Genomic DNA, 72089 nt, shown 5'->3' with positions numbered 1-72089 from the left:
TGTCCTGCAAAAATACTAAGCTGTGGGCTACAGGCAGGGATAATTTAAAAACACAGATGTGGACTTTTCACAAGAGCTGGCAAGAAGAAAGGTATGAAGAAAACCTCCATGCTTTAATTTTGTGATAAAAGTACATTTTTCCCCATCGATGAATAGCAAAATAAGTATTATTCCTTCTAATTATATGTAGCTATAGATTCAAAAATGAGGCAGCGACAATAAAACCTTGAATCCAGAAGGTGCACAAAGCCATGCTGCCAGGATCCTCCTAAACTGATTTCCAATCTTAGCTAGTCAATGCATTTTTATCAGAAAACAGAACTAAAAAGTCAGGAACACTAGGCGCAACAATAAAATGTGAAATGAGAACGTGCTTCTGAAACCAGTGAATTTTGACAGCCCGAGAAGCCACTGCACGCATTCTGCGACATTCACTGACATGACAGCACAAGGTGATGACTTGCCCTTATCACACACAGGCAACAGCTTGAAGCTGCACATACAGAGCTGAAATACTATTTTGCTGTAATACTCCTAAAAACTCCAAACCAGATTTTTTTTTTTTAAAATTAACAAGATTTCATTATAGTGTAACACTGACGTTTTTTTAGCTGAAGCATTCTTTTTCAGCATGAACTATATTATGTTGAGTCAAGTTGCAGGTCTCAAGATCTCATTTGCGTTGGCAAGAAGCTCCCTGCTCATTGATGGGGAGTGGAAAAAACATTCCGCAGAGCTGCCATTGGCTCCGCACTGCAGAAACACAAGCTACAGTTTGGCCTGGTCTTTTGGCCAGTTTCAACAGGAAGGAAGCCTGTAGCTCCATCAACTCTGCTAACACCATTAGGTGGTACTTGGACTTTCAGATACTCTCTGTCGCTGGGAATTTACTTGAAACTGAAGTCCACAACAAAAATTTATTCAGGAGCAAAAGAACAGAAATCAAACAACAAAGAGGTGATGGCAAACTTCAGCACCTAAATAAGGCTTAAATACTTGTGGTTTGTATAGCATTTTGTACGCAGGTGGACATTTACATTAAACTTTAGCTTCAGAAAGTTGTTCAGTATCTGCCAGCCTGAAATCTGAACGCGCAGGCCATATTGGTAACTACCCTATTATGTTCCAAAGTCCACCCAAAACCTGCAACTTAAAGGAAGAGAACACCTACACACTGACTTTAATTTACTGATCTTCAACTGAGGTTTTACATTCACCAGTACAGCTGAATAGCAGACTGTAATTTAATAGGTTCACCAGTTTCCTCTCATAACCATTAGAGATTACAGAAGGCTCTAACTCAAACCCAGCTCAAACAAGACTCCTCTGTAGTGTGCTGGTGAATCAGGACTATATTTACAAAACATCTGTTTTGCTATCCCATTTTAACCACCTTTCCTCAAGTGTCAACAATACTGCATCTCTTTTCTAAGTGACTCTCCATCCTTCTTTCCCTCCATACCTCACTGCAGTTATGCTTAGCCATTTGCCAGGCTTTCACCAGCTTCAATGGAACCTGCACGTCCCACTACATTGCAACACCAGGCTACATTTCCTGACTGAACGCTTTAGAAAAACCCAGCCATTCTTACTGAGAAAGTGAATGCTGCTAGGATTCTCACAGGCACCACCACTCAAAGCTAATTAAAACAAACCTGTTTAAGACATTTGAAATTCTTTGATTTCCTCCAGATAACTGGAGGAAAATTACTGCAACCATCTTTCACCCACACAGGCCACCGGTGAAGATTTCACTGTCAGAATCACGTGCCTGTTCTGTCGGTGAAGTCAGTTCAAGCAGTTCCTGTCCCACTTTTTCCAATGGCTAGCTTTTAATCTGCATTATGTCTGTGATTCCGTTGGGGAGCATGCAAACAGCAGCACGGCCACAGGCTGGCAGAGATGACTTCTTGAACTGACCTTACTGCTTGGCTATCACCACTCTTAGGACTGCAGTTTCATGAGAGGTTTTCTTCAACAGCAACACAAGCTTAAAGAACTCTTTATCCCTTCCTCCTTGCCTCGGCTGTGCAGAAAAAGTTATTTGTGGGATCAAACTACAAACCACATCAGTGAACTATGGGGAAAGGACAGCAAATCCATATGCTAGAACTGCTGACGTGAGAAACATCACCCTCAGCATGAAGTTACGGGACACTGCTGAACTGACCTAGCGGCTCTCCAGCATCAAGCAGGAAGTCTCCTTCCACGAGACCACCTAAGGAAGGTGAATAGCAATCCACTTTTTCTGGTTAGTTTTCTAACTCCCTGTTCAGAGACTGACCTGGCTGACGGACAGCTGAAACCAATACCAAAGACCAGCCACTTGTGCCAGTGAAAGAAGTTTTCACCTCACAGTCACAGCAAGCTATGAGACTGGCCCAGATGCTCAAAACCATTCTTCCATTTTTTTCTTTAAAGGTGCAACCTCAGGGGCACTTTCACCTATTCTCCAAGAGTACTCATTTACACAGAGATACTGACAAGAGGTAAACCACCCCACTGGTGGCAGCGAAGGCATATTTCACATCAATAAAACTACTCACCCCAGCGAAGGAAGTTCTACCACCATTTTGCCTGTATAACTGTACTGCACTGGCAATCTCTGCAGACATACAACATTATGGAAGGATCTCACACTGGCATGCATCAAAAATAATGCAAATATGTTGGTATTGTTCACAGCCTCGACAAGACCTATTTTCACCAAGAGTGTGAAGATAATAGATTAGCATATTGATATTTTTCCCCTCTGCAGTGTGTATATGAAAGCACTACTGGGAGAACTGATATTTTCCCTTCAGCCTGGAAACCACAGGGGTTTTCAACCCTTTGTAGAGGAAAACGAAACAAATAATGGGTATTTTCTCTGAACCATGCTGCTCAACACATTACCTGCTTGAAACAAGAGGCTGGAGAAAACAGAAAATTCCCCAATCCAAAGGACAGTTGCTCTCCTGCTGCTTACAGTTTATTTTTTCAATCTCTTTCACCAGATACTGTGGAAGAAGAACCCCAGAAGAAATGCACTTCTTTAGGGCTGGGAAAGGAATATTGAAGTGTACTTCTTGTACAAGAGCTGGAACTAATTCTTTATCAACCCATTTCATTCATACTTTGACGTTAAGTCCTAACTCAAATACAGCATAAGTTATATTGCTTAAAAAAATGTTAGTTATCAAATTTCTACTTGTATTCAACCCATTTAACAAAAAAGCTCTCTCCTTCTGACTGGACCCCTCAGCGCAGTATCACGGACACAAGCCACTTTCACAACTGGAGCAGCATTCCCAGGTCTGCTGCACCTACCTCTGCCCTAAGCAGCCACCACCAAACACAGGCTGGTGAAGTTCCGACTTAAGTAATTTCATAACTTTTGCATGAATCATTCAGACAAATCTTAAAAGTCTTGTGTCAAAACAGCTAAATGAATTACTGCTATTAAAGACAATGCTGCAGCAGGCAGGCAATTTTAACTTTTTTTTTTCCTTTAAGATAGGCACTGCTTAAAATCACTGAAAAACTAACAATAGGCATATCACAAATGAAAGCTAACATGAACACTTTGCTAAACATCTTTGTCTGATCCAATATATGTATCTTAGTAAACATTTTATTATCCATGGGACTGCAAACTCTTCTTGGACTGACTTAATAAATATTTATATAGTGCTCTGCACAATAGAGCTTAATCCAAGTCAAGTTCTCTAGCCAATACCAAAGCATAAATAAAATACAATAATCTAGTATTGGCAATTATTCCAGCAAAACAGTTTAAACTACAGTCTCAGACCAAAAAAATAAAAATAAAAAAAACACTCATTTACCACAGACCTGACAATATATATATATATATATATATTTAAGGGAGAACAAGGCACTATTTAAAAAAAAAAATAGAAGCAGCTTTTTCATAAGCAATGAAACATACTGCTTCCAGAACTAGCACCTTCCATTAAATCCATCCAACTAGTACTTATCAACCTAAAATGCCTTTTAAGCTCACTTTTGCTGAGCCCATGGAGATTCCCACTGTTGTTCACAACTGGCTTAAACCTGTTAGATTAAAGAAGGCTCTAACAAAAATAACCTACCATTCCCTTTCAAAAAAAATAAATGCTCTGTCCAACAAAGGGAAAGTAGCAATTTGAAGCAGATGAATGAGTTGAAAGAAATCCAAACACAGACCTAACGACACTTTCTTTGTCTCTCGGGAAAGCCTGACCAGAGCAGGGGCAAACTTTGCAACAGATACACTGAAGAGGAAACAGAATTGAGAAGGGAATGACAAGTGCTGAACTGTTTTCTTAAGAAGGAAGATGAGTTTCCGAGAAGAACGGTTAGAACAGGTGATGGAAAAATGCCCAAGAAGTAAAAACAAACATAAACAAGAGGGCACTAACATCTGAATTGTGAAGAATATATTATATATTTGCAAAGGGAGAGTGAAGAAAGGATATGAACAAACAGATCTACTCTTTTCTAGGTCACCTACAATTATGAAAGGATAGCTTTAAAAAGGTGGTTAGAGGAGATAAATTCTGTGTTCTGCACAATCTACGTCCGCATAGACAGATTTTTAAAAAGTCAAGAAAAAATTACGGATGTTGCAAAAAGACAGCACAGTACTGTAAAAATAGAGCAAGAGTATAGACTTTCTGAAGGGTTTGAAGACAACCTGAATTGACAAAGGATGCAATTACATGCCACACTACACAATTTCATTTCTTTGAAGTGTGTTTTTTTTCTTATAAGGGTGAAACTATTCGTATTTTTTTCCACCTGAAGAAATCAGACTTAGGACTTGCACAGGAAAAGTATTTTCTGTATTTCTAACCTTCAGTATAAAGTAGAAGCCCATTTTATTTTTCCTAAATAGCTTAAGGAAAATAGATGATTTATCTGGATGTACACTTTATTCATAGCTTCAGAAACATCAGAAATATCATATCAGTAACAAGGACTAATGTCTGGTGTGGTGGTTAGGTTTTGAAGCCTATGGTACTTTTTTTCCAGTTAGTTTACACTGCTGAAAAAGTAAAACATTCTGAAAACAGTGATCAACAATTTTTTTTTATTTTTAACATATACAACTCAAAATGCATTCTAAAGCCCTCAGTTTGACAGTTTCTAGGAATTTTCCTAACAATTACTCCTTGGACATATATTTACACTTGATTTTTGTACCAATTACCTATGAAAACAGCAAAGCCTCTTCTTGCCCAATACTTAAAGAACACACATTGCAGAAAACAGAATTGAAAGTTTGCTGTTAAGTGTGTTTCACCTGCCTGCCAGTGAGTTCTCTTCCATTTCAGTTAGCATCATTCGTACAACAGAGGTCTACTAGGTAAATACTTATTTCAAGATTCAATTAACTATATAAAAATCTTCACTTGGAAGCGTAACAAGTAAATTATTTCAGACATTAAAACAATTTTATCTACTACCGTGGCTCATCTTCACAGATGAACGTATTAGACCTGGGAGCATGTTAACTACACTGCTGCATGTGACAGCCCACATAGGTGTGACTGAATTATACTACGGTGAGACAGCTAATCAGGTCATTTAAACTTGGAAACGAGGTCTAACAATGAAATAATGCTGTTGCTATAAGGTATTTTGAGTGTAACATGTATTTCTTATGCAGAAGAAGCAAGATCTCCCTCACACACATTCTTACCCCGTGCTGCTGCGTGTGGGAATAAGTGCAAGCACACACAGCCCTTCAGTGAGCCAGACCCACACAGACAGACACGCGGGCACAGAAGAGATTTCAGGTGTGGAAGCCAAACACCCAATCAAACACCCAACAGCCACCTCACCCTCAGCATTTTTATCACAGCAGTTGAGAGCGTGCCACTGCCACACCACCACCTCAGCAGCACGGCAGTCCGCCTAGGTTCCCTATGAATCATGCTTGTTTTTTCACCCTTTCAGTCTTCATCTTCTTAGAAATCCTTTGTAGCATGATTTTTGTGTAGTAAACCCAAACTGTCAGCTGCTGCTCTCCAAGGAACTGTCCCACGAGCTGCAGAGCTAGCACAGCCCCATTTCCCACAGGTATGCGCTGCTCCAACTGTGCTCCCATGTTCCAAGGAATCACCTTCCACCTCTACCCAGGTGCCCTTTATCTTGCCCCACTCTTCCAAGCAATGCCCGCAGCGTGCCTAACCTCTCCTGCCCTCTATCTACCAGCTGAAAAGAGGAGTGCTGCCCATCATATCCAGTTCACACCCCAAAGACAACTGTTGGCTGGCCAAGCAGCATGCTCGATACGGGTAACCACTACGCTCATGCAAGACTTTCCCCCGAAGAGATCCTCTACTCAATGAAGCCATCCATTTTAGGAAAGCTTGATGAATAATATTAAAACGCAAAATCTGAGACCTTGCCTCTTGGCTAATTGTGTCTTTAATGAAGTTAACCGATGAGCTCAAAATTTATTGAGACACGGGATTAAAGAAAACAATTGCTCGGGACTTGTGTCTTCAGAAAGGCAAATTGAAGATGAATATACACTACACAAACAGAAGACCAAGGGGTCAAAGACCTGTCTGAAGCAACATTTTAACATTTCAGACAATCCTCAAAAACACCAATTCTATTCATTTTTTAGGTCTGCATGTAAAAACCTGTAAACAAAGCTGAGATCCAACCTCTTCAACAGTAACTATTTCTTTAAAAAGTTATGCAGAAAATAAATTCATCTCAGCATCTTATCCACGTGAGATCAGTTGATTCTGAATTTCCAAGTTCCAAAATTTATTTTCTACTATATATAATTAAGGTTTCTTAAACTGCATTTACATGTTCTTCTTAATAACTATTTGCATCTTTTGACCATTTCAAACACATTTTCAAGGTGGTGTAAAGGTCTCAAAGATTAAAAAAAGGTCTCTGCAAGTTTTGTGAAGACTGACAGCTATGCAGAGAAAAACTCAAATCAGTTATTTTCAACATTCAATGAGAGGGAAAAGCAGGCAGAAGTCTGCCTTCTCTGCCGGCAGCGCCAGCATGCCAAGCAGTCAGCATGCAGATAACACCAGATTTCATTAGATCTGACACAAGCTTACATACTTAAATAACACTCAAATAGTAACTTCAGAAACTCACGAATATCTCATAGCTTTTTTTTTCTTTTTGGAAATTCTAGCAAGCCTAACCATATCATGACTAATGAACGTACACTTCTTAAAAATGTTTTTAAAAAAGTACATGCAACCTTCAGATATGCTTTATTTTTTAAACCATTCCGCATTGTTAAGTCAACACTTCTCTAAATATCAAAGGAAGCACAAGTTCTACATACCTTCTGAAATGCTAACAATTAAATAAAGGAAAAAATAGATTCTGCTCATTGTACAACCAGGATCTGAATGAGTTTTAAACCACTCATCATTAAACACAGTGAAATTTGATCTTCATCTCTGTTCAGTATAGTAAAGAGCTATACATTTTCCACACTGCCATGAAAATTGATGATACGTGTATTATATTCTTAGCAAAATGCTCTATTTAATTTTTTTTTCTGAAGTTCTGTGAACAGATATTAAAATTATTCAGCACACTACTGTAGGTAATGCTCAACTTCTTGCCGCCAGAAGATACCTAAGACATTCTAAAGTTATTAACTATTTAACTCCACCTTGGCTGCACCTACAAGATCATCTTTAGTGATGCCTTTCATTCAATGACCGATGTGCTCCAATTATATCCGGATATCCCATACACACAACACCAAACTCTCAACTTTAATTACGTGCAACTATTCCACTTGGCTTTACTAGAACCAGGTTACTAATTGAGGAACACTAAAATCCAAAGGCAGCATAACACAAAGCTAGAAAGAATGCAGTAATCATCTGTATACTCTCTGGAATACGTTGAGCTTGCTGATCAGCTCAATAAACATAAATGGTTTTACTATAATTATACAAAAATGGTCTAAAACACCTTATGTCTGGGACAGCATTAATACTGTCAGTGATTTTTCTGGTAGGCATTCTTAAGAGAAGGTGAAACTGAAACAACTATTTTACTGTAACCTCTAACTGCAATTAACAGTTTATCAAAAAAAAATTATCCAACTGTGAAACCAACAGCTTTCTCACTCTCCCAGCTGCATTTATGTATGCGGAATCCAATCAAGATCAGTTTGTTAATCAGGGTTCCACATGTTTTAGAGCATCCACCAGTATTTTTCCTGTTTGAAATAGAGCATATAGAGTTGAGATAACCTACTATGCAATTGAGGAGGAAAAAAATGCAAAACTCAAATCATTGTACACATTGGTGGAAAAAAGTTAACTTTTGCTTCAATCATTTAAATATTTGAGTTTTGAGTATAGCTTTAAAAAATCCAGTTCTGAATCACTGGAATTTTTGTTCTATTTCCTGTAAAAGCACCAACAGCAACATCATTCGGCATTCCACTTGCAACAGTTCAGAGAAGATCAGCCTGATCCCTCAGTCCTAAATTTACAGTCACTTCATAAACTTGAGGTCACATCTGACCAACTTATTTCTTCCACTGTTTCCAACCAAGGAGATCACAGTAAGAGGGAGGAACTTGCAGTAGGATGAAGAGCAATCTAGTTTTATGTTTCAAAGTACTTACTCTCAAAGAAAGTTTGCCAAAAGCACTTTAAGCTCCCTAGCAAAAAAAAATAAATATATAAGTTTGCTGAAAATAATCTCTTCAACAGATGACAGGTTTAATTCTACAATGCTTAAAAAGCATACCAGTTATTCATAAAACTAAAGACCATTATGATACGATACAACCTCAGCCTTCAAAGCAATACAACAGTGAGAAAACTACTGCTTTCTTTCATCATGTCATTGGATGAGAAGCTTCTACTAGGACACCATCATAGGAAGAGTGCCCATTTTCAAGAAATCTGTTTTCATTCCAACGAATTTAAAGGAAGAACCCATTGACTTCTCTTGATGTTTAAACAAAAATAGTTTACATTTCACAGAGATTTTGAGAGCTGGTATGCGCGAGGGCAGCATATCAAGAGGATGGCACTGCCCACACAGATAATGGTATGGAGGACGCTTTATCAAACATCTCTCAGTCACAACACCTCCCCCATCAGCTCCACCCACTCCCCTCTGCAGGCTCTCCTGCAAAGCAGCAAGAGGAGCAATGAATGACCCAGGTCCTCCCAGTTCTTAAAAGAAACTGACAGCCAGCTCAGTGATCCTTCTGCTACAGCACAAGTCAAGGTACAATCTGCAAATGAGCCTCTCTAAAGTCCAATAGATGAGTAACTTCAATGACCTCAGAAGTGACTGAAGCTTTCTTTTAAATTGAGGGCAGAACTTACTGAAGCTGATGACATACAGGTCTCCTAATCTGTCAATGGAACTTCCCTCTTGCCAAGAGACATATACAAGGTAAGAACTGTGAGTTTTGACAAAACCTAATTACAACAGTACAGATAAAGAACAAAATTGAAATATTTAGATGAAATGCAAATACCTAGCTATCTGTTAAATCTCTGGTTAAACTGAAAGTTATTCTTGATTTCAGCAAATCACAGCCAATCATGGCCATGCTACTGCCACAGAGCCGCTAATCCGCCTTACTGTAGCGCGCATGCAGTACAATTTTTGCATCTATGGTTATGATGGAAAACAATTTCAGCAGCTGAAGGGAAAGACTTTTAGCGTTTATCTTTCCAACAGCTATATAAGTCAGAGTACTGAAAATTATGTGCAATGCAATCTTCAGCACTCTATAAATGAAAAAAGCAGTTTCTGAATTTCAACCTGTATCAATACCTTAAACTAAAGATGACAAGAAAAGCACACCTAAAACCTAGTCCTTGCAAAGAAGTGTTTCTTGGGATTACTTTTCTTTTGAAAGCCTGTACTTACAGCCACTGGTATGGAAGTGGCTACGGGTCTTGGGCACAGACCAGGGACCGCTGTGCTACCAAGCAAAGGACAAAGCACGTGAGGCCTGTGCGCTGAAGGCCTTACAGCAGCTCAGGGGACTGGGCATTCAGACTTTCCACGCAAGCCTTTCAATGAATGAGACAAAGTACTACACACCTCTCCACAGCGTTCCCAGGTCGCTCAGGGGGGCAAAACTGAAAAAGAAACACAAGAAAACCCAACCCCGACTACACCCACCTCCTGCCCTCCCAACCCCTCTCATCAGCACCGTTTCAAGACCTTCTTCCCAAGGCCCAAACCGCCCCGAATACTGGTAACGGGCGCCCCAAACATACTATATATGGCCTCGACGCCGGCCAGCCCCCGCCGGGAAGCCACCGGGACCGCACCTCGGCCCCAAATGGCGGAGCCTCGCCCGGCGGCCGCACACCTGTCACCTGCCGGACCCCGGCGGGTACCGGGGCCGGGCTGCGGGGCCGTGCTCGGGCTGGGAGCCCTGGAGGAGGCGAAGAAGCTTCCCCCTCCCGCCGCCGCCCCGGGGGCTGCTCCCCGTCGCCGCGCCGAGGCCTCCCCCTGCCCTCGGCCCCGGGCAGCGCCCCCGCCCCTCCGCCAGGCCCCGGGATGGGAGCGGAGCAGCCCGGCCCGGGGAGCCGCCACCGCCGCCAGGCCCGCCTCGGCGGGGTGAGCCTTACCCTGCTGCTGCCGCTTCTCCTCCTCCTTCCTCCTCCTCCTCCTCCGCCTCCTCCTCCTCCGCCGCCGCCACTACCGCCACCAGCGCCGCCGCCCGGCAGGGGGGACCCCGCCGCCCCGAGCCGCTCCGCAGCCTCCCGCCGCCGCCGTCCCGCTCCGGGGGGGGGAGGAGGAGGAGGAGGAGGATGAGGAGGAGGAGGAGGGAGAGAAGGGGGGTCCGTGCTGCTGCCGCGGCGGGCGGGAGAAGCGGGGCGGCCGGGCTGTGGCTGGGTGGGTGCTGGGTGGCTGCGGCGCCGCTGCCGTCCTCCGCTGGCACCGCCGCGGCTCCGCGTCGCGCCCGGCCCGGCCCCCCCTCCCCCCGCGGCTGCTGCGCTCCGAATCAAAATAGTGTCACAACATGGCGGCGGCCGCCCAGCATCGCGAGAGCCGGCCCCGGGTGCTAACGGGAGCGGGAGCGGGGGGGGGGAGGAGGAGGAGGAGGAGGAGGAGGAGGAAGGGGGCGGGAGCGCCAATGGGGGACGGAGGGAGGGGAAGGGGCGGGGGCCATGGGTGCGGCGCTGGGCCCGCCCCTGTCCCGCCGCCTCCCCTCTCCCCCTCTTGCCCCGCCGTGCCCACGAAAGCTGGCTTAAAAAAAAAAAGCAACCCCCACAGCACAGCTCGGGAACTCGAAGCTGTTGTTCTGGGAGGGGGGTTCTGTCAGAAGTGCCGGTGCTGTCCTTAATACCGTCGTGCTTTATGCAGGGTGCCCGGTTCCCATCCCTGCTCCAGTCATCGGTCACCAAAATCCTCTTTTCTGAAACGCTGATCGGCAAGAGCAGGTCTGTGTGCAGGCTGGCAGAGCCGCCTGCCATGCCCTGCTCAAAGCCCTCCTCCGTGCCCAGCTCGGTGGTCCCCAAGGCCCACAGAAGGGACCCCCGCCCTGCCTCCGAGCCCCACTGGCCTTCGAGCAGCAGGCCCCGTAGGTCCTCGTGCAGCATTCAAAATGGATCAAATCCCTCCTCCGACAGAAACACAGGCATCCTTCATTTTAGTGGGACATTCAAGTCGGTCCTTATATTTCACCTCAAAACAACTTTCAGAGGGGTTTATAAAACCATCCCAATTCACAGTTGTTTTCTGTGTTACGTTGCACTGCTGACTCGTCCCCGCTCTTGCTTTATTTCCTTTCTTCCTGCTTCCTTGGTCCCTTCGTCCTCGCTGCTCCCAGCAGGTGCTGACCCACGCAGTCTAGCAGTGGACAGTCTGTACCTTCGTTCTTGCATAATCCTAGTCTGCAAAGTACAGCTAGAAGCAGAAATGCTGTGAAATGAAGCTTCATCACTGGTAGCGGAATGAAACTCTACGACTCCCGGCTTTCAGACACGACCACACGACTATGGGACTAGAAACTATATGTCTGAATGACTTTCGTATTTCCCTGTAAAACAGTGGTATAAGAATCAGTTAACAGAATATATATATATATATTTTGTCCCCAACCATAAGTGCTTTCCAGCATACGAAAGGAACTACAAAACTGCTAGGCCGTAGTCATTCTAAAACCCTGAAAAGTTGCAATATCCTTCACAGTGGTGTGATGAGAGAGGGCTCTAGTTTCTTCACAGGACATCAGCTGAGAGATTGGCCAACTGACGCTTGTGATACAAAATTGCATAAACTAACAAAAACCAAACATGCATTAAGCAGGAATTAAATTATTTGCGACATAATTTAGTCTAAGTGTCCTGTTATAAGAAATAAAGTTTTCTGACATCACAACAATGGATATTTTCAGAAATGGTTAAAAAATGTTTTCCAAATGAAAACACTAACTTATAAAACAAGCCAACCCTCTGGAACCACATTCAAATTGTCAAACAGAGCAAGCAATAGCAGAGACCAGTTTTGTTTGGAGCAGGAAGGGAGAGAGAAAACACAACACCAACATGCCTGATAGTGAGATGTTATGTTGGGAGGGAAAAAAACGGGGGGAAAAAGGAAGACAGTTTGTTCCCCCCTCTAAAATATAGAAATATAGGCGTGTATATACATTCCAGTAAGAATTAGTCATTTTCATATGCTGCAACAGAGAAGTTTGCAGTTCTTCTGTACATCAGCAGTATGGCACATGAAGTGCATGTGTCCAAAGTTTATTACCCAGCCTGTCTTGAGTCAAGGTTATACAGGGCTGAGAATCTTCTGGAATTTGTTTATTATTTGTAAATAAGATAGTATCTGCCCCAAACCAGCCAGAAATGAAGATAGTCTCTTGCAAAAATGGGCACTGGGGCATCGAGAAAGAAGACACAATGGAAACATCAGATCACAGAGAGCCATACCTGAGTTGGTCCACTGTTATCATGCAGATGAATTAATCAAATCTTCTTTTGCAACCTGTGCTGTAGACAATTCATGATCTACCCAAGTCATCTGCCCAAGCACACTGATGTTCAACTCTTCCAGCACAGCTGTTTCAAATGTCGCTAAGCAATACCTGACCTTTCAGACAGATGCGATAGTATACTTAAATGAATACATCTTGTGCATTAGACACTGAGTTTATTTTGTTAAGTTAAATACCAAGTTAAATATTGGACTCTTTTTGCCTACAGTTGCTAAAACAGGGATTTGTCACAGGAAAGTGAAAGCCCATCTCTCACTGCTCCATCAGCAATATTTACTGCAGCGCTTAAGAGCTGGGACATGGGACCGAGCTGCTCGTTTTTTTTTCCTCCTCTTCCCAGGCTCTGTTCATCTATGTCTGAGCCCATTCCTAAAATTGCCCTTCTCTCCTCTATAGCAGCTAATCTGAAATTATTTTTAACACCTACCCAAAGGCAAAGAATGCTGTATTTAAGAAAATTGTTCTGTATACTGATATTCAGAAAAGAACTATTTTCCTATGTATCTGTAACAAGAAGTAGGAGGATAATATCTAATATTAAAATCTGGGTGTAACTCCTGAGATGATGCAAATCGAGGCTTCAGTCATCGCTGAGGCACAGGCAGCTGCCTGCCCAGCAGTCCGGGAGATTCAGAGCCTTACCTCTTTTGCTGCAGATTTTAAATATTACCCTTTTTTTGGCCTTACGGGGTACAAGTTCATATTTTTCAATCCTTCACCAGCCTTCGTATTCGTCACAGCTAGGGGGTGAAATTATAAGTTTGATTGGGGAATTATTCTGAACATTTTATACAGGAAAACTGTTTTTGCAAAGTACAGTGAATTCTGTGAGCCCAGTACTGACGTTTCTGATGATCAAATCTCCTGAGAAAGCTTTTTACAAAAGAAAAGAGAACCAGTGCAGTTAAAACCAATGCACAACAATCGTCATAATTATATCTGAAATTGAGTTTAAAATTGGTTTTCTGCAATGGAAAATGGTGGCATTGACATCTTTAAAAACACTACTTTTCACTTAAACGCTCACCTGGCAATTTCTTTTCCATTCTTCTAGACAGAAAGTCTGTCAATCTTCAGGCTTACAAAAAGAGAAGAATAACAAAGGAGAGCCTTTGAAAGCTCCCAGTCTGAGGTTACACCCACACCTTCTTCTGTAAAAACAATTAGGTTTTTTATTATTATTATTAATAATGTAACAAGGGAATACAGAAATTCACCTTATTTCACAGAACTCATGCATTGTGCTTTTCCTGTTCTACCTAGCAGTCATCAGCCATGTGCCACAGTACAAGAACTTGCCCAGACTAATGTAGAGAAGTGGACATTGCTGGATTTGAGAGAAAATTCAGCTGCAGAGCATCAGTGCAAAGCCAAAGCTGTGATCAATACTCGGCACAGGTTTGCTGAAGAGAAGGGTCTCAGAGCTTGTCCTTCCCACTCCCCCTTTGGGTGCTTATTCCATGTAATAGCTTAAAAACACACACCTTTTTATTTCCAGTATTGCACTAGTCCAGTTATTGATGTTTATTTGGAAGAGTGTGTTGGAAACTGTAGTGTCAATAGTCTACTTTCTTCTTGTGCTGTTATAAATGTCAGAGTAATCCTGAGTCTGGTTTAGAAACAAAACAAAACAAAAACCAAACCCCAGACACTTTATTCTTTAATCAGAAACAGTTCTAGGAGCTCAGAATTTATGAACAACCCTAAAATAACAAACAAGTATAATCACTCAAGTAGGAGAAAATGTTTTGGGAAAGAAATGGGTTTCAGCTCGAGTTATTCAAAGATTATTTTGAACTCTGGATGCTTGGGTTGCACACATGAGCAGTTGGGAAAGGCTGTTGTGCCCTGACATTTTCCTTGTTGGTCCACAGCACACAAACAGCTGCACTATCGCTGTTGAGACTCCCCTGGTTTTCCAGGTTGCTCCCTTCCTTTCTTCAAGATAGCACCAGCTTTTTTACTTCCTCGCAGCTCATCTATTTAGGAGTAGAGAGCAAACATGACATTCGAGATAAGGATGTGATTAAGAGGTGCCTTAGTGGTTCATGAGTTCTAGCAGCCTCACAAGGTTTGGATAAGGCATAAGGGAAATCCACTGAGAGAGGCAGTCTACCTTGGCATTTCAATTTTAAGGCTTAGTGATGTGTGGTACAGTGAAGCATTACTGTAGGCTATGTATTAATCTGACATACAAACATAAAACAATAGAAGTTTTGGAGACTTGGCAAGGCTTTTTTTTTTTTTTTTTTTTTTTTTTTTAGCGATAGCTTGAAATAAAAGCATTCATTTATATTGATCACGAGTGTCTTAGAAGTCTTAGAAGAATGTTATGTTTATACTTGAAGGAAAATATCTTAGCCTGGCCAGAGCAATTTTGAAGTTTTTTAAAACTGTTGTTTTAAGACTGGGAAGGAGTGCTGTACTAAATCAGTCTTTTGAGTAAGCTGGAAAAAGTGCATCGTTGATAGTGTCAACAATTTACAGATCTGTCAGTGTTCCAAAGAAGAGAATACAAAATGAATAAAAAGCCATCTATGTTCCCATGACGCGGCTGAGACACTACCTACTGGTGGGACACATTTAGTATTATTTGATGATACCATGTGACTCTTCTATGAAAATATTTTTTGATAACTCACATAAAATATAGAAAGCCAAGATCATCTGAGGCTCAAAGGCACTTAAGAATTTCTTCTACCAGTTATTTTTCATCCTAAGTCCACCATTTCCTATGATTTGTGGAAACTTCAGTAGAAAGTAATGATAAAAATACATTTCTGCTTTTCTTTAGGGTCTTGGTTCAGCAAAACACCGAGTCCCTTGCTATAGTCCATCTTTTTTTCAGGATACCCCTCCACCACTTTCTTAAATTTTACACTGTTGACACCTGAGGCAAAGCATGGGCCGAAGTGTTTTTCTGGACAGGTATAGCTTGCTGGTCTGAGACAGGAAACCTACCTTGAAGCCCAAACAAATAACTTTCCTGTTCCAGATTCAAATCAGTCATGAATGTTTTTGTAGTAAAAACATGTGCAGAATGCCTTACAGCTCTTTCATTTCCCAGCTACTGATTTTAACCTCTTCTGTCTGATCGACTTCAGCCAAATCCTTCTCCTTTACATGCTTTGTAAATGTGAGCACCGGCAATACGCTTAATCTTATTGCAAATGTTAACATACAAGGTGCAATAATTATATCGTGTATAAATTCCCCCAGGAGGGGGTCATTGGTAGGTGGTTGGTATATTTTAAAAAATAACCTGCAGTACTCTCTAAACCTAAATGGTTGCTGGTATTAGATTTCTCCATCATCTTCTGGCCTTCTGCCCCACTGCTGTAATTACCTTAACTCCTCACCCAATAATAAAACTCTCTGAGCAAATCCTGTGCCTGTTATTAAGTGAAATTAAAGCTTAGAAGAGATTCCCCACATTCTTTCTTCTGTTCAGCTGTGGTGCTTGACAGCTTGCATGGTACAGATGAAACGCACAAAGCCTTTAAGCCACCCTGCATTAAAAGAAAATTTAACTTGGATCTTTCTAACGCTGATATGCATTAGAAACAGTTAATGTTGATGTAGAGCGGTGCTGGATTCACCATTTCGGTGGAAAACTCACCAGTGTAACGAAACAGAATCAGTCATGTAAGCTTATATACACACTGTACCGGTTTGTTTCGTCCCAGATCTCCTGCAAGCCCTTGTAAGGAGAAGGCAGCTCAGATTGCAGGTCCACTCTGTCCTAGGTCTGCCCGAGATTGCCAGCAGGAGTGAAAATTGCTGGAATACATTTCACTGTGTAATCAGCCACCCTCTGCTCACTGCACCATTGCCACCAGATTCCTCTGACCTGTGCAACTTTCAAGTTCCAAGTCGAGCTACGTTTCAGCCATCATCTCCCAAGCTTCTACCGCTCCTATAGGAAAAGATCACTTGTATGTGTTCACAGTTAAAAACCCTTTGGTATCACGGGGCAAGACACTAAGAAATACTGACGTTCTAACTCCATAAGCTCACTAGAAATAAGGAAGGTCATCCCTTCTTCAAACTAAAATGCTTGATACAGGTAGAAAAAACAATACAGAAAATAAGGCTTTCTGCCTGTGAAAGTATCAGGAGGAATTCCGGAGGTGGCTGGTCATTCATGAAAACAGTAAGCTAGTGCCTCAGCTGTGTTTAGCTACTACAGCTACTGTGTTTAGCTACTCAGCTACTACAATATCACGCAGAGGTTGAAGAGGAGAGTTGTGAGAATTTTCTTTGGAAAATTGCATAACTTACATATTTAAAAGAATGCATTGAAGTCCAAAAATTTTCAGCATTTCCTTGTTGGTTCATTTTTCTTCGCAAGATCTTCTGATAAATAGCAAAATACCTTAAAAAAATCATGACAGTCTGTTTTTCCATCAGGAGGGCGCCCGTTCTGAGAAAAGCACACAGTCCTTAAGAACATAACCCAGAAACTATAGCCCAGGCTGGGCCAAACACAAAGTTGTGCTTAAAATTAGGCCTAGGAACAGTTCTCTTGGCTTTCCTCGCATGCTTAAAATTAAGCATGTGTTTTAACACTTTACTGGATTAAGGCCCATGTCAGCAAAATAAATTTCTTGGGGAGAAGTAATAAAAACGTAGCTTGCAGTGAGGGACAGCAGAGCTATTCACAGCTACAGGAGCTTTAAAACACTGGCTGGTATTTATATATTTAAAGAAGAAATCAGGCGTTAAACAAAACATTTATTTTAGATAGCTATCTAATTAGCCTGCCACAGAAGCACCTTCATTTTTCTTAATTTGATGAAAAACATTTCTTGCATCTTTGCATCCCTGAAAGCAAATTAAATTCCACATCAAAGAAGAAAAGTTTTCCAAGTACGAGCTTCAAAAGCAATTATCCCAATGCTTCATAATAGCCTGGTTGCTCCAGAGATGCCTCTGCATTCCCCAGAGAAGGAGACAGGCAGACAGGAGGCCAAGCTTTCTAAACACTGAGCTTCATTACAGGCATGCACCTGAATTTGCTCATTCGAAAGATTTACGCAACAAATAAATCATATAATCACATATATACAATAAATGCCAGCTAACTAATTCTCGTGTATGGATGGTGCACTGATGCATATTTATTTTTAACGTTAAGCACCTCTCTAAATATTTGGTATTGTACGCCTAGCCATTAAAGAGAACTTACATCATCTGCAGAAACAGAAGGCATACAATTCTCATAGACGGTGCCTATGGGGATTTTATTTTTTCCAGAAAAAAACTTTCTGTTGCTAACAACAGTGCGGCCAAGTATGAATTCTAGCACAGATAGGGCTCCCTTGGGGTTTGAAGCGCAGTGCTGTCTGGCCCCCTTCGGGACAGACCTGACTTAGGTGATGGCAGAACAGCTTGCTCTGCAGTAGCACGTTGGCTGCTCCCAGCAGCAGGGGAGCTGCACCCGTGGGCATCCTCTTGCTGATGTCCCTCCACAGAAGATGTGCTGAACTTGCACAGTAACGGCTCCATTTATTCCTCTTGCACTGCTTGGCACCCGTATTGCCGGGCAATGGATGCACACTGCATTTTCTTCATTTTCAAAAGGAAAACCCCTGATTCAAAAGTTGAGATGCACTCTTTTGTTTTCAAGTCAGATCTCATCTTCAGAAGCCTTCTTGTTGCAGTTTTCCAAAGGGAATGAGGCTGCTGGGTGCCCAGCCATGTAGACGTACTCATCCATCCTTTTCAGCCATAGCTTCTCAGCCCAATGGATGGTTCCAGGCAGCCACATTTGCAATGCACAAATTTTTCAGAAGATAAGTGCCTGGGGTGCAAAGAGTGATAGTAGTGTTTCACAAAAGGAAAGAATAAAGACCAGGTTTCACTCACCCATGTTTCACAGGAGGGAATCCACAGGGAACCCCAGCCTGGAGGCACCGGTGTATAGAAAAACATGTTTTGTGACTTCACTATTGCCAAAGTCCTGATTTCACTAGGACTGAAAGCTCAGGATCCTCTTTTCATGCCTTATTTGCACAGCCCACTGCTCAGGGAAGATCCGTTCAAGGTTCCAATGTCCCACAACACAAATAAACATTAAACAGTACTTTTTTTTTAGGACTGTAAGACTTCTGAGATCACAGGTGGGAGGAAAAATGGCTCCAAGAGAGGTTTTTTCCTGGTAATCCTTATGGATTATCCTCTAATTAGCAGGGCTGGTCAAAAAATGCCCCTCCTCTTCTTACTGTGGAAACGAGCACCGTGGAACCCATACCAGTCATGTCTCACTTCCAAATTATGCCTGTCTTCTGCTGCTGATGGGCAGAAGGGCACAGGAAGGCCAGAAGAACGGGTCGGATTCACCAACAGTTAACTCTATGCCGTGCTTCTAAATAGCTGTAGTAATGGGAACATAAAAACTCCCGTCAGGTCGAGGTTTCCAGTTTGGGAGCTTTCTCCCATCATACTACATATTTTAGGGCTTAATCATCAGCCCTTCTCCAAGCAAAACTCCTACCTGTTTCAGTTAATCTTTGTCAGAATCAATCCTGGTGCTGGATAACAGGCTGCATTTAAGGTAAAAAGAAAAATTAAAAAAAAATAATAAAAAAATATATATATACACGTATATATATATACTTTATATATATATAAATTATATATATATATTATATATATATATAATATATATATATATATAAAGAAGTTTCTAATCACGGAAATGAAGTGCTGAAATAGTCTTCCAGCAGTGATGGGGAGTGAAAAGCAGTTTCAAAATGCAATAAAAAAATGCTATTGCAGCTTCACAGAATTATGTTCAATGAACCAGAGAATTCTCATCCGGTTCAATTTCCCAGCTACTAAAATGCAGTATCTGGCAGTCATCTGAAATCCGTACGGGCACTGAGCTGCAACTGATTAAAATAATTGTCATTGATCTTTTATGATAGTGAGAGAATCACCCTCAGAAAACCAGATGTAAACTCCTGTTAAGAACAAGTTGCTTTTTGTTTGTTTGTTTGTTTGTTTTCCTTTTTTTTTAAGAAGCCACTTTTCAGCTTGCTTGTAAATATTTGATGCCTTACAGCATGGACAGACTTTGTTTTTAATTTAGAGAATTACAGTTTTATTGTTAGGAGTAACACTTCTATCCAGAAATGTTACATATTTTCAGATAACATACACTGTTCTTTAAAAAGACACTAACATATTTTATGTTGCATTTTAAGGAAATACATTAATACATAAATTGTTTGCATTATAGTCATTCAGTACATCAATTACTAGTCTACAGAATCGGTTAGCTTGGATTAGATAAGGTGGAGAATATGCTCCTAAGCAATAGCTAGAAAGGGATTCATGTTTCTTTAGACTCTTCTATTTTTAGCTGCTAAAGAAATCACTTTCTTCTACCTACATAGCACTAACGTGTGTAGCTGTTACAGCACTGTGCACACATTTTTTCTCCAGATAATGAAGCTCTAGTAAAGCAATGCATATGTTAAATTACAGAAACACCTGTACATTCCCAAGGCAATAAATACTTATGCAGTAAGAGTGTTTTAAGTATGATTAGTGCTCTTAAGAAATCTTGGGTTAAAATCTGCATTTTTAAGTCTAAACTAGCTTCCATCCATCAGCTTATATAAGAGGGAGGAAAAAAAATGTACGAAAAAGGACACAGACATGGAAGTTAGGTTTTGGTTGTTATCTCTATTGTAGATTTCCAAACCATTAAAAAACAAAGGAAGATCACAATGAAAGAAAAACAAATGTGGAAAACAATTAGGACACAATTTTACATTACTGACACTCATAAGGTACCTGCAGACCAAGTAGCATGGCATGTTGCACAAGAGGAGGACAGAGGTGATTTTTGGTGTCTATGTCAAGATGAGATACCCCAAAGAACAGCTTTCCTTTCTGCTGCTCACCTGTGATACTCCTTAGTTTGATCTATCCAACTTTTAGCTTAGGAGTATATAAACCATTTATTTGGAGTGACGATCCTGTTTACCTGAACGTACAGCCATTATTTCTCATATCTGTGCCACAAGTGTAGGTTTGCAGTTTCCAATTTCAGTAATGCATGGTCAAAAAATGAATAATGTCGACCGCACGGCCGTGTAACCAGGCAGCATAGCTGCAGCCCCTTTCTGTTTCTTTTAGAGGTATGGTGACTCGTACGGGAAAATTATGGCTATGCAGTCACTCTGAAGCAATGTGATGACGAAAAACCAGCATCCGGTATCATTTTAGAATGGAATCAAATGGAAATGTTGTAAAAGGGAGGGGAAAAATGTTGCAGTACAGTGTGTAATTTTGTGCTTAAATGAAAGGATGCGCTGTCACAGATGATGCAATAAAATAATAGCATACAACATTAAAACAATGCACTGCAACAAGGGAGTTGGCTAGCAGATAGTACACCTATGCTTCTTGTAAAGTTTTTCATATTGCAGTTGGTTCACCAAAATAACTCTTTCTCGGGTATCTTTGGACAAACGCTCACTTTTATTCGCATTGCTTTGTAACAATTCCTGAACTGCTGGAAGCCACGCTGAAGGAGCAGGAGGAACCCGTCCTGCAGAAGCAGCAGGCACGGCCCCCCTGCTGGCTCTGCAGGCCGTCCCCAAACAGGCCTCTTGCTTACCACATCTGTTGTACAGGCAGAGGTCTCTCACGGCGCTGTACCTGAGCCACGGTGGCCACACGTGCCCTAAGAATGCCCCAGTGAGGAGTGTGTCAGCAACAGGCACTGAAAGCAGTGCAGTGTGTGTTTCAGTCACGTTGCATGGTGCAGGTTGCTCTGAAGCAACCACTGCTGATGCTGCCACCCCTGCAAAGTACACCTATGGGGGGAGGAGGTGCTGCTGTTTTATTACTGAGAGGGGAAAAACAGAGTAAGAAGTGAGCACGAGGTTCCCGTCTGGAGTAATGCCTGAAACAGTGTTAACAGACATATTTTGAGCACTGTGATTTTAATGTTTTAATTCTGTAGGAAGACGCTCACCTGTGAAATATTTATTTCCTTCTATGGTAAGAAGGCCCCACACAAATAGTGTGCTATCCACCTAACTCTGGAGACATTACAAGTGTCTTAATTAAAAGGCAAGCATGTAGGACAGCACAGCAACAGATTTGTAACAATCAAATCTGCATGTAGGAAAAGCTCTCCATAAACCAAAGAGCAGCACAACTACCTGGGCGAAGGATCAGTCCTTCCCATTAGTGCAGAGCAGGTCCCTTGGCATGCGGTAAGGAATCCCATGCTGAAAGGATGTGCACCAAGAGCGTGGAGTCACTGCCACTTGGCATGCATACGACACCAAGCAACCTGCAAACACAGAAACCCCTCACCCCAAAAGGCCCCCACCCTGCCAGTAACAAAAGCTGGGAAAGAGATCAAATGCATCAAACAAATTATTTCAAAATACAGAAAAGTTCCATTACGTGAACATTTTTTCTCTTCCATGATACGATCAACAGTTCTGTCTTGTATTAGATAAAAGTCTATTAGAATTCCTTTAGCTTCCAACATACTTAAAACAAAAGAAGTCAAAATCTTCACTGATGTTTAATTTCTATCAGTGTATTTTCCCTTAGCAAAGTTTTACAATTCTTATATTTAAAATTATTAAAAAGCAACTTTCCTTGTTATTTATGCTTCTGTGTTTCCTTTTAACAATGAAAACAGTTTTTTTTTTTTTTTAATTATTATTATTTTTATTTATGGCTTATTAAAAGCGTTTCTACTGAGAGCCAGCTCATGGTCATCATTCACGCTACCTTGTTTCAGTTCTTCTTTTTTGAAAGTGCCTGGCTGACGTGTCCTCACCTTCACTAGATGACCTTCTCTTAAAAACCAGGAAGAACTTCCAGGTAAACAATGTCATATTAGGCTTTATAAACAAGAGTAAAGTCAGCAAGATGCAGAAAGTAATCTTGCCCTGCTCAGCACTGGGCTTCACAGGTCAGGGTGGATTTAGATCAGTTTTACTGAAACCAGAGAAAAGCAACAAGGAAGGATTAGAAGTGAAAAAAATGCAACCTATGAGAAAAAGATTGAAAGAACTGGCACTCTTTGATCAAGGGAAGAAAAGGCAGATAAAATAACAAAGTTCAAATATGGGACAATTGCTAAACAAAACAAACAAACAAACAAACACAAGAAAAATACCACCACCACCAAACACCTTCATTTGCTGTGAGGTTTGTGGTTAGACCTTAAGTGAAGCTTTCTAGCAGCGGGTGCAACGGAAGTACTGCAGTGCTGGGGAAGTTCACTCAAGTCCACCTCTGGAGATGTCTACAAACAAGTTAACACGCAAATGTCGGGCAAGAATGCTGTAGGGTAGTCAGTCCCAAAGGGAATGGATTACATTACTTCTTTAAGGCCCTCCCCAGGTCTATTTCTATTATACACTATTCTGTATGTATATATTTATATATATATATATAGAGAGAGATTGCTTTGTTTATATATAAACAAACATATTTGTATATAAACAATATATAGGTATATATATGCATATGTGCATATATGTATATATATAAACATATGTTTATATATAAACAAAACAAAACAAACAACCCCACCACCAAAAAAACTATAATTAAGCTGCAACTATTTCTGCTAGCTTATCACAATATTTTACTGTTGTGATCAACTCCTTTATCAATCTAAACCACTACCACGTTAGATACATGCAAAAAAGTGTTGTTCAATGCAAACATAACAAATATGTTTTTACAAATTCTTACTGTTCACAAAATACCTCTCTCCTTTACCTCTTCTCTCAGACTAGCAAGTGATGAAAGAACAAGTCACTTTATTCTGTAATGTCATCTGAAATGATCATCTTGTGCCTTATCAGTAAGAAGTCTGGCCCTTAAGCATTCCAGCTCCTGTATTCCAAATTATATACAAAGGATTAGAAAGGGTCTCCTGGGTCATCAGGCCCAGGACCCTGCTATCAGAGTCAGCCCTGTAGTCTGTAATTTATCAAGATCGAATTTGTTTGCAGAGTTCTGTCTTGAAACACTGCTTTCATTATGCTCACTGGATGGCTGTTCCAGACCACACTCCTCTGATGTTTCAAAACTTCTTAAGTTTTCAATGTAAGTTTAGTTAGGGTGGTTTATACTACTTTGCTCTTGTGCCAGCACTGATTTTTATCTTATATATCTCCTCTCTGTGACAGCTAAGCTATGCTCTCTTGGTTTGGGGGTTAAAAATTTTTGTTTCTTCTTTAGTTGGTCCCTTCACCACGTTCCATTTTCTCCTACCAATTTTTGTCTTTGTGACATTAACTCTTGTTTTCACTGATGTGTTTCATTGACATCCAGATGACTTGGATTTGCTGCTTTCCTCCTCAGCAAGATCAGCTGGTAAAGGCATGTACCTTATTAGCGTGGCATAATCTACTCTCGAAGTACACGTTGTATTTTATCTTTTCATTTTTCTCAATGTATGCAGTTATGTTTCCCTCAATAATTGAAAGCTTTACATAGGGATGAGATATGAGCAATGGAACCAACTGCTCATGTTGTATCTCAATATCTTAATTATAGGCACAGTATTTGCTACTTATGCCCTTCCCTCACTATCTGACCTGGTGTCAGTTATTTATTCAAGTTTTCATTCTTGGATTCCATTTCAAGTGCTGGTTCTTTCAATATGCTGCTTATTTTAATGTATATTTCCATCATCAGCCTTTCAGTCTCAGATGGGTCATTCTTCAAAAGATTGTTGGTTCTTATTTAAACCAGAAGACCTCAGTCAATAGTCTCACCAGCTACATTTGTGTGGTAGCCTACAGCAACCCCCAGAAAGAAGGCAACTAGGATGTGGAGTCCCCCTCAACAGCAGAGGGCCCAAGCCAAGTTACAGAATCACAGGATCACAGAATCACCTAGGTTGGAAGAGACATCCAAGATCATCCAGTCCAACCTCTGACCTAACACTAACAAGTCCTCCACTAAACCATATCACTAAGAAAGTAGAGAAGTTCTTCCTAATATCCAATCTAAACCTCCCCTGGCACAACTTTAGCCCATTCCCCCTCGTCCTGTCACCAGGCACGTGGGAGAACAGACCAACTGCCACCTTGCTACAGCCTCCCTTGAGGTACCTGTAGAGTGCAATAAGGTCGCCCCTGAGCCTCCTCTTCTCCAGGCTGAACAAGCCCAGCTCCCTCAGCCGCTCCTCGTAGGACTTGTTCTCCAGGCCCCTCACCAGCTTTGTTGCCCTTCTCTGGACTTGCTCGAGCACCTCCATGTCCTTCTTGTAGCGAGGGGCCCAAAACTGAGCACAGTACTTGAGGTGCGGCCTCACCAGAGCCAAGTATGATCTGTTCACTGACCCCCCACAGGCAATTCTCTTGCAGGATCTTCCTCATCCCGTCTGATAAGCTAAGTTATGGCATAGTTCAAACAAAAAACATTGGGGACCACAAGTGGGAGGAGGAAGACAGAGCAGAGCTTGTGCCTGTAGCCCAGTGTCAGGGTTTGGGGCACAGCCCTGAGGTGTGGTGCCCAGGCTGTGGATACATTTCACTCAAAGGTGTTTAGCGAAAAACTCCAACTGGGTCAGGTACAGAGAGGTAGGGCTCTGAGATGGTATTCTCAACAAAAGCACCTTGAGTGGATGTGAAATGCTGTATCTCATGCTGTATCTCATGTTTTGGTGTGTACTGATGGTGTGGGAGAGAGAAACCTGCTGCTGTGGTGTGAACTGCCATGACTTGGGATGGGGAGGTAGGCAAGGAAGTAGGCTGGGTGTTTTGCAGGCTACAGTTAGGTGCCTAAATTCCACTTTAAACAAAATGTGTTTCAGTGCTTACAAAGTAACCTGTTGATCAAGAGTCTGCTGACAAAACTTGAGTCCAACACCAGTTAAAGGAAAGCTTTATGGCTGTGGCTTACCTGACTTTTCTGACCACTTCATGCTTCCTAACCTCTGCAGCTTGCCCGTCTCTGGAGGAGCGGTAACACCCTAGCAGAGTTTATGTAACTGCTACTCAATATTGCTTTAAGCTTCCTCCATCTGACATGTAAAACTTCCACCTGCTCGGTCACCCAAGTCCTGACTTGAACTAATGACTCTTGATACTACAGTGCTATATTTGCTCCCAGCAGGCTGATAACAAAGTATATGGAGGAGCGCCTCATCCAGTTTATGCTATAGCCTGAGACAATAATTGCTTTGCACTGGTTGTTACCACCTAGCAGCGGGATCAGTTTAAGTTTGTTGCTCTCGAGAGAACAAGGAAACTGCAAATATGGTGAGAAATCTGTGTGCCATGCTGACTTAAAATGCCAGAGAGCCACTACTATATCATTAACTATAATTTTAACCTTTGACAGTGCTGTCGATGAGCCTTGGTATTTTGTCATCGCTGTACTATTTGTAAAAAAAATGCTTCACTCCATTGGCTTCTTCTTTCATCTCCGTGGTTGGCAGCCTTGATATTTGTTTTTCTGTATAATGGAAATTCTAGAACTGCTGGTAGAAAATGAAGTGTTGCTATGAAAAACACATGATTTCTCCCCTCCCTTTAAATACTTCTTTCTTTCTCTGTTTAAAAAGGAATACTTTACAATGTAAATGAATACTGTTTCCTCCCCCTCCCAATTTGTTCTGAAGGCAGCAGGAACTTTTTAAAAGCAGTTTCTCTCTAAACTTACCAGTGAAATAATTCTGAGTCACTGTGAAAAGTTTGTTTCTGTCCACCCCCTTCTCTTTTGCACAGAGGGATTTTCACAAATCTGTTATCAGACAGTGCTGAGAGCAGAGCAACTGTGGAGCCTCTAAAATGCCAGCGAAGATGATCAAGTTTCCAGTGATAAAATGCAGGAATAAACAAAGCATTGTAGCATGCCTTGCTCTTCATTTGAGCATTTCCTTTGCCTCATTGACACAAAATAAATATATAAAAGGGCAGCAAGTACAAAATAAGCCTCTGTACTACACTAGAACAGAATAAAACAGCTCACAGTCTTTCTGTTTAAGCAACTTTACAAAGTTCTGGTTATCAGCAAAGTTTCCTCACTTCTAAATCTGGCAATTTTTGTTACTCCCTTTATGCTCAGTGAGAGGTCTCCGCTCTCCAGTCCTCTGCCCCTTATCCCTGCCCTGCTCTTTCTGCTGTGTGCAGAATGAGCTTTCTGGATGCTCCTCCACAGACTACAGCACAGCTCGAGTTCCATGCAATAGCTGCATCTGCTCCAAAACATTTTTTGTTGTTTAAATAAAGGCAAAAATCCATTCTCCTTGCTGAGACACAACCACTGGCAGCACTTGGCTCCTCTCCATAATACTCTGGGAAATTAATTTAACGAAATAGCTGGGCATTCCCTGTCCCACATTTCCTTAGATAACATAGGCCTAATGGTCACCTTCTTTCCCTGGCTGTCTGGTCACATTAGGACAGGAGATGGGAGTCCGGAGGATTTACATGCAGTCTAGCCAGGGCAGAGGTGCATTAACATACAGGAGGGACATTTTTAGGTCTCTTGTGTTGATGAAGAAAATTTCTCATGTACTTTCATACCTGGTAGAGGCCAGTTTTGGCACTGTCCTAGACACTTTCCTGGCCACAGACAAGAAAATTAATGAGAGTTTACCATGGCACTGCTGTGCTGAATTCAATGTATGCTTGTGGAAACAAGTCCCTCAGATGACCAGGGACACCTAGCTGGTGGATTTGCGGTGGGGTTGGGTGGACACCAAGTTGGAGATGCTCAGTGGCATCAAGGAGCTGCTGTCCTGAGCACATGGCAGCAGAACTTCAGGGGTGTACAGAGAACTAGAAGTTCCTAGGGCTCTTAGGTGCTAGAAAGCAAGGCGTGTTTTGTGGACAGCTCATTAAATTTCTTTTTAGTAATGTTTTTGATTTTTTTTTTTCCTGTGTACATAATTCTGTATTTTTTTCTGTCTGATCCTGAGGAACAGTCATTTTTACCTCATCTGGGAACTGCAGGGAAGAGGTGAGGTAGCACTACTCTGACTTCTGCCTCGCGGGTGCTGCCAGGTGCTCCAGGGGTGCTTAGACACAGGTGGTGCCACAAGAGCAGCAGCCTGCTCCCCAGTGGATACCCTAAACTCAGCTCTTCCAGAGCTCAGCTTGATACTCCAGTTCTGACCCACAGCCAAATTAATGCACAGAAATCATACAGGTGGTCCCGTACTAGGGACTTTGGTGTAAACATTGCCGTGGATGCACCAACTTGAGCAGAATGCAAGATGCCTCAGGGAGGTCAGGAGACATCTCAAAAACAGTGCCTCTGCTTGTTGCTGAGTCCTAATAAGCTTCTGGGTGTGATTAAACATGAGGGCCCTGGAAGCAAAGGCTGAGCGTTTTGATGCATCCAGTTCCTCACAAATGGTGTTCACCACAGGGCGGCCAAAATTACCCACAGAAGCAGATAACTCTACCTCTTTCATGGTGGAGGTGATGAGGGTTGCATATGCAAAGTGAGGTGTGAAAATGTCCAAGAAAATTCAGAAGTTCAGGAAAATTCGGGAGGCAACATGCAGAAAATGACACAAACTCACATACCTGTGTGCTGGATTTCATCTTCAGAAGCCCAGTTTAGGTTCCTCGACTGCTGGTATCTGAGAGAAACAGGTAATTTTCTGTTCCAAAAGGTCTTATGCCCCACTTCTTAGGAAACAAACAAAGAACTGGCAGATAGGATTAAAGCAATTAATGTGATGAAATGCCACCTTACTCTGTTGATGCTGGCAAGGACTACCTGAAGAAGAGTTTTATCTTGTTAGACCAGTTTTGTGCCCAAATTACTTCTAAACCCCAACATGTATCTGTATCACAAACTGAGTGTATGAGACCAAAGGCTGGAATGAGTATTTGGGAGAGAAAAAAAAATGCAGCAGTGTGATAAAAGGGATTGCGAGATGAGTTTGTTTTCCAGTTCTAGAGGCACAATGAAACTGTTTTGTATGAACTATACCATCAATAGCTTAAAAAGATTAAGATAGCATGTGTGCTTTGTGTGCATAACCTTTTCAGCTGCATGGCAAATAAAATAAATTAAGAGAATAGGCCAGATCCAGTGGTGGGTTTACATTTAAATACAAAGTTTACATTTAAGTTTCTAGGAGAAGAGTTGGAACAATTTGGAGTAAGTTTGGATCTTCACATTCTCTTAATACTGAATTGCATAGTATTTTTAGATTTTAATACTGTACAGGTTTTGACCCAAAATGCAGTTAAAGACTTCTTTTGTCATGGGTCTATTGTGAAATATTAGCATTTGATATGCTATAAACTAGGGCTAGCATAGACTTTCATAGACATAACCCCCGAATCAGTGTTTTTTTTTTTTTTTTTTCCTTTTTCTTTTTTCCTCTTTCGTTCTTTCTAGTAAACACAGATTTACAATGTGCCAAAAACTCTACAGTTCCCCTCAATCAGAAGTCAGGAGGGAGGCTTTCAAAACATTCTGGGCTTTTTTATTTAAGCCACCTCATGGCTTTTTTTTGCAGGCATTCCTTCCCAGCAAATAGCACAAGAGCTAGCATGCTGAACAAATAAATATACAAAGGTTACTGAATGTATAACTCTTTCCCTCCAAGGAACCTCCTTTCACCTTGCATGCACAGAGTGCAGACTCAGGTTGAAAACATAATTTTTTTCCCTCTCTCAAGAGGGGAAAAAAAAAAGCCAAAAAAGCCCTGAAAAGATTCAGAAGTAAGATTATTAAAGTCATGGCAATTTATTTTGTGTTCGAGCTTTCTGAAGGTCAAAAACCTCCAAAAGCAATTTCTTTTTGTTGAAACATTTGTTTAGACCTCCCCTTAATGTTCACTGGGGGCTCCCATGCTTTGCTTTCCCTCCACAAAGCAAGACTTGAAGATTGTCAATGAGACACACCGAGTTCATGTTCCTGTTAATCAAGGTTCTAATAATGAAATCTAGCCCTTATGGCATTTCATTTAGTGCTATGGCTAGGCACATAGGGTGACCACAGTTCAGTATGGCAAACTGCCCTGTCCAGTAAGGTAAATTATTTTCTTAATCTTAATCTGTATATAGGGCAGATTTTGGCTCATTAAAAGTGAAAAACAACAATAGCAACAACAACAAAAAAGCTGCATGAAAGAGACGCTTTGGAAATGCTTTTTGCTAGTGTATTTCAGATTTTACTTACAGCATTACAAAGCTGTGCTTCTCATAGCGTCAAAAATCAGGCTACTTGTTTCCTAACTAGCCAGCTCTGAAGCAGGTAGAAATGTCAAAGGAACTCAACTCACCAGCCAGTTACCTGAAGTGGGCCGCCTCACTCGATTCAAAAGGTGAGTTTTTGAGCAATAGGAATTATATACTTTTGGGCTCCCATGGAACACAGACAAATGAACAAATGAAAAAATGGGGACAGCAGGGTCTTGCACAGGAGGCAAGCAGGTGAAGCTGTCCTCTCCACTGCTGCTCTTCGGAGCATATGGAGGCTGACCATCATAAGGTTTTATGTCAGATCTTTGCTTCTTTTTTTTTTTTTTTTTTTAATAGTCACTTGGTCTAGGTCCTTTTGAAAGATCTTCACAAGCAGGATTGCATCTTTGGAAACGCTATTTTTATAGTTCTTAAAACACACATGGTTAGAAGAACCTGACCCAGAATTTAATGTTTCTTGGGTAACTGATAAACACAGAGTCTTTCTGCCTTTTCTTCTCTCTATTAAAGTGTCATTAAGGAAGCATTAGATGTGAAGAACATTCACCAGCCTGTTTTTGTCTAGGAAGGGCAGTACCCTTCCCTCCTTATGTCACGTTGGGATGCTGGACACCACTGGCAGGGCAGCATGACGGGCAGCAGAAATCCTGTTACAGCCATCACGCTGTGCTACAGCAGCGACCAGCAACACAGTCAGTGGTTGCCTGTGGAGAGGATGGGTGTATCCGCAGGAAATCCTTCATGTTTAGGGTTTGTCATTACATTTGGTTCCCATGAAACTGGAACTGAAAGAAGGCCACATAATCAGGAACCTTTTAAAGTTGACCTTATGATCTACTAACTCAGAGTGTTTCCCTGGTACTTGAAAAGCAGTCGTAATGCATCAGAAAATATGGGTGAATAAATCAAACCTACACTTGCACTTGTCTTTATATTCACCCTCACACCTCAAAGTTTTCAGAGTGAAAACTGACAGGTGCCTGCCATAATGCAGACACAGCCATTTAGAAAAAAACAGTAGCATTGGTTAAGGGCTACAAGAGTATAAAATCTGAGCCACTTGTCACCCATCAGTTAAAAGAAAATATTGCACGAGCATCTTGGGACATCTTCTTTGCTGTGTTTGTGTAATTCAGTGACTTTTCCAAACACTTTCCTTACAGAGGCTTTCAGTTCATATATTCTGTCACCATGCCCACTTCCCAAGATTTGTTCTTCCTTGGAATGAAGCATTCATTTTATTTTAATTTTCCCTTCCCTCCCCAGTCGTCTTCTCTTCGCAGCCTGCTTTCCCCCCTCCTGCTTTCCCCTCTCCACAGAGGGTGGCTGTGGCCTGTCGGGGCCCTCTCAGGCCATGGGAGCACCCAAGGGCCCTGCTTGCTGTGGCTGTGGCCTACAGGGACCTGTGGCTGCCGGGGTGCTCAGGCATGGCCCAGTGCTTTTTAACTCGGTGTAAATACAGCCCGGCTTGCTGCAGGGCTGGATCCGGCCCTCAGCCAGGCGCAGGGCACGGTAGTGCCACTAAGTATAGCAGCGGCTTCGCGTACAGTACGGTGACCCAATAATTATGCAAGATAATACTGTATGCAGCTTGCTCGCCTCGCCATTCAGAGCACTTGCCAATAATACACACACTCACTTCGTTATCTCCTTTCCTAGCAGGTTGCTCTTTATAAGCGGTCTGTTTTCTCCCGAGATCACTGGAGCTATGGCATGGAGGGCTGTCTAGGTATATTTAACCCTGCGGGTCATTCCAACGTGCTGCTTTAAAAGAAGATCATATTGTTTTTCCTGCTTTCCATTTTTGAAAGGCTAGGCTTTGGCCAGAGGGCACTCTACATATCTGGCTGCAAATAGACTGCTCAGAGCCAAGCAATGCGGTGCCTTGACTAATTTCAGCATTCACTTAAGCTAAATTATTTATGATACTCTCCGCACAGGCCTTTCTCTGTTGTTGTTGTTTTAATGTTGTAATCTTCGCCAGAATAAAGGGATAATTTGCATGCATTTTCAGCTACTGCAGTAGCTAACACATGGCTCTGCAGATTGAAGCCAACTACAATATATTCAAAGTTTGAACTGAGTGGCCAGAAGAGGGAAATTTTGACGTGTCAGTAAATCACATCCCTAATGGTGAGAAAGCTTAGCAATTTTACATAAGCAGCTGAAACAACATCAGAAACATTTTCCAATGATACAGTTATTCACTTGTATCACAAGCTCATCGCCTGTGCTGTAGGAACGTAAATCAGGGAGATGTTAGGCTGAGAAGGGTCTATTTTCACCTCCAAGCTGGTATTATGAGTCCAAGTTCATCGTCAGTGGAGCGTGGCTCTGTCTTTATGAGAATATCAAACAGACGGAAGAAATACAATGGCGTTTTTAAGGAGCCTTCTCATTCCCAGCAGACAAAAGGTACAAGAGATAAGAAACCAAATAAAAGCTGGAAGGGAATGCAAAACAGAGAGGTACCCCCTGCTTCACCAGCTGCTGGCTTGCCAAAGAAAACAACTGAAATGGGGTTTAGAGCTTGCAACGTGCACATTAGTGCAGGACTACCTATTCCCTGCCTTTTCTCCTCTGAAAAGCTGCCATGTGAGGAGAAACATTCCTTTTATTATTTATGGGGACAGCCACTCTTGTTTATTATGCTCATGTTACTATGCTCCATGCCAAGTACAAGCCCTCTTTTTCACGGAGAGGTTTTCCTTTGTACGAAGGGGGAAAAAAAAAGAAGAAAAAAAACAAACTGTTTGCAGGATTAGTGAGGAAATTAAAGCCAGGGCAGAGAAAGGTCTTTCTGCAGAGCTGAGAGCAGTAGGAGCAGTGTGCTGCAGTACCCAGCACCAGGGTGCTCAAGGTCAGCTTGCCCTGGCCTTCCCCAGGCACCCAAACACCTGAGCAGCACCAGGAGCCCCAAGCTCAGGGCAGGAAAAACATGAAACAGCCAACAATGTGAACAGTGGTGGCTGGGCAGTTTGTGGGAGAAGGATATTTCCCTGCCCCCCAACTCCCCTGGGTTTGGAACAACATTGACAGGATGCAAAGGAAAACAACTTTATTCCCCCCTCCTCCTTTCTGTTGTTGTTGTTGCAAGGCAGCTGAAGGACAGCTGACCTATTTTCTGAGTTCTGCAGCACTGGAGGCTCCACAGCACCTGACGGCTTCTTTGTGCCTGTCCCCTGAAGCATGCTTAATGCTCAAAGGCCTTGCCCTGGTCAGGGACTGCAAAGAAGGAAACTCTGGACTGCTCTTGGATCATATCCTGAATGCAGGCAAGGGTTTGAAACACATAGCCAAATACAAAGAAAATCCAAAGGCAAATAGGAGGAAAACCAGGCAGCAGCTTTGTCTGTGGTGGATGGCGGTAGATTTACTGCCTGGTTCACAAACTGCCTACAGCTGGGGGAAATTGCTAGTTCAATTCTCCCATGTTTAATGTGATTACTGGTACTAGTTCACAGGCTTAATTTCATTCCCTTGAATTCCTCGCCACTAACGAAAAACAATCAAACAGAAAAAGGCACAATAAAAATCCCTTCCAAATGCACAGAATACAGAATGCATTTTTCAAAGAAGGAACTTTCACTCGTTCTGTCTTCAGAAGAGATTTTTCTTTTCTTTTTAAGTAAATTTTACAGAGAAGGGGTTTTATTTTGAAAGATGAATATGCCACGTTTTATGGAAAGAAGAGAACTCTTTCTCCTTTCTCTCTGGGGTTTTTAAAGACCCTGACCAACGACCCCTGAGAACATAATGTAGGAACTATATATTTGGATATGGGAGAAAGTAGAAAGACCACAGATTTGCAGAGTCCACATCAAATACCTCACTGGATGGTGAGAAGGGGCAGCTCTCAACAGCTGGGAGAGTGCATGAATCATAGAATTGTTAAGGTAGGAAAAGACCTCCAAGATCATCTGGTCCAACTGTCCCCCTACCACCAATATTACCCAGTAAACCATGTCCACATCCAACCTTTCCTTAAACACCCCCAGGGATGGTGACCTTTGGGCAACCCATTCCAATGCCTGACCAGTCTTTCTGAGAATAAATTTCTCCTAATTTCCAACCTGAACCTCCCCTGGCACAACTTGAGGCCATTCCCTCTAGTCCACACTAATCACCTGTGAGAAGAGGCCAACCCCCAGCTCCCCATTCCTTCCTTTCAGGCAGTTGCAGAGAGCACTGAGGTCTCCCCTGAGCCTCCCTTTCCCCAGACCAAACAACCCCAGCTCCCTCAGCCGCTCCCCTTAGGACTTGTGCTCCAGACCCTTCACCAGACTTGTAGCCCTTCTCTGGACACGCTCCAGGGCCTTGATGTCCTGCTTGTACTGAGGGGCCCAAAACTGAACACAGTACTTGAGGTGCGGCTTCAACAGAGCAGAGTACAGGGGGACGATCACCTCCCTGGCCCAGCTGGCCACACTCTTCCTGATACAAGCCAGGATGCCGTTGGCCTTCTTGGCCAGCTGGGCACACTGCCAGCTCATGTTCAGGTGAGCATTGACCAGCACACCCAGATCCTTTTCACAGCTTTCCATATCCTTTGCACAGCTTTCCAGCCACTCTGCCCCAACCTTTAGCACTGCGTGGGGTCATTGTGGCCAAAGTGCAGAACCTGACACTTGGCCATGTTGAACCTCATCCCATTAGCCTCTGCCCATTCACCCATCCTGTCCAGGTACCTCTACGGGGCCTTCCTACCCTCCAGCAGATCAACACTTCCCCCCAGCTTGGTTTCATCCACAAATTTACTCCTATCCTATACGGACTCCTATCTTATAAGCCATTTTTCAGATTTTACCCTTAAAATATAGGCTACAGCAACTGAGTTCTGGTTCAGAAACCACTTATTGCTTCATGATGGCCTTACAACAAGATGTGGAGCAAATGTTTTCCTGTTTATCAGCAATACGAATGCCATATGACAGCAATACTTCAGGCAGAGTCTTTTTATTTTTTTATTTTTTTTTTTTTCTTTATTGGCATGATCTGAGTTACAGCACAATTCCCAATAATAAAACGAAGCATACCATAACAAATTGTATTCCAACTAACTGTATTTTTCTCTGTATGAGGTTACTAATATGAATACTGTAAGCAAAATATATGTTTAACATGCCATTTCACCCTTCTTTGCTATAAATTGCTGAGCTTACCTGGATTTCATCCCCAACATAGCATTAGTGGTTGTTGCAAATACCGTATTTAATACATTCCCAAGGCAGGTATCTCCAGATTATTGCCTCAGAATGACTGATAACTTTCCATGCTCTTTCAGACTTGCCTGGGTAAAATTTGCAGGCATAGTTTGTCTAATAGATTGCCTATGGATGTTTTATTTTACATTTTTCTCATAAAGAGGCAGAAATAATGGCCACCTTATAAACAGAACGCCTGATATAGTGTGCTGAAATACTGCTCTCATTGTGCCTGTGCTATCCAATGTACTGTGCACAGCACAATACATTTTTGTGTGCTGATTTTACTACCTGTTAAACATATCTTCTCTGTCAGTGAGACTGTCCATTTAATTTAATATACATCTGCTCTGCAACTGCTACGTTATTTAAACATTTACAGTCTTGTTTGCCAGTGATTGTCTCAGTGTCTCTAACTTGTTAATTAACGTTTATTGCGTATCTGATTATATTTTACTCATTGTTCCCTTAATTTCCACTGAATAAGCCATAAACAGTTCTTATTAGTTATTATCAGTTTAGCTCGGCACAGGATTAACGTTATGCCATTGTTGACATAAAGCTGCAGTTAATAATTCTCTTCCTTCCCTTCAGCCGAGGCAGGCAGGGAATTATTTTCTGGCTGTTTGCATCCCCAGCCACGTGCCCCTGCCTGAGTCAGACACTGTCCAGCAGATGTAGGGATGAATTATGCTCCAGAGCTCTCTCTTGCATCACCATCATCATCTTCTTTCATCCCCTCACTGTCCTCACCTCAGGAAAGTCAAACTGAGTCCATTAGCTTCAAGGGAATTATTTTTATTTACAGTGCTGGCTGGGTGAGCACTGCCCTGCTGCCACATCCCCACATCCCTGTCTCACCCCAGTGCCCTACCAGCCTCATTTTCCTCAGCCCTTCATTTCCTTCTCTGAGAAAGGTGCTAAAAATTGCCAACTTCCCCTTGGGCTTGGTGGCACAGGTAACTCCCAAATTTTCCTGCCTGGGGTGAAGTCAACGCTTTATAAGCACTGGCGTGCCATCTCCCTTGTGGTTCCCTGCTGAGAGGAACATGGTCTTTTGCTGATGTACCCATCCTCGGGAGCTTTGCAGTCAGCAGCTCTTCCCAACAGTGCTCGGGGACTGGCATTATACCCAACCAAGAGAAGCTGTGGATGCCCCATCCCTGGAAGTGCTCAAGGCTGGGCTGGATGGGGCTTTATCAGCCTGACCTAGTGGGAGGTGTCCCTCAGCATGGCAGGGGGGTTGGAGCTGGATGGTCTTTAAGGTCCCTTCCAGCCCCAACCGCTCCATGATTATATGCAGTATGGATATACCTGTATCCCTGGCAGGTAGATATGAATCTCCCAAACCAGCGTTGGCTGCAGTTGTTCAGAGTCGTCTCTGGGACATACCGAGATGCATGTCTTGCTCACAAGGCCAACGAAAGCTGGAATATTTTTGTTGTATCGCTCTTCCTGGCTCCACGTGGGCTGGCTGTGTGCTGAGAGTGTCAGGTCTCTGTGGGAGAACTGCTGGCAGCTCATCTCTTTGTAAATCATGCTGCAAAGTGCAGGCAGGATGGTCGCAGGGGCTCTGGGCACCACTTCAGTACTAATAAATGCTCAGTAATAATAAAAGTAAAGGAAAAAAAAAAAGAAAAAAAAAAAAAAAAAACAACTAAAAACAAATAGCAGCAGCAGGAGCTGGCAAGAACCAAGAAACCGGAATGTTTTCATTTCTTTGACCTTTTATTAAAGCTAGTGAAAAATGTGTATCTGAGAAGTCTTTTCCAGGAGAAAATCTCTCTTACTCTTTTCTCCAAGTGAAAAGTTACCAACAGTTTTATTTTTTCACAGAAGCTTCTACAACATTATAGTCAAATTTACTGAAACTACGCACAGATGTGTCAATTTACTGAAACAAACCATCTTAGACAAATGCAAAACATTTGACAGGAGTTCAAAGAGGACTCTTTAAAAGCTGTTTAATAAAAATGCTAGAAAAGCTGAAGAATCACAGAAAGAGAATAATTTTGAATACTGTTACGCAGCTCTAGTTACACAATTTCTGGTATAAAAACTTGGAACTGTTTGAATATATTGAATATGTAATTGTGTGTGCATGTATCCTTATATATCTATGTAAGCATCATTTATATTTATTGTTTATATTTATTATTTATTGATATATGTATGTTAGCACATGCAAATGCCTATATGTGCTTAACTGTTTCATGGCCTTAAACTATATCCTGGCCCTCTCAGGAGCAGACAGTCACAGCTCTATAGTGGCTCTGGGGCAAAGTCTCTGGAAAGACACCCACACTCTGTGGCTGTCAAGGGGCTTGAGCTCAAATGGGCTATTAGTTATCAAAAGTTCATCTGTCTTGCAATGGAAATAGGAAGTGCTTTGATTCATAGAGATTTTCACTTTATTTCACAATGTGCCTCAGTCTCCTTTGCTGAGGAGCTTCTCTCGCAGCACAGGGCTGATGGGCCACCTAGCAGACAGTCTCCGAGGGGTGATTTTGCTCTTGAACTGCAAAGGGTCACTGGCTTTAAAAAGCTTCACATTCCCACCCTGAGTGGAGCAATAACTTTTCTTTTTTATAAATAATGTCGTTGTAGTTTGTGTGTAAATTAAGGACCCTGATGATTAGTTTCTAATATTTGTTCTGCACTCCCAAAGGAAAAAAAGAACCTGGCAAGCAAAACAGGTATCCAATGAATCACCCTTCTGTTGATTGAATGAGGTTACTATTATTTCTAGAAACTCGAAAAAAACATGACCTGTGCTTCTGTATTTAATTGTGTTATTACTGACACTTCTGGTCAACTTGATGCAATGTTAAGGCCTGCTGGTTCTTCAGAAAACTTAGCTCTTACAAACAATGCTCACCGTCTGGTTGCATTGTGGAGTGTTGCCCGGATCACATCCTGGGTGCAGACCTGGACGTTATGAGCACCTGTACCAGTCAGCCGGACCCAGCATCCTATTTCTGACAGAACAGAAGTAGCATGGATGAAGCGATGCCTTCTCTGGCACACCCTTCCAGCTTCCAGCCGTCATAGGTAGGGGATTTCCAGATCAGGAGATAGCATCTGGACAGTTGCAGCAATAGGTCTTGATTGAGCTATTCCCTGTAAATTGTTTAGTGTTTTCTTATGACTTAATTTACTTTTTTGGCTGCCACGGCATCCCGTGGGAATGAATTCTACAGCATAATTGTGCTCTGTGTGTATTGATTTAAACCTGGTGCCTGATCATTGTAGTTTGTCTGACACAGGACGCAATGAGTAAGTGATTCCTATCTATCTTCCCCCTTCTGGCTTTGTTTTATAGCTACCACATCTCCTCACAATTATCTCTTTTTCAGGCTAAAAAACTGCAGCCACTCTCATTGCCCCTCACATTCCATACCTCTGAGCATCCTGCTGCTTCCCCCAGCCTCTCTCTCATTCGACCAGCCCTGCCTGAAGTAGGGCAGCAGTGTAGGTGGATGATAAATTTACCCAGTGAAACAATGACGTCTTCTGTTTCACTCTCCTTTTATTTCTCGGAGACTTTTCAACTTTCTCTGAGCCTTGTGCAACCATTTTCTGTGTGTTAGCCACAGCAACTCAAAGGTCCTTTTCCCAAGCAGCAAGTGGTTTAGTTCCCAGCATTCTGCACACGTAGGTCAGTTTCTCTCACTCCCCGTGCCCCTGGTTTGTGTTTCTCATCACTGCATTTCATTTGCCAACTTATCCACATCTTTTAGTGCACTTCATACAGAAAAGAGTTGATCCTGAATACAGGGAATGGGAAAGATCAAACGTTACATTCATTTCTGATGCACACATGCATGAATCTTGACATTAGATTATTTCTCTCTCTGTTTGAACAACATACTCTCCTCTTGCTAACAAATCTATGCTGATCTTTCACTGACACCCCCAAATCAGAAGCTATTTCTTTATTTCGTAGCAGCTTAGACTGCACTGTGCATTGCAAGCCCTATTATGAACACCTTGTTTTTTATTCTCTCTTGAATGTAACCTGTTTGAATATCTTTACTGATATTTTATCGACAGGACAGAAAATGTCTAATACATTCTGATTAATATTGCTCAGTTAATTTTCAATATATATTTTACATATAAAACAAATGAGACTTGGTCAAGTTATCACAGCCAAATTATGTACAATCTTATCACCACCTCAGAGTTACAAAGCCTTTATCATGATGATCTGCTTTTTATTCTGTCTTTTTAAAACTGTAATGCTGGAGGCCTGTTCCATGCCATGTCACACAAGAATGGTAATTCTTTATTGGGAATTGACCAATGGAACAAGTGGGCATGAGCTTCCCACATTCAGTGTGAATGCTTTCCCCACAGTCAATCGTCAGCAGGTAAATCTTAAAGCAGCCTTAGGTGAGTATTTTAGCTTGGCTCTCCACCTTGTCTGGAAGTTCTTCCCAAAACAAAACAAAAAAAAAACCCACCTGACTAATTTTCTGTTGCCAGTTAAGTATCATTAGATATGCCATGTTTTCTGCCAAGGCACTCTTTCTAGTATTATTCTGCCTTTGTCTTTGCTTCATGTGTCCTCCCTTTTACTTGCTTTTATACAGAATTCTGCACATCAGGAAAAAAGTTACAAAATCAAAAGGGGAAACATTAAATTTGCAAGGCAGCAAAAACAGAAGTCCAACAAAAGAAGAGCAAAATTTTAAGAGAAAATAATAATTCAGTCAAATAAATTGCCTCCTAATTACTTTTCTCCTTTTATTAGACCAGATTGTTCTTTTGGTGAATGTGTCAAGCTGATGAAGGTCTCTACCATGATTTCCATCTGAGCTTCACGTCAAAGAAAACAGATCTTCAAGTCTGAAGGATCTTTGGGAATCCCTGAGATTGAAGGACTCCCCTGGCATAACCATGTATCTGTGCATTAGGTGTGTTGCCTCCCCAGCCCTTTAACCACGTACCCTTAGGGCTGTGCTGAAAGGGATGCTCACAGGTATGACTCCTTCTGCTACCTTAATGCCCATTCATAGCACCTGGCCATTTGTGGCACAGCTACAGGGAAATGACACATTTCCTACCGCATTCATGCCTCCTGCCTCACTTCTAGGTTTTGGCCCTTCTATGGGATAAGGCCTCTGTGAAGAAAGACGTGGGATCTTGGCAGCCAGCACTGCACAGTCTGGGGGACAGGAGAACATGATGTGGAAAACTGATTACAAAAAACATCTCCCTCTTTGCTATACATTATGAAAATACAAATGAAATACAAACAGACATAAAAAAGAAAACACACACACACAAAACCAGAAAGAAACAGCTCCCCTTCCTCAGAACTAGTGACAATGGATATCTTGCAAGCTGAGATGACTTTGGGAGCAAGCAGCAGAGGTGACTTTTGCTTAGGGAAACCAGGTTGCCACGTATTCTAACCATGTATTTTAAAGGGGGCTTTTTAATGATATACCTTTTTTTGAATAGTTAATGCATAAGACTAAAGAGTAAGTAACAGAAAAGTTACATGTGAAAGAAAAGCTAAGTTTCACAGCCATGATTATGATACATGGGACCTAGAGGACACCCAGGCCAAAGGCACTACAGAGTGGATGTGGCCAGCCTGCTCCAGGGCAGACAAACCCTGAGCAGTGTGAATTGGAGTCAGACTTTATCACTAGGCTGTGAATTTACAACTTGGAGTTATGGTTTTTATGCTATTTGTACATAACAAGAAAAAATGGTTTGCATCCTTATAGCCATTGAGGAAAGGCTCTCAAGGCAATTTATGAGAACTGAGTTTCCAGAGAGCCCAGTGAAATTCCTGTTAGGAACTGCTTAGTTGTGGAGATGAATGAAGCAATGTGCCGTTAGTTTAAAGCACTCATTCATCATCACACAAGCTATTTAGCAGCAGAAGCCCCAAACCCAGAAGCCTTTCTGATGCATGGTGAGCCCTTCACGTGTCATGCTATGACAAAGGGCTGCTGAGGTGGGGGCCTGAGGCTGATAAGGCAAGAGCTGCCTTCCTGCCCTGCATCTGGTGCTTGCTCCAACCTGGTCGCTTGGCAGCATTCTTTCCAGTGAAAGGAACACCGTGGGAATCTTCTTCCCTTCTTCCTGCAGGCCAGGCTCTGTTTCTGGTCAGATCGCAAGGGTTTACCTTATCAGGAGAAATTCCTGTGCTGTGCAGCCTGACGAACAGCTCAGCTGCGTGCAACGTGCATCCTGGTGCTGCAGCAAGAGTGAAGGCTGGTGGACACTGCACCCCTGAGCACCATCCTTGGGACAGATAATGCTGCAGTGACAATATAACCAAGTCGGAGTGGTCTGGGAGCTTTATTGGGTTGTAAGGGAGAGCTGCCCTTTGTGGGACATAGTGACAGAGCTTGCATGGTCTGCAGAGCTCAGAGCATCCCCCAGCACCTCAGCCTGTGCCAGACAAAAAGCACAAGTTATAGCGAGAGGACAGGAAGCCTCTCACCAGGTGAAGCTCAGCCTGTGATGGTGGGTCCTGCTGGCAGTGCTGCTGTACCCACCGCTGCCTCCTCACCCGGGGCAGTTTGGTTAGCAGCTAGGGCATTGGTGCTACAGGCAGCTGTCCAGGCTGTCTGGCATCCTGGCTGGCAATATCCTCAGGGAAATGAGGGTGTAAGGGAGACTCGAGGCTTTGCTTCTCTTCTCCCATCAGCAGTGAAGCCCTGCAGGATCCAAGCACGTGCTGGCAAATCAGCCTGCGGAAGCTTCTCTCACAGCGACACTTGCCACATATGCCCTGTGGATGCCCAAAGGGTTTCAGTCTCCCTCTGGCTCCTTGAATAAACATCACTTCCAATGCAAACAGTTTAAAACAAACAAAAAAAAAATTGGAGTACAGGCTTGGTTTACTGGGGAAGGACAGCAGGGTCAAACTGCAGGGGAGTCCCGGGCTGCACTCAGCATGCAGTGGATCCAGCTGGTTTGGTTAATCTCGCTCTAGCCGTAACAGATGAGAGAAGAAATGCTCCTGCCTGAAGCTCTGTTTCAGCTCCTTTACGGGATTAGTGCTGGACGGACCCCCTCCTGCACCATGCTGCACTGCAGAGTCACCAACATCTCCCCATCCTGTATCCAAAGAAGTCCCTGTACCACCTACTGTGTCCCAGTCAGAAAGGAAGGATGTTTCAGTGAGATGCATCTTTTTCTATTTTTTTTTTTTCCTTTTCTTTCCAAGTTCCCATCTGCAGGAAGGGACTAACTTGTTTTCTGTACTTGAGACCGTGTGAAGATGGGAGTTGCTTTCAGCATGGGTCTTTGGATTCATGTGACACTGGTAATAAATAGGCACATTCAGTAAATAACAACAATTTTTCTTTCAGTTGCAGAATGGTAGCTGGCAGGCAGACAGCATCTTTTCTGAATGTATAGCACTTAGTCTACAGGTGGGACGCTCTGTCCAAACAGTGACAACTGCATATTCCTAATACCTTTTGCAAAAGTCTGCAATATCATCTGTTAAAAAGTGACTGGAAAATCCACCTTAAAAAAACCACACCAATGAAATGGCCTGCCAAGCTGCAGCTTCCTGATCCTTCCATTATAAAGAAATTTGCTTATGGTGCAATTTATGTAGGCTCCATATTCCAGCAAAAATACATCAAGAGGTATCAGGTTACCAGAATCAGTCCTAAAGCAACTGTTTCCTGGGGGGGGGGGGGGGGGGTAAAAAAGCAGCAGCAGCTTGCTTCACGTTCAGTAAGTGGTTGTGACATAGGGAAGTAACAGGAACATGAGAAACAAGGTCTTTATTTTTTTTTTTTTTTTTTTTTTTTTTTCCCCTTTTTGAAAACCTAATATGGTAACTGAAAGCAGAGGAAGTGCCTATTTTTCAAACTGAACCTTAATCAATTTTCCAGCAAGGACAGTGTCTCCAGACGGCGGTCTATCTGCTGCAACAAAACAACGACCATAATGATACCCCTCCCTCTTCTTTGAGAAATTTCCTGGAAAAAATATTGCTATCATCGCTAAATCTTCAAACGTTGTAAAATATCCTGTGTGGGGTCAAAGAGGCTTCCTGAAAGAAGGTCTAACAACACAACCTCCCACTCGCTATAGATAAGCTTGTGTTCTATCTTCCAGAAGAAACTTGCATTTCAAAGACATGATTTGAAATAAAAATAAAGAAAAGGGTTTTCATCTTTTACTGAAGTGCTTAGGTTTTTCTGTTAGGGAAGCAAATATTAGCAGAAGCCAGTGCAGCTGCTATAGAGCTTTTTTTTTTTTTTTTTTTTTTTTTAAAAAAAAAAGCTACATAGATGCATGAAACAAAACTAAACCACATGTTCAATCAGTGGAAGTTAGAATAATTTCACTAGAATCCACAGTCATATATTCATCAGCTGGAAATATCCATTTTTTAAACAGCAATTATTTCCTTACATTTTCCCATTTATCTGGAGCAGAAGCAGCAAGCCCAGAAGCGTGCTCAAACCCAGACCGTTCCCTATTACAGAAACCAACCTGAGTGCTAGAGAAGCGAGTTCACACGGAGTGGAAGTGACCTATTTCATGACCGTGACTCACTTTCCTCTCTCTTTAGGCTGGCAGTTAGCTGCTGTGTCTCTGCTCCCCTCACCCCAAGTGGAAGGGATCTGGTTTTGCTGAGTGCATCTGTGTAACCTTAACTGTGAAGCACTGCAAAATAGGCTCTGGAGACGATGGTGAGCCTGAAGTACCTGCAAAACTTCATCTTTACAGGAGTCTTATTCTGGCAAGCAATAACCCTGCAGTTACATAGCTGGGTATTATATTGTCTTACAGGGTAAATCCAGGCAGGCACATGCTTGTTTACAACATTTTAAAAAATCAGATCTGCAGAAGATACTGGCTTGTCTCAGCCGATGTGATTACCTGCTCCCACTGCTGGACTTCCTGATCTATAAGAACAAGGTGATCTTGAAGAGGTGACACCCATACGAGGTATTTCATTTACATACTGGCAGTGGCAACTGAACTTTTAAAACTGATGTTGCATTTTGAGTTTGGGTACATGGGAGCAAGAGCTTGACACTGAGTACTTGATCTTCAAGGCATTTGATCTTTATGGAAAATGTGAACATTGCTTGTGCTATCCAAGCTTGCCTGCAGCTTTTATTCACATAGCCATGAGATCCTAAACATGCCATTTAGTTTCAGGGCACTTCACAGTAATCCTCTCATGAATAGTCACTATGCGTGCAGAGGAAGAGATTAAAACCCGAATGGTTGGCTCATGCCAATCCAAAGACTGGCACGCTGTGGGCTCATTAGGGAGCAGCTCTCAGAGCTTCCTACGCACATAGCTGTGGTGTGACACTGGCCTCTCTGGGACTTCAACCTGTTACTGTGATGAACGTGCTGGGGACTCCCCCTTTGCACCCGGATCATCCCCTGTCATAAACTGCCAGCAGCCGACTGTCTCCAAAGTGTGACCAGGTCTCTGTCTCACCTCCACAGCCCTGGTGGTGGGGCATCTTCTCTGGCAGATGCACAGCCACAGATCTGCATCTGCTGAGGACTGTGGGTTGGGCTGGGGCTCTCTTTGCACGGCTGCCTGAGGCCCAGGGTGCAGCGACTACAATGTCTGCACCATTTTCTGTGTGGACAGTCCTTTCAAAAACAAAAGAAAGGAAGTTATTAGTACAGTTTTATCTCTCTGGCTAAAAGCAATACAATTTTTAAATTAGAATAATGTCAAACATAAATATGAAAAATACTGTTTGCATATTCAGTAGTAGAAAGGAACATGTACAGCAAACAGATGAGACTTTAGATCTACATGTTCAAAATAATATTAAATTTAGAGTGAGTCTGCACCTTACTAGAATCTTCACTGTCCCAAGACCCCTTTCTGCAGGCTGAGGAAAACACCATGCAGGTCTCCTAACCTGGTCTGTTACACTTACTGAGCATGGGCTGCAGGTCTGTATAGAAGCTACTTGATTCTGATGTTTCTTCAGCTAGGTTAAAATTGAGTAGATGTCATGAAAATATTTCTGCACACCTCTGGTTTATGTGCTACAGTGGAACTCTGCGGAAGTGGTTTTATTATATTTAGTTTCTGAAATCTTTCCATAAAAAAACTCATTGTTCTTAACCAGAGGGATAGGGCTGTAAAGTGGAGCCCCATATCAGACCACAGTCACGCAATTGCTCTATTCACTTAGTTTTCCATTAGAAATAGAGGCAGTTACAAAATAACTTGATTTTGATCCTGCCTATCCTAAAAACCAACATTCAGGGCTGGTGACAGCATGGCAAGGGACAGAACAAAAACGTGTTGCATGTTCATTACTCCCATGTCCTGAATCAGCAGGCTCTGCTCTTGTCAAATACCCACTGCCTTTAGTGATCAGCTGAGGTGGATTCTCTTAGTGCACCTGTCAATTAACTGGCAATTAAATTCCAGCCTGTCAATTAAACATCTGAGGTGAAGGGTGCAGCTAGAGTAGGGAACCTGCCATAGGAAGACAGCAGTCCATCACTTTAACAGTTCCTATTTTGATAGTCTAGTTTCACAACGCCAAATTAAAAATAGGTAAGAACAAAAATTTTGAACCTGGGGGCTAGAACAGCTTTATGCCAAACAGTGGCATTAGATGACATAAAAGTGAAGGAAGAAAGTCTTCCAACACCATCTGTATTTGATTTTTTTTTTTCCATTAAAAAGTGCCTGTGAGAAAAGTTACATTCTTATGCTAACGTGTACTTACCAGAAAATTTATTTCCTACATAAAAATCACCTTTCTTGAAGAGTCTGTGTGCAATATAGATTGAAATTTCTTACTGTATTTTCAATGTTACTACAAAACAAACTTATCATTCAAGATCATCTCTCTTCATTCAAGTTTCTCTTTCTGACAATACTTTATGCTTTTGTACCTCTTGTAGCTTTTCTTACCTTGTGCCCTCTAGCCCCTTCTGCAGATCTTCAGTATTTTGTCCTTTTCTGACAGCCATACCGATCTTCTCTGCCAGCCAGTTCTTCCAGTAATGCCGCATGCAATTTATATGGGATTAAGCACTAAAGCTAAAGAAAAAAAACAACAAAGAAACCAACCCCAAAGACTTGGCCAGAGACTTTTCTTCATGGTGTTCTTTCACCACATACATTCGGTGCCAAGCTCGTCTTAAAATGAACTTCCTCTGACAGTTTACATCTTTTAACACCTCCTCCCCTCACCCAGCAGATATCTCCCCTCTTATCAGCCTCTTTCATTTTTCAGGTGAATTTTTTAGATACTGTATAACCTAAGAATCCAATTAAAGAGCAATCACATTAAAATAACGAATCACCGAGTAACGTGGGAGATCTCACACTGAGAGTATGAGGAGAACTCAGCAGGCACAGAGCCTGCCTGCATCATAGGCAAAGGCTGGCAAACTGCTGAGAAGAGCAGACACACAGCCAGGCCTCAGTGATGGGGCAAAAGATATTTCCTAGAGTCTCAGAGATCTTCTCAGAGGAGTTTTTGTTGCAATACAGAAAGTTCCTGAGCTGCTGAACTGAGAGGAAGCCTGAAAAAAAGGACCTTTTCTGCCAGGACATAGTGGGCAAGAAGGAATTCAGTTTCTAAATGCTTTTTCTTCTGTTTTGTCTCACGCTAAGTTTTATCTGTTTAAAAAGCTACAGGATCTAATTTCTGTTACAATAAAATGGGTTTGAGTTTAAAAGCTCTTTTGCAGTCTTGGGAGTGCCCAACTTAAGAAGAAAAAAAATTGGCAGATCTACTGCAAAGTTCTAGTCAGCTTGGAGTCCCATCACAGCCTTCAAAGATCTGCACGTTCTGTTCAGTTGGGGAAGAGAAGTTTGCTTCTTCCAGTGAAATAGATGACAGAATCTGTCCCAAAACTTTCAGAATTACCAATAACAACACCGTACAAAGCACATATCAACCTTTTTTCTTCACTTACTTGCATGACTCTTGCTGATCTTTGCTGCCATGAGATTTGCCTTCCTTGCTTTCCTCAGGAGTGTAGATTTTATGATCTCACGGTCACAGTAGTGTTAAGCTTGATGTAAAGGCAGGTTGTCAGGTAAGCAGCAGAACAGTCAGAATATCAACCAGCTTAATGATGAAATAATTTCAAGACTGTCCTTTATAATGCAAATACAAGCTTAGATAAAAATGTTGCTATGGTGTGAGGCCAAAGGAGATGGCAGTGAGATGGTAGTGTATATCTACCTATTATTTGTCACTCTAGTTTTCCCTCGCAAATTTTATCCAGCAACAAAATAGTTAACAACACTAAACTGTATTTTGCTGCATGACTTTAGTAATAACACACCATTAAGATGAATGGCAAAAGTTCAGATCTTTGAGGATCTTGCTCTGCCTGCCTGTGGACACGAGCAGACACCTTTGAGTTGCTTATCTTCGGCTTACGTTTTCAAAACCATCGCTACAACCATTTGAGAGCCAGCAGGATGTTTGTAAAATACTAAAGCCATGGGATAGAGCACAAAGTGGCATCCACCACGAGACAGACTCATCTTATGCTGCCTGTGAGCCAGCTCAAACTGCCCACACTGTATGTGTCTTCATGATTTGTACGCCTCTCTTGAGCGATATGCTCCCTTGCGCCTCACTTTGTCTTCAGCCTTAGGAACCCTTTGTACAGATGGAGCAGCAGAAAAGCAACACTTAGAACAGACAGGGAGTTATCTCACTTGTAAAAATAATATGCACATATATGTATGTGCATGCATGTATGCTTGTGTTCACACACTAGCATTTAATTTAGTGATTCATGATGTTTTTCTGCCTCTCCGTTCCTGCCCATTGATGTCCAGAAAGAAGTTGCCATTGACAATAATTTGGAAACTAGTGAGCATGAATTTGTGAATAGAATTTCATTACTGTGCTATTTTGTCAGTCATTAGTACTTCATTTTACATGCCATCCATAACATCCCCAAACCAAATCTGACTGACTGAATAGGTTTTGGCTTTTGCTAATAATAACTCTTCTGTTTTAGAGGCATAAACCATTGCTGCTAAAGTGTGGTCCTAATGAGGAGTTTGTGTTAAAGGAAATCAAGGTCTTGATTTGACCCTGGTCGGGACTTACAGCCAAAACACTTTTAATCCTTCCTTCAGTCTGCCAAACAAGGTGTTGCTGTGTTTAGGCAGCCAGGCAAAGGAACCTCTAGCATTTCAAGTTACTTCCAATGCATAAACCACATCTAAATCAGAATTTAAATATTATGATGTGGTAAATAAAAGCAGAAGAAATTCCCAACAGCATGAGCATCCTGAAAAATACTGAGTTCAGCCTTTGAGGCTTCCTCTCAAAATGGATGAAAAGTGGTCTGTCAAGCAGCAGCTTAGTAGGCTGCCAGCTCCCTTTCTGTCTCTTCAGACTGTGGTTGAGATCTTCAAAGTTATCCAGCCACTTGACTCTTGTTTGAATAGCTTTTGGTGCCTTCTGTCAAGGTGATGCAGCTCTCTTTAGAGTTCTCATTACCTGGGGCTCCCTTCTTCATTTTTTCATTTGCTTTATTTATCACAACAGCATCCAGGTTAGTCAGCACAGAACACTTTGAATATGCAAATACAGACTCTCCTCCTTCCCTCATCCAGCCTGTGATCAATAGTGCTGCTCCTGTGCCCTTTCTGAGTCCCACAGTAGTCATGGGTGGCTTGAAAGACCTGACTTCAATGGGGAGTCAGCTGCCCCACAACCCACCTCTGTCAGTGCAATAATCAGGACCTGCTCTGCTCCTAGCAGCTCGCAAAGTACTTTGTCTCTATCGCTGGCTCTCATCCGCAGCATTGCTTGGAGTATAAGCTTTCAAGTCTATTATTGTAATACAATCCTTTTAGCAATTGCTATTGCTTTTAAAACCAATTTGTTCTGCACTCACAGGCCTCTAAGCTCCCATAATATTAAGATCGGTGATTGGTGCCTGCACACTAGACTCTGCTTGCTAACAGAGGTCTCAGAAAACTCTCTGGTTACACAACAGGCTGGTGTGGAGACAGTGGAGAGAGAAAGGGAAAAAAGAGCACTTTAACTACACTTACTAGTCTCTTTTCCAGAATTGCAAAATTCCCTCTGTTGTAAATTACTGAAGAACAGTTCCCCACATACCCGTGCAGTGCAATGGCTGTTTAGAAGCTCCTTGTTAGCATAACACAATGTAAAAAGCTGATCTTGTGCAGCAGGTCTGAGAACAGTAGGGTATTTCAGGAAGATACTTCATCATTTTTGGCTTCACAATGTACTGTTGTAAAACTATTGCTTCAAAATGTTTTAAAATACATTCAATATACTATTACAAGTATTGCTGGATTCATTTGAACAAAACAGTTAAGGAGGTATAATAACTCCACTCCCTGAGCACTTTAATTTCACTTAACAGTGCAAGAGCTCAGAGGAACAAGGGCTTACACAAAGCCCATCTGTTAGCCTGTTTCCCTGTTAGTTGGTTTCAACTATGTTTGAGAGAACACCAGCCTCTTAAAGATAATTTCACTAACTTGGTAGGAAGGGTGGGGGTGTGAGATGATGTGTGTGTGTGTGTCAAAGTGGTGGATAGTTGAGTCTGCGCAGCGGTTACAACAAGCCAGCGGACAATATCCCAGAAAAAACATAGTGTGCTTTATTCTGCTCTAGAGGCTAGGGTAAGAACAAGAATTGAGGATGGCTTGCTGCAAGGGTTGGAACTGCATTCTGTTCACCCTATTGTTGTTGTTATGTATTTACCCTTTAAAAATATACTGGGAAGGACAGGGCTAGCATCTTGATAGCCTTAAGACTTCCTCAACTGAATCTTAGTTAAGAAAAAAAATAAAGTCACGTTCAAAGTTCCAATGTGCCAAAAATATTTCAAAATAAACATACACAATTATTTTTTATTGAACATAAACCTGCAAAGATATATCTTATATTAGGCAAAGCAGACAAGTGTGTCTTCTTGGGATTGCTTTTTCATTGCAATTAATTCTGGCATCTACTGAAAGGATAAGAATTATACTAGTACTACGAGAGTGACTATGCCAGCCAGCTGATGATACGAAAGCAGCTAGGTTAAAGCGTTTGCTAGGCCACTGAGCATTCCCAGCATGAGCTCAAGAAACATGAGCAAATTCAGGCTGAGCAAATTGCTGATTCAGTTACTAAAACTGCAGTGCCTCCTTGTCAGCCAAACTCAGTGCTTAGCAGAGTGTTCACCATCTGCCCCCTGTGCAATGCTCATAAATGTTGCAATCAATATACAATTTGGGATGTATGGGCAATGCTGGAAGGTAAAAATACATTTTCCTTGCCAGATATATGTTAATTGGTTGTTTCATTTTGCACATATGGGACAGTAAAATGTATTTGTTTTCTTGCCAATAAAGGAACATTTTCCTAACACTCCTTAGTCACATCATATCTACAAAAGGAGAAGGCTCTGATGTTTCCTGTTGGGTTTATGGTTTACATTACAATTCATACACAAATGTTTTTTGGCACTCTAAATCCTGAGCTAGAAGTATTTTTGAAATTATGTCCTGAAATAGGAACTTCAGAACACTGTGTCGGCATCTGGCAGATATCTCAAGAGTGTCATGAACTGTTACTACTTGAGGAACTTGGCAGGCACTGCATGGGCCTTGTGTACCTTACAAGTGTGTAGGAGTCCACTAACAGCTTAATTGTTGAGCATCTGTATTGCTGGGCTCTGCAATAGGCTGTGTCCACCCACCAACCTCAGAAACACACGGTGATCCACGAAGATTTCAGGGGATGTGTCTGGGCTCCTGAGCAATGACAGGCTGCTCAAACACAAGTGACAGCAGCCCGCCATTTCATGAAGGCAAGCATTTCCTCCTCAGGACAAACCTTTAACCGCTAATCAGTCTCACTGCTCGAAGGGCTTGGCACGTGTGTTTCCATCCCCGTGTGTTTTACAAAGTGTTGATCGGCATGCTAAGGCTGAAGGCACTTTATAAAGTGTTTGGGTTCTCATGTACAATAGTGTTTCCTGGTAGGAGAGCAGAGGGAGCACTGCTGGGGCCCCCGGTGAGAGGCAGTGGTGAAGCCAGCAGGCCCCAGAGCATGAGCGCATGGCTGGCGACGACTACAGCTCTCCCATCCAGCAGACCTCTTGCTCCAGGACAGAAAGCCCTTCCACTCATGGTTAAAAGTGGTGCCACGTTGGGACTGAAGGGCTGCTGGGTCTTTTTGTGGTCCTTGGCCCCCAGCCTAATTGGCATTGTAGCCATGCTTTGTGACTGCTCGGAAGCAGCCGCAGCTGTGCTTGTAGACTGGAGTTTGCCTGGAAAACCAATTTCATGTTCATCTCTCTAGCTGGGCCTTTGCAGAGGCCTTTTGGTGGGAGTTGTATACGTGTTGTACTTCAGAACATCGCTGGTCTGCAAACATGCGTGTTCTGGACAAACTCTTGCTCCTTTAAGAAGACACACATATGCCATACACTTCCATATGGTTAATGACAAAGAAAGACTTCTGCCATTTTATAGGGTCTTCATGGAAAAAGTTACATAAATTTACACAAAAATGTTAGTATTTTTTTCATGGTTTACTCACGATTCTGGCACAGAAATCACATAACTCCAGCACAAAAAACAATGGTTTTGGCACTGTCTGAGCCATGGAACTAAGTGCTGGCAACCCAGGAACCCTTCTGGGATGAGCAGCAATGCCAGGGACCTTGGAAAGCAAATGGAGACAGATAGCTGTTTTCAACCTAGGTATGTACACTACAATGAAGTCTAAGGCAGCTTTTCCCAGTTGTCTTGGTGATACTGAACTCCTTTGCCTCCCTTCTTTTTAGTAGAGCAGAGAAATCCCCCAAACTGGGGAGAGAGAGAGATGCAAAGACCAAAATGAAGAATATGCAGTAAGTCAGTCCCACGATCCACCTCCAGCAAGAAGCAGTAGGGAAATAAGAAAACAGGAGTGCCAGAAGAGCAGGCGCCTAGGTGAGAACAAGCGTTCCTTTGGGGCCCGTGTCATGTGTGCCTTTTTACGACACCAGCTTTCCTAGAGCTGAGTCCCTTCTAAACCCTGCTCTCTCCAACAGGAGCTGGGATCTGCCCTTGGGCTGTTAAATTTTTACAATAGTTGAAACAAACCAGAGTGCTCCTGCTGTCTATCTCTGGGCCTGAGCTACTGGGACGAGGCAGGAGGACTCGTCCCCTTAAGCCCTTGGCTCTAGTATTTATTGCTTCTTACCATGTAGTTTGGACAGTTGTAGAATGTGTCGTAAGTCAGAACTTTTAACTTTGGCCTTTATTTAATTTGACACAGGGTGGGGCCTTTATTCTACATCTTTCTTTAGAGGATAGAAATGTGTTTGGTCTATATTAATTTTCTGTTCTGTACCAATGGTTGGCATCGATTGGTTCTGGGTTTTCCTTTTGCACTATAAATGTTAAAATAAACATACCAAGGTCCCAAGTGGTGGTCAGGGATTTTGCCAGACCATGGGAAATAGTGGGCCCCAAGAGGCTCTGAAAACCACCCAGAGAAATAGAGTACAGAAGATCTGCACCAAGCAGGGATAATAATCCATTCCAGAAGCTAGAAAATATTTTCCAGGAGACTTGGCAATTGTGGCTGGAGATGGAGAGAGAAAGAGAGAAAGAGAAAAAAAGAGAGAGAAAGAGAGACAGACAGTAAGAGAGAAACTGTCCTTTTTCCAGGAAAAATTGAAATGTATGAGAAAAGAAAAGCCCCTGCTATTGCAGGGTACATTTCTGGAGAGATTCACCGAGCAGAGGATTTGCATCTCCAGACATGCAGAAAAAGTTCTTCGCCTACTGCAGAGTCCCAGCAGGTGATAGCTGCAGGAAGTGGATGATTATGAAAGAGATGACAAATAAGGCTGGTAGATAAGAAAAAAAAAATTAAACTAACCCATATGAGTCTCCTAGAACCACAGTACGAGGGCCAGAGAGACCAGCAACTCCTCTGGTTTGAGGCTCCTGAACCCAGTTAAGTTTCAGTCCTTAGAATAGGCTATTAGGTTTTGGACAGTTATTCTCATAAGGAGACCAATGGCTTTTCTAACAGAAGCTTGTCATTTAGAAAGGCCTGGAGCTCTGATGTGATGATAACTTGACATGAAGAATCCACCACTTTCTTTGACAATTTGTTTTAATGCTTACTCTCACTGTTAAACATTTCTGATTATTTTCTTATTTGAATTTTTCAGGCTTCCGCTTTCAGCTGTTGGCTTTTGTTGCACATTTCTCTGCTAGATTAAGAGCTTTTTAGTTCATGATAATTTCCCTCAGGAGGGAGACATCCTCTGTAAGCGAGTCACTACTCATTTTTTACAACTTTTTATTACACTCAACCAACTGACTTCTCCAAATCTCTGCTATGGCATTTTTCTCTAGACCTTGCATAATTTTTTGTGGCTGTTTTCTGCACCCACTCTGGTATTTCAACAACCTTCTAAAACTGTGGCCATTGAAACAATCTCCCTAGTACTGTACACAGGGATAAAATCACATCCCTGCTCAAACTGGATTGGGGTAGTAAACTGTTTTTACAATCTTATTATTATTATTTTTTTTTTTCTGTCCCTGTCAGAAGCTGACCTGATTTACAGTTGATAATGAGGTCCTACTCCCTTCAGTGCTTTGCTGGTGTCTCTTGCTCACAGTGCTCAAATTCACACTGGTCATCTGTCTGAGCTTCATAAGGTCAAATTGTCAAAGACCTTTGTGAGGTTTTCACCTCTTTCTACAGCATAGATCAGTCACACATTTCTAACCTGAGCAGTTCCTTGCCAATGTGGCAAGATCACTGCTCCCTCAGTCTTACCTGTGACCCACATCTGATGACGGAGACACTGTGGTCCAAATGCCATCTTGTTGGCTCAGTCTGGTCATACCTAAGCAACACTGAACAGCCTGCTGCATGTGGATGGCCATCTGAAGGGAACCATCTAATGAGCTCTTTGTTGTGGCTTCAAGCCCTGTGTTAATCCCTTTGGAAGGAACTACACAGACATTGTATATCATTAGTCTTACAAGAATGCTATGCTGTAAAACAGTGCAGACTTCTAGTGACTGTGTTTCCATCTAATTTCATTAACAACTCATTCTTCTGCTTGTTTTCCCATTTTTTGGCCTAGGATCCCTTGTCAGGCAAACTAAGCTGCAGTGCTGTCAAGCGTCCTTGTGACCCACTGGGACGTTCGCTGAACGCTGTGCATTGTTCCTGGGTCCTTCCAGTGTTTCAAGACTCACTGAAAATGAGTATTTCTAGGCCAGGATCTTCTCTACCATCTCTGTAGGTCTCTTGACTACAAGTTATCTAAGCCTGCTGATTTTCAAAATACTCATTCCAAGTCAGAGTGTTCTAATGTATTCTTTTTATGTTGTTGTTGTGAGTGGAAAGAAGGCATATATGCACATCAGCTTCTGCCTTCCAAATACAAATAAAAGCAGAGTAAGTCTATCTTTTCTATGTGACTGTTGATCATCTTATCATCTTCATCTGTCATGCATCTATTTCCTTTTCTAGTACTCCTTTAAGCATTGTGTCAAAGTAGTCATATTATTGCTTATGACATAAATCAAGCTGCCCCCTTCTTATCCACCTCCTGCTGCTTTTTACATAGGTTCCCTGTTATTAAAGCTCCCTACTTTTTTCTTTCTCTTATTGGTGCACAGCTAATTTCACTTGAATATTGCTCTTGATGACTGGAAGCAATTTTCTGAGAGACACTAAAATACAGTCTAATGTCTGGCATCTGAGCCATTCTCTAGAAGAATCTATCTCCTTCAGTAGGGAATTCAGGCTCTTTTGTGATGTGCTCTGAATTTCACCTAATACAGAAAACTTGAATGAGGGTGACTGTTGCAACTTTGGGGGTGACTTCAGATCCACTTTTGGTTCTGGTTTACTTCTTTTTAACTCAACTGCTCTTTCTCTCTTCAGTTGTACCAATTAATAAATCAGCTTTAAATAACTATCAAATACATTTGTTTCTCAGTAATTTTCTAAGTTTCTAAGTAATAAGAATTATAATCTAAGTTAATAATCATTCTTCTACCTACTTTTTTTTTTTTTCTTTCTCTCAGTTCCACAAAGTTTTTTTTTGAAAATATGTTCAACTTGTCAGCAGTGTCTTCCATTTGCCCCTACTGAACATCATGCTGCTACAGGCAGTCTACTATCAAGTTTCAGGCCAGTGACTAATTATCTTTATCTAGCACAAGGAAAACCAAAAGATTTACCTCTGTGGGTACAATGCACTTTTGTTGAAAATTCTTTTCAGACAAGGATTATCTTGCAAGAGAATCAGACCTCTTTAGATTTATTTTTTATTTTTTTAATTAAGCAATTTGTCATATCTGCCCCTCCCCAGCCCTCAAAAAAGTCTCCATCTGGGGACTTATGCTGGAAACAAAAGCAAAATGGGAGGAGGGTAGAGGGAAAGAGTAAGGCTGACTGAGAGGTAGATAAATCAGTGAACTTAACTTCACAGACACATTTCCATCTATTTCCCCATATATTTCCACTATATGAAGCAGTATACTCCATTTTGATCTCTGGAAAGCCTCCGCCTATTTTCTGCTTAATAAGACGTAATTAGCCAATATTTGTACTTACTGTAAGCCCTCTTAAATTAACACGCTATGTTAGCAAAACTCAAAGCAGTATTGCTTAGACCATTTTCAGTGTTGACACTATTTCTTCCAGTGTACGAACCTCTGATACTAGTGCAATTGGACACCACATGGGATGCAGTGCTCTGATTATACCCCCACCTCCCCTTTATTTCAGCATGTGTAGATTCTTTGGCATTTTTTATTTATTATTATTATTATTATTATTTTTATTATTTTTTGCCTGCAACAAATTATTCTTATCAGAGGTACACAGGAAGAGCTTGCATGAAAGAAAGGTGCTATATGCTTGTGTTTAAGTCCCGTTCTGGAAAGCACAAGAACGGGGAAATGCTGTGTGGTGGCAAAAAATGACAAATGTGGTTCATCCAGTTTTGTGTGTGAACAGAGCAAGCTGTTTAGTGATGCCTCTGGCTGAATAGTTTTCTTAGTTTGTGTTGAAATTGAACATAAAACTGTCTCCTGTACCTTGTGTATCAATATTTTTTTATACCATGGTGATGATAGTCAGGGAGTTGTTAAATTCAGAACAGGAACATAACTGCATAAATAAACCTAAGGGATCCCAGCCCGTGGAGAATTGGTATCCAGGTATTCAGCCAACCAAAACTGAGCGTGTTTATGTAAGAAAAGGACTTGTATTTCCTGTTCTGTGCCAGGCTCCTTGGTAATTAACGTCCCAATACAAAACTTCATTCACTAACGCCATGCACACGTCGTGTGGAGCTCTTTCAAAGTTCCTGAGCAGTCCCAAGCTCAGTAACAAGCATTACCGTGGGCCTCTCCAGGTTCACCTGGAGCCAGAAGCAGAAGTGGGTTGGTAGTAGAAAGGGGACGGCAGACAGCTCTGTTTGTACAATTTGGGTATGAGGTAGCTGAGAGCAAAAATCCCACAGCAAACCCTAAGCAACAAATAAACTTAAATCCCAGTGCAGGTCATTTCCCAGGGAGCGGCTGCATCCCACACGCTTGCTGATTAGCGGCTCACACCGAAATGGCCAGTCAGGACTACTCGGACACAGACAATGATTCCACAAAGGAGGAATCAAAGCCAGAAATCCCTCCAAAATGCCAATTTCAGATGTGCATCTTCATTCCTCCCCCAGCCTCCTTCCTAAACCCTGAAGACAGCAAGAAGGATGGACATTTGATGCCAGAAAGCACTGTCTGAGATGTTTATTTTATTGCTGAAAAATTGAACCGTATTTTGAAGTACAGATTTTGTTTTGGGCTAGCCAAAACTGAAGGCACAGAGGAGACTCGTCAGAGCCAAGGAAACTCTGTCACAATCCCTTACGCCAAGCATTTTGCACTTCCAAAGTAATCACGGAGCTATATCCGTAAACACATATGGAGTGTGTGCAGGACCTTGTACCAGGAATAAGGAAGGAAGGGAAAGTTACTAACAGTGTGACCAGCAGTGTGTACTGTCTGGCAGATATGGTCTAAAACAAGTCTGGAATTAAGAAATGTATCTGTTGTGCCCTTTTGTTGTTGTTGTTGTTTTAAGAAACTTTTGCCAGGGAAGATGCCACGTTACCAGGAAATGGCTTTTTGATGTGATACCTTATTTTCTGCTGAGTTATTCTGGACAAGTGACCGGACTGAATGCCCAGCTCCAGGAAAACAATTGAGATCAGGCCTCCAGATACAAACGAGCTGCTTTCCATCATCACAGACTGCTTTTACAAAATATTTCTGAAGGTGCACAAGGTTAGATCTAGCATGCCTGTGCTGGGAGGCCATGCGACTGCTCTCAGTGTCACTTCTTTGCTTCCACCGTGTGTTTGTAGGGACAGTGGCACACTGGGGACACGGATGGGACCCAGACTGTGCTGAACTGACTGTGGTGAGAGACTGTGCCGCGGGCACCACCTCAGCCTCCCGCTGCCTTTGCAGTGGCTGAATCCCCAAAACACCTCCCGATCCCCTGACTGACCCAGCCACTGCTGTGAGAACACGGCCCACCTGCGAGCTGCCATCCACAGGGAGGGATGGACATTTGCCCTGTAAAAAACAGAGTGAAAAATATGTTTGTCTCCCCTTTAAAGATAAAGCAGTGACTCTTCTTAGCAAAGAATAGGTAAGTGGATTGATGAGCACAGATTCACTGCTTCACAAAACGTGATCTGGGTTTTTTCTTGGCAACAGTTCTCATAGGATCCATTTGGGGCACATTTATCACATTTTCAATAAGTTATTAAAGATCCAGAGGCTGATTCTTGATTCTGACCTAGGGTGCTTCCTACAGCTCAGCCATCTCATGGACAAAACCGTACAAGTCTCTGTTCAAGATCAGTGCAGTCATCGGGGGAGCAACGAGGGGAAAGCTTTATGGAGATGGGAGGTTTGACACATACGGAGAGTAACACTGACCGTGGTTGTGTCCTCTCTTTTCTATCTTGATTGCAGTGAAAGAAGAGTTCTTTGAGTGCTTTCCTGTGTTTCACCATAACTTCGTAGGCTTTGAAGTAGAAAGAGATGGTTAGAATTGAGCTGCTTTGTCAAGAGTCAGCTATTTCTGGAAACTTTCTTTGGATAGCTTGCTCCAGTGGCTTATTTGGCTCACTCCAATAAATGATCGTTTACACATGAACTTGGCAAATGTCAATTGCTTCCATTTCAGTTTGGGAGGCCTTACTGCCCTCTCTTGAGAAGAGTGACAGTCGTGCGAATGAGGACTGCTCGGTCCCATTGGCCGCGCAGAAAGGAGCTAAATTTGCCCTGTTACAAAAAGTGTCAAATTTCATGATTCTTAGAAGCAAATCTATTGCTCAATCTCACAGGCATGTCCAAGAAGCCCTGCTGGGCTATTATTTACAGATTCTGAGATAATAGCTTTGAGGAGATTTTCTGGGAGGCACTGGATAGTGAGCGAGAAAAGGGTGTGCTGTGCGGGGAGGGACTGACATCTCCGTCTGCTCAGCGGGGAGATCCTATGAAGATGACCATGGGCTGCTCTCAGTCTGTGTCCTCCAGGATGCTAATTGGGTCAAACACGGTGCTGGAGGGCAGGTGGAGTCCCTCGAGCAATGGAAAGAAAGGCTTCTCCAGATGTTAGAAGTAAACATCCAACCATTTTGCGCAGCGAGATTTTTTTCGCCTACTAATTTAATAACTCAGCAAACATAAAGCCACTGAGCGGGTGAGATATGCTGAATTACCTAGTCTGGTTAGAAATTAAATGCGAGCATGATGTCTGCTGGGCAGAGACCAGCCCTGTCCTGTATCAGCTGCTGCAACTAGGATTTAGAGGGGGCTCCAACCAAAACCCTGCTCTGTCACACCTGCACTGACTGACATGTCTGAGATGTCCCAACTATTACAGCAGCGAAGAGCTCACTGGCCAGACACCAGCCCCAGGACTGCTTCTAACTCCCAGCAATTCCTTGTTTTTTATGATGGAAGCAATGTGAATGGGAGCCAGAGCAGCAATACAAAATGTCGTGGCTCCGAGAATGAGAAAAATGTTCACACAGCAATGGTAGAAAAATATTTTGGATTCCAACAACAACTATGAGAATTAATACAAGTTTCATAGGGGCATACATTTGTTAGTCCTCTAGGCTAATTACAGCACCATAAAATACGGTGATAAAAAATTACTGACTGAATTGCTTGAGATGGAGCGTGGAGAAGGGGGAAGACGAGAGACGTATTGCTAATAAATCATTGTCCTGTCCAGCGGGCTTCCATTATTTGGAGAGAAGGGCAATTACCGAGGCATACTGCTGCCCTGCTTTCAAAGTTTAACATTCCTGTTTGATATCTGATCCAGCAAACAGTATTAGGAGGTATCCAAGCAGCACTCCCAGCACTTTAAACAGTTAAGAGAGCAGGGGTGCTTGAACGTGTTGGCCTTCTCGGCCGTGGAGCTCCAGTAATTAAAGACATGCACACATAGGCATCTCCTTAGAGGCTTATTAGTACAGCCCAGATTTGGTACTGATGAGAAGGGGGAACTGTGTTCCAGGCTCAGCCTCACCAGTGCATGGTCTGAGGCTCCTATATTTGTGAAAGAGGTGGGCTTATGCTGCCCAAGTGAGAACCTGCCTTGACTTTGCTTTATAAAGCACAGGCTGTGCTCCCGCTGGACCCCAGCTCTTCGCTTCCAGAGGAAGGTCAGTGGAGAGTTGGCAAGATCAGGTGGGCAGCTCAGACACAGCCACCTTGATGCCACCCCAAAAAACAGGCTGTTTGGCTTCAAATACATGTGGGTGTAGTGCTGAGTTGGACCAGATGGTCTTGGAGGTCTTTTCCAACCTAAATGACCCTAAATGACTCTAACTGCACAGGACAGATTCAAACATACAGATGTTTTGTGCTCAATGCAGCAAGTGTGGTGCCTATCCTTGAAAACAAAATATGAAAGCACAAACTTTCTACAGCAGAAAAATGCAAATACTTCAGTTTCTGCATTTACATTTATCCCCTTCTGCTCCCAGTGATCTTTGAGGGGTTGACCATGAATTAAGGAAACAAAAGTCTTACATCTGATTGTATGGTTGCTTGCCAAAACTTTGCTGCCACCTTCCACAATGTTCCCAGTCATCTCCGCTAAACTGGAGAATGCTGCACCATGGGCTGGGGTATTAATTCTTCCCAGGGGCCCCTCTCACTGACCTGCTGCGTGAGCCTGGCCCCTCACCTTCTCTCTGAAGCCCAGATACAGAATAGGGCTAACGAAACTGACCTGTCTCACCGTGTGTGTGTGTATGAGCCCGAGGCTACAGACTGTGAACGAGATGCTGTTAATACAGCAACAGTGGAGTTAACATCTAGCGTTGTACACTGGAAAATGAGAGATGAGTTAGATGGGCTAAACGAGGCAAATTTTTATTAATATCCTGCAGAGTCCAACTGAGAATACAGCCCAGTGTACAGCCCACTGGGTGTTGAAACATCAGTTTGGCTTGCCCGACCTTAGCCTTGCATTATTTATGATTCGAACCACCCTCTCCCCTCCCCTGAGCACAGCCAGGGTTTAACCATTTGAAAGAAGTCAGCACTCAGAGTGGCTTTAGCAGTGACGGGGTAAGGATAAAAGCCAGGAAAGGATTGCAGGGAGAGGTACTTTGCATATTTCCCTTTGCCTTTGAATCACATTTCAACTTTCTCTGCCACTTCTGTGTCTTTATCAAGCCTCTTCTGGGTTCAAAACTAATTCACAGAGCAGGGAGGGAGCTTACTGGAGCCAGCAGCTCTACACCGCAGGTCAAACTCCGTTGTTTTCGCTCTGCTCAGCCAGCCAGAAACGTGGCCCTCCCCTTGCTGATGTTCTGTGCCAGGAAAATTGGGAAGAAACTTGCAGATGGATAGGCAGGGTTTCAGCCTATCCCTCAACTAGTTAAAGCTGACGTATGCCTTTCATAGTACCTCACAGCAGCTTGGGTTGTCAAGCTCGTGGCCATCTCCGACCAAAATACTCATTTCACCCAGATACTAGGGCTTCTTGTGGCTTTTGGGGAGGACCAAAGGAAAAGCTTCTTTCCACTGGGAAGATCCACTGATGTACCCAACCTATGTTGATTCCATTTAGCCTATCTGCTATGGCTCTCCTCTCCTCAACATTTTAGTCCAAGGAAGCATGGGGCTGGCCCTGCTCCTGCTAACACAGACATCAGCAGCCTGTAACTCCAGGGACTGCACAGCCCTGCATGAGTGTCTGCTGTGCCCTGCTACAAATGAGTCTCCACCTTGCTTCGGCTGCCAGGCCAGCGGCTGCTTACTGAAAGTGATGGTCACAAACGGGCAGGTGTCCTGGCACCGTTAGCTCCTTCGCCTGCGTCACATTTGCTTTGTAAGCCTCTAGGTGTTGGTCCTCAGCTGGTATCATCTCACTGCTCGCAGTGTTCTGGCATTCAGAAGAGAGATACTTTCATTTTCAGCAGTGGAAGAATACACTCTAGCATGGCAAACAACTCTTTACAGTGAAAATAAAGTCTCAAGTCCTGTTTGTAACAGGGTCACCTCCGAGCTCTGTCAGCAGGCCTTGCAAATGTGATTCTTCACTCCTCTCCATTTATTTATTTATTGATTTATATTTTATATATTTTTTTAAAGTTTTATTTTATTTTGGAATTTTTAAAATGCCAGTCCAGGTTGCTGGACTTGCCTGCAACCAAGGGAGACCAGGGAGCATTCTGGACCAAGGGGCAAGGTCTTACCCCTATTCGCAAAACACCTGCGGGGGAGATCCGTGGCTCACAGGAAGGTACTGACCTGCAGCACCTGGAGGTAAAGGATTCACGCTCCCAGACGCAAAGCCATGGGTGCAGTGTCTTATACCCAGGCTGCCCAACCCCAAGTGGTGTCAGTACCGCTGTTGCTGCCGTGAGGTGCACAGTGCAGCAGCTGAAGGCCTCATCCATGCTGAGGCCCTGGAGCTGTTCAGAGCTGTTCAGGGCCTGGGAGCTCATGTGCCAGGGCACGTTGCTGTGACCTGGCCACAGAATCAGCTGAGACAGAACTGTATTGTAACAGAGGGCAGGCTGATCAAGCTCTTAAGTTAACCTCTTTATTTTGTGCCCCGGGAAAAAGTGCTGGTTTCTATCTCGTTTTCTCCAGTCAAAGAACTTGCTCTGCAAGCTAGCCTCTGTGTTTTAACCACTGCTGGCTCCAGGTCCCAGAGTATTCACTCGGTGGTTACCTGAAATGCTTACGTGAGCTGCACCTGGAAGGAATGCAGGTACAGGAACTTTTTTCCAGACTACAGAATATTAACTGGTGTTACCCAACTGACTGGCATTTCGGTTTACATCATTCAACATCTTTGCCTCAGAAGAACAAAAAGACAAGCTGCATGTTGGCAATGTGAGCAAGCTCCATTCCAGAAGATGTTTATTAGCTGCCTTGCCAGTCAGGGAGCGGAGAGGGGGGAGCGAGGCAAGCTCCCCAGAGAGGCTGCATCGTGTGCTCTTGAGCAATCCTAGAATCATTGTCTCAGGATCACATTTCAAATACTGTAAGAAATGGAAGCATTTATTAAGAAACTGGTAGTCCACAGTCACCTTCTGATTTCTCTAGTAGGACGCTTAGAGTGGGAGGCTTAGGAAGTCCCAGATTTGGGTGGGGGAACATTTTCCCACATCTGTAATAGATCCATCATGACAGCGAAGACGTGTCTGGACTGCCAGTATTTTCTTGGAAATGTAAGCTGAATATTTTCCTTATAGAAGTGAAGAATTCTCTGTTGAAATGTACAGTCTTCCCTCTCTAATATCCTGGAGGCTGGACTCCCACAGTTCACCTTTACCATGGCTGGCACCTCACCTTCCCACAGCCCTGTGAAGATCACCACCTGACCAGAGTTTACCATGCAGTCAGGCTAAACTGAGACCCTTCCTTCTTCTCCTCCCCGCTGTTTACAAGCTGTGCATGTACAAGACATCAGAGGAAGGAAATGGGTAAAGTCGGAGAGAGAAGAAAGGAAATTAAAATCTTCAGATCCCCCAGGCTAAATCCTTTCTCGCTGACAGAGGCTGGTCTGCTGCAGGACCTGCTGGGAGCTGCTCCCCCCCCCCCCCCGCCCCAGGTCTGCTGTAAGGTGGGGTGATGTGAGACTGAGTTACCTCTGGTGGAGGAGCAAGGAAAGATGGCTCAGGAGCAGGGCGAGAGTGCACTTCTGGTGGATGGAAGCTCATCTTGTCCCAGTGCTGCTCCAGAGAGACACGGGGAGGAGGGAGAGCAGGTAGGACAAAAGCAGTGCCCCAAACGTACTGCTCTTGCTAGAGATGTGCTGGTGAACGTGAAACCTGAGAGAGACAGCCCGGTCTGTCTACCTGCAATGAGTATTTACCCTTGGACCTGCGCAGGTGGATCCCATTGGTCTGTGTGGCAACATAAACTACTGGGAAAAACTAGCTGCACACCACACATTTTCTCAGCCTTTTAGATCTGATCTGCCACGGGCACTGAACAGTGTTGTTACGTCACTGCTAGCCACTACCACCCCATCTGGGCACGTCCCAAATTGGTCTTCATGCAAAAATATTTGTGTTTAATTCCTCCTTGCTTTCCCATCCAAGCCTGTGCCCACACCATGTCTTTCCTCATCAGCTCTGGGAGAAAACATGGTCGTAAGGAAGGTAAGAAAGAGCAGTGGGAACAAAAGTCCTGGCTCCTTGATTGCTGCCCTGCCACGGCTCCTGCACCAGGAATAGCAGCAGCAGGCTGAGGGCACAGATGAAGGCAGCGGGAGCTGCCACCACGCTGCTTCATTTTCAGCTGAGGAGCTCTCCTCTGGGCTAGCACAGCGATGTCTTTGTCTCCAGAGTAGGTGCAGAAGTCGTCATATTTTCTTAGCACTGATTTTCATAAAGAAAGGACTTTATGGAAACCACATGTGATTGACTCGAAGACTGATGCTACCAACACCTGCCATTCCTATTTATGTCTATTTTTAGTATCTCTTCACACAATGCTGATGCAGCACAATCTCTATTCTATAATATCCTTCCTAAAAGCTGAACTTTGCCAAGAAATTTCTCACAACCATATGTAGAAATAGCCAGATAAATATCCAGCAGAAATGGATGAATCCCTTTGTGTATGTTTGTGTGTCTTGAAAGGTTCTCCCTGAATTCAGCTCCCAAGGGTATGCCAGGGTCTTATGAGAAGACAGAGAAAAATTGGAGTGTGTTGGCTGCCCAAACATTTGTTGATGTACAAAGTATTCCCAAGCCCCTGCACTGCAGCTCCTCACAATGAATGACAGCTTTAACTGCATGGCATTGTGCTGAACTTCTCTGTACCTATCCCTTGCTGTGAGTGATGGACCTCTCAAGACATTAGTTTAGGAGTGCGCAATTTTCCAGAAGGGGTCCACACTAATTCTTCCCAACCCAAATCCCAGATCTTGACTCCTAGCCTACACTACTCTACATTATCCTACATCGCAGGACTCATAAGGGAGTTACTTCTAAATTTTAAAATTTAAATGTAAGTAAAACAACCTGTACTCGAGTTATACTAATAGTAGCAGCTTATTAATTATACATGAATGAGATCCACACAATGCATACAAGTGATCTGTCTCCATCGTCCTGAGAAAGCAGCTTTGGTCAGTCATGTTAGGTATTTGTTGAAGATGGGACTAAAAAACCCCTGAGCCATTTGGATCTTCTGCCTCGGTACATCTCAGCTACGTGAGTCCCCTTTCCGGCTCCTGACAACAGAATCTCTTTTGCTCGTTACTCTCACTTTGTTGCCACAGATAATTCTACATAGCTCGTGGATATCAGCTATGGAAACCATGCCAGCTTCTCCAGAGTAGCTTTAGCTGGTAGCTTGTCACAATTCAGTGGTGACAGGAAACTGAATTTCATCCCTGGATTCTGGAGCAAGTTAAAACACCATTTGATATTTAATGGGCCTTTGTTCTTTAATGTGTAGCTGTTTACCATCGTATTTTGGCAGCTTCTTTGGAGACACCAGCACAAGGAGGTTGTTTCTAAGGAAGGCCAGAAGTCCCGGGTTCCTGATGCTTGTTTCTGCCATGCCGTGACGGAAGATGCTGTTGGGCCTCGCCATGCCTTGGAGAATCCGACACTTGCTAGGAGCCCTTGCTTTCTAGCCAGGAACTGCTGCAAGCATCCATTCCCTTCTTTCCAAAGTACTTTCCATCCGTTTTACCCGTTCTTCCCACATTCAGACTCCCTCATATATCACCTGTGTCCAAGAGCACTTCTAAAGCAGCATCCAGGTGACCCAGACCCCCAGCAGCCTGCAGAGAGGCTGGCGTGACAGCCCTACACCTCTTGAGTCACTTGCTTCTTGATCCCACCCTCAAAATCCAAGCAACCCTGCTCAACTGCCTTGCTCTTTGTGCCACCTATCCCCACCTAAGGTGCCTGGTGCTGCTTCCACCCTGCTCCCTGGTTTGTGGCCTCTGAAAGGACCGGTAGGAGATGTGCTTTGCAGGATGGGAACCACAGCAAACCAGAGGGCTGATCCCACCGTGCACCCCTTCCACCAAGTGGATCAGGTAAAAAAGAAAACCCTTCTCTCTCAGACCTGCACCCTGCAGATGGAGCGCCTGCTGCCCAGCTCCTCTCTCCTGCCGTTGCTGCAGGTGTAGGGGCAGGCTGCCCCGTGCTAAAGCTACAGCACAGTGGGAGATGGAGGCTAATGGGGAAGGAGGATTAAAGCCCTCTTCACCTGCCCAGGGAAATAGATTCTCTGCATCCCACAGGCCACGAAACATTTGCCTTTCAAAGGCAAATTCATACCTAAATTAGTCTCCATTATCATATGCCAGATTTTGCTGACCTTCATTATATTGCACCAGCTTCTGCTTTAGTAGGGCTGTTTGAAATCTAGCAGACTCTCCTAGCATTTCAGATGCTGGCAAGCCTCTGTTTAGTACTTCATGCCATCGGTACGTAGCGTGGTGGGAGAGATGAGTGGCTGCTCTGCCCAGACCCCATCCCATTCGCATTGCCGCAGCCACACCAAGAAAACTGCAAGCAAAACAAACCACCTTACAGCACCAATTCCTTAACAGGCAACGGTCGTCTTCCCATGAGGTCTGAGCAAGAGACAATCGCTGCCACAGACGCTTGGGTGTTGCCCATGGAATTTGGAAGGATGAAATCATCACACGTCCCCCCGCCCGCTCACGTTGAGGCATTTCTGACTGCTATCATATGATGTGGTCGCCTCCAATTAGAAAGGACTGGGATCAGTGATTCAGGAGGTCACTTCCAGGCCTGCGGCTGGAAAGAGTTATTTTGAGGTCACCAGAGGAAGGCAACGATAATTGTTAAAAGTGGCTTAGGGCCTGGTCGAGTGTGAGGAGGGCAGGAGAGGGGAGGTTCAGAGCCCAGCTGTCCTTAACGCAGTTTGTGAGTTTTGGCAAAGCCTTAAGCACGCTGTCCTTTATATTCCCAATGAGTTTGCCTTGTCTTCGCAGCTTCTGTGCGGCCCCGTGGGCAGTGTGTGCCACTGACTCAGCCCGGCTGCTGGCACTCGGTCAGGCTCAGAACACGCTAGCAGCATATTGAGTGACACAGCTACTCGGGGACCTTACAAGTGGCCATTGTGACACACAGCTTTGGATTGTTTGCACCTGGATGGAGAAGGAGGTACTCGTCACTGCCCCCCGGCACATCTCCGGGTGGGATGCAGCGGGCACTGCTGCACCTTCTGCTCCAGCCCTCTGCAGGGCAGTTGCAGATTCAGGAGCATGCATCTACACTGCAGCTGATGGGTTGGGAAGGCTGCTTTAAGAGCCTTTACTCCTTAAAAAAAAGCAGAAGTTGAGCACTCTAACTGACTGCCGCAAAATAAAGCCCTTCTCTTCTTTCCCACATGCATGCACAATATTAAATAACGTCTTCTTGTCTGAACTGGGACACATCCCTGCACACGCTGGGCACGCAGAGCCTCAAAAGAGCTTTCTTACAGAGTCTATGGCCCAAAATATTTATGCACAACTATGTTTGTATGGATGTGTTTATATTCACAAGTAATTATGCAGCAGCTAGGCATTTTACAGGCTTGTCCTCTCTCTCTGTCTCCAACAAATAGTGTCTTTAATGTCCTAATGATGTACCAGTCCAATGTTTACATCCCTTTTTACTGTGAATGTGGTTGTTTGATGTTTGACAGCAATATTTCCTGTCTCTTACCAGCAGGACCAACAACTGATTTTCATTTCCTTAAAGAAGAAACCCACATTTGTACTCTCTGAAGGCAAAAAATGTATAAAACGTGTTTTCTGAAGAGTAATTTCTGGGCATGGTGTGATGCCAGTCTCGAGCCCTGATGCTGAAAATTGTTCTTCTGTAACTTATTACTGTTAGTTCCTCCTTTGGCCTGCAGATGAGAGTGCATGTACTAATAACTCAGCAGAATAGTACATGTGGTGATATATTCAGTAATATTCAGCTTTACCCATGCATTCTTTCTCTTCTGTTTTTGTAAAGAGTTCCCCTTCTTTTTACAGTTAAGCCTGGACATATTTTTCTATTTTAAATTTTCCAATGATTTGTACAAGAGAGTATTAAATTGCTAAAGGGCATATTAAGTATTACAGCTCTGTTAAACTTGAATGAAGCAATGCAAGTCTGGAACACATTTAATAAATCTGCAGCTTGATAAGCAAACTTTCTTTGCCGAATGTGACATTCCAGTGCACTAATCAGCTGCGTGAAAGACCTGCCCCTAATTCTTTTATTCTCTTCCCTTCCTCACCCAAGGACTCCAAGCAGGTGTGGGCCTCCCCTCCTCTCGGCACCTTTCAGTTTAAAGCCGTTTCTATATCCTTCAGGGGAAGGTGTGCAGGAGCTGGGCATTGCAGACTCTGAAGGACTGTCTGCACGGCCTCACTGCATTTTACATTTTCCAGCCTTTTTTTTTTTTTTAGTTGGAGTATGAGAACATAACGTGTTCAGGTCTGAGGAGGGCTCACAGTGCGTGTGTGGAAGTCATATCAAGAAAACACCTGTGTCACTGACTGCAGGGGGAAGAGATCAAACTGGGCCACCCAGAATTGCCTGGGAAAGCTTGGAGATGTGACAGATTTTTTTTTTTTTTTTTTTTTTCAGTCCTTTTATTTATTTATTTATTTGTCTGAGTGCTCTTTTACTTAAAAAGATCACAGGTCATCTCCAGGGTGATGCACCTCTTTAATTTCATCCACAGAGGCGCTGGCAGTTGGATTGGGCTCCATCAGAAAAAGCTTGTGAAATGTGAGATCATTGCAGTGGTGATGTACGGTGGCAAATCATTTTTGATGGATGGTAACCGTTCTAGAAGGCTTCCCGTTGTGCTTGAGGTTCTGCTGGTGGTGTGTCCCACCACCACGCCTGTCCATCCTGCTCACTGTACCTTCTTGTCTCACAGAACTGTGGGATGCAGCCTGCTTTCCGGGTGCTACACTTAGGTTCACACTATTATGTGAATTCAGGAGGAAACGTTACGAAACCAGCTTCAAAACAGCTCTCACCCCTTATGAAGAGCCTGTATAAACTCTCAGATCTGTTGATAACAGAGTAAAGAAAAAACTCCAGGCATCTATAATGAAAGCTTCTGCTTTCTCATATCATCCTTATTGTAGTCAACACTTCTTGCCTGGAATAGCATCTTGCACAGCCCTGGACTTGCTCCTGACCCTAAACTGAGAGGGGAGGCAGAGCACGTACAGTGCTATGTTTCGGCAGTGCTCCTGGAGAGCTGCTGATACTCGTGTTGGTCAGAGCAGCGTCTGGGGCAGGTCAGTGAGCTGAGCAATTTTTCTATGAGGTTTAATTAATTACTCTGTTAACATCCCCTTTTGCAATGTCTCGAAGCAGCTTCATTGGAAGTGATGTGATGAGTGACAAATAAAATGTGTGCACACAATTTTCACGGCCCTCCAGCCAGCAGTGCTCCAGAAAACAGAAGCACTTTTCCTCACAGCAGTCCGGCTGTTTGAAGATGCTCAGAGGGCTGATATTGCAGAGCTGGAGAGCGCCAGAGGTGTCTCTTGAGTCTTTCACAGCTGCTAGGAGAGCAAACACAATGACCACTGCCCAGGGGCACATTGTGGTGCGGTCATGTCTGCAGAGACTCTTGGTTCCTCCTCAGCAGGCCGTAACGGGATGACATCTCACTGCTGTCTCCCACTTGACAGCCTGCCCATCCCTGTGTCACCGTATCCAGACAGCGCCTGGGCACCCAGCTTCATGTGCAGGAGGAGCCAGGGAACACGAGAGGGGGATAGACATGCAAAGGAGGTGACGGGGTCGCACACGGCCTTTTATCCTGGAGGAGAGAAGAACAAATGGTCATGGAGAAGCACTGGGTGCAGGATTGATGGTTGAGTCCTTGAGCTTGGTGAGAGGAAACTGCGTGTCCTTCTCCTTTAACATCAGCGTACAGTAAATGGTCCCCATGCCCGGTGCCAGCCTGGCAGGACAGAAAAGGCAGGCTGGTCTGTGTGAAGAGGGCAAGTACCGTATTGACAGCGGGAGCACAAGGCTCCTCATGCTTTCCTGATGACACGTTTCAACCCAGATCGGGCTCTTTAGGAGCGAGATGCCTCATGTGTCACAGCCCTCAAATCCTTGGCCTCCGCGCTGAGACTGCCACCGGGAATGCCAGCTATGACGGTGGGTTTATTTTCACCAGACTGAATGGACTTCCCTCTCATTCCACAGAGAGCACGAGACAGCTGTAAGTCAGCGGCAGCTCTTCCTTGGAGAGGGGCCCGAGGCAGAAGGCTTCAACCACCTCATCCCTCCGTGCCCGCGTCCCGACCGAAATAGCCAGCGGGGAGCCACGGCCGGGCGCACCCCGCGCTACACCCGCACCCTCCGGGTGCTGCGGGGCGCAGGGGCCGGGGGCAGGCTCCTGGAGCTCGGACACAGCCGGGCTCCCACCGCCGGGCTCCCCAGCACCTCCGCCCGGCTCCCGAGGCCGGCTGCCCGCCCTCCATGCCCCGGCCCCGGCCCCGGCCCCGGCCACGGCCGCATCGCCGCGCCTGCGGCTCCCCCTAGCGCCCGGCGGGGCTGCACCTGCCCGCGGCCCGCAGGCAGCCGGGCCTTCCCCTTTTTGTCGTTATTTTTATTATTTTTCTTCGAGGGAAAAGCGGTAATCCGTCAGGGCTGCGGCTCGGGAGGCGGAGGGCACCGCATGTCTGCGCAGGGAGCAGCGCTGCCTTGCTGGATGTTTCGTGGTTATTCTGTAAATAAGAAGCCCCCCCTCAAATAAAACCCAAGGGAGCCAAGGGAGAAAGGAAGACATTTGCTCGCTTCCCCCTCGTCCCATTACAGAGATATTTTCCCCAAAACAGGGCGCTGGGCTGGGGGGAGGTGACATAAACATGCAGCCTGTGACAGCTCGGGCTGCACCTGGCGGAGCACGGCTCTGCACTGACGTCTGCGAGGTCCGGGAGCAAGGGGCTGCAGCAGCAGGAGGGAGGAAAAAACCTTCCTGAGAAAAGTGAATCAGCCCGGAGGCTCCCTAGGCTTCAGCACTTTGTTTTGGAGAAGCAGAGGGCACGGGGTTGGGGCTGAGAAGTGAGAGAAAACCTTTAAACAAAGCTGATATTGGCCGGTTGCTAGAATAAAGCTTGAAACAGTACAACAGGCGGCCTTGCTTCCTTTTATAAATGTGCGGTATCAGCTTGCACCAGCAGTGGCCTTTGCTGAAGGGAACTGAAGGAAGCAATGCGCCTGTCTCTGCTCCGCTTCCCTCAGGCTGGCTCCAGCACATGAGAGCTGGTGAGTTTTTTAAGTAGCATCACCGGGACCCATCACTACTTCTGGACTGGGGCTGAATTCTTTCCCTGCTGCTGTGTGCTCCTGACTTTTATCAGGCAAAGGCTTTTCATGAAGTGTGCCTACAGCAGCAGGGAGAGTGGAGCCAGAGAGGCTGCGACTGCCTTTCTGTGAGCCCTGGTATGGATGCCCAGGCCCTTAACACCTGCCTGGGACATATCTTCCCTTGGTGCCCCTTGCAAGAGCCCTGCTCCTACCACCTCACCCAGCATCCCAACACGTGCTAACTGCCTAACTGCAGTGCTACACAGGGACCTTGCCATCACTGCATGTGCCAGCCCGGTTTTTGCTCTGCTCGACTTTTTCCAGGCTGCAGCACCCTTTGTGGTGGCACCTCCATGCCAGCTCCATTGGCCCTGGCCAAATACCCGTAACCGTTACTCAGTCTCCCAGCCTGAAGCAACAGCTAATGCATTGCTTCCCCAGGGGGGAGCTAACCAGCCCCAGTTGCTTCCAGTGCAGTTTTTGGGGGTTGTTCATGCCATTTCTAGTCTTAAATGCAAACAGGAATGATGAGTAAGTAATAGTTTTCAACTCACTGGACTAAAGAAAACTGCTTTTGGAGGGACAGGCTGGAAAAATAATGGATACTTTGGTTTTGTTGGGCTTACTATTTTTTTTATAAGAAGCTGTTTCATCTAAACAAAAATGACTAGCAAGCACTGGAGGGGAGGGAAGAAGGAAAAGCTAGCAATGCTCCAAGCATCAAGGCATGTAACCTGGTCCTTCTCAGCAAGAGGCTCCCACAGCTTAACCTGCACTTGCCCTCCTCTTGCATAAGGATTCTTCTGCATAAAAAGGATTTTTTGGCTCATTAAAGATGCTGGAAAAGGGAGGTTGAAGCCTTGGGCAAACCAG

At 43.5% G+C, this 72089-nt stretch overlaps 2 long non-coding RNA genes across 2 annotated transcripts; both read right to left on the bottom strand.

Moving 5' to 3' along the window:
• Positions 1-37073: 37073 nt before the first annotated feature.
• On the bottom strand, positions 37074-61358 carry LOC118163778. Its single transcript, XR_004749183.1, has 2 exons — positions 61043-61358; positions 37074-39133 (listed from the first exon to the last, which is right to left on the bottom strand). It is a non-coding gene; the product is annotated as an uncharacterized LOC118163778 (long non-coding RNA).
• Positions 42215-56139, bottom strand: LOC118163781. Its single transcript, XR_004749186.1, has 2 exons — positions 46082-56139; positions 42215-44978 (listed from the first exon to the last, which is right to left on the bottom strand). It is a non-coding gene; the product is annotated as an uncharacterized LOC118163781 (long non-coding RNA).
• Positions 61359-72089: the final 10731 nt, after the last annotated feature.

Source organism: Oxyura jamaicensis, chromosome 3 (genome assembly GCF_011077185.1).
Source record: "Oxyura jamaicensis isolate SHBP4307 breed ruddy duck chromosome 3, BPBGC_Ojam_1.0, whole genome shotgun sequence".
Lineage (NCBI taxonomy): Eukaryota > Metazoa > Chordata > Aves > Anseriformes > Anatidae > Oxyura > Oxyura jamaicensis.
The sequence above is the reverse complement of the archived record's forward strand: the minus strand, read 5'-3'. Positions and strand labels throughout refer to the sequence as shown.